The sequence below is a fragment of the Physcomitrium patens genome, chromosome 12, assembly GCF_059467195.1.
Source record: "Physcomitrium patens ecotype Gransden chromosome 12, ASM5946719v1, whole genome shotgun sequence".
NCBI classification, from domain to species: Eukaryota; Viridiplantae; Streptophyta; class Bryopsida; order Funariales; family Funariaceae; genus Physcomitrium; species Physcomitrium patens.
This window is the reverse complement of record NC_143421.1, coordinates 2,967,906-3,028,853: the sequence shown is the minus strand read 5'-3', so window position 1 is coordinate 3,028,853 and position 60,948 is coordinate 2,967,906. Positions and strand designations below refer to the sequence as shown.

Sequence of the window (60,948 nt, the reverse complement as noted above, 5' to 3'; positions counted from 1 at the left end):
CTTCACATATGATAGATTTTGTACATGATACAAAATATACCATCTTAATAAAATAATCTACTACCAAAAATATAAAATCATATAAATCTAAGATTAAAAGATTTGTAATAAAATCCATAAAAATAGAAGTCTATAGTTGTTCTGCAAAAGGTAATGTCTAAAGAAGTCCATAGAATTGATGGAGAGGAATTTTGGATCTTAAATAAATATCACATGATTTTACAAAGTCTTTAATTGCCTTCCACATTTTATGCCATCAAAAATCTTTTGATATTAAATCTAAAGTCTTATTGTATCCAAAATATCCGATTGTTGAAAAATCATGATGAATTTAAAGAACACATAATCATGTTCCATCTACTGGAATGTATAATCGTCTCTTGAAATAAAATAGATTATTCTTAAGCTCAAACTTGGAAGTATTATGAGACTTAGAAGAATTATTCTTAATACTATGGACAAAAAGATCAGAGGACATATTTGATTGAATCTGCTTGACAAAGATTAAATCAACAATTAATGTTGATTTTATTGCTTAAAGGTGAAAATATTTTGGCTTCAAGAAAATTATTCTTTTTTCATCAAAAGATGCATTTCTTTCTTTTGGTGCAAGATAAGAATATCTAGCAAGGGCGTTTGACAAACCTTGTTGTTTTATAGATAGATAAGTGAACTTGAAATCAAATCTTGATAAAGACATGCTCTAATGAACTTCGCAACAATTCAAAATATATAATGATATGAAATATTTGAGTTTCTTATGATCTAAATACACTATGATTGGACTCGAGGTGCCTTCTAAATAATAATACCATTCTTAAAATGAATCTACAATTACAAGGAGTTCTTTGTCATGAATCTCATAATTAATCTCGGCTACTGAAAATTTTCTAGAATAAAAAGCTATTCGATGGAATTTATCATTTACTTCTATTTGTGATAATACTATATTAAAGGCAAAGTCTGATGCATCTATTTTCATGAAAAATGCTTTAGAGAAATCAACGCAATATAAGATTAGTGCAGAAGTAAATTCTTTTTTTAAAGCATCAAACATTACTTTGGCTTTTTCATTCTACTCAAGTTTATCTTTACAAGTCAAATATATAAGTGGAGTTGCAACTTGAGAAAAGTTCTTCATGAAGATTCAATAGTAATTAATAAAGTTCAAAAAACATTGCATGTCTCTTACTATTCTTGAAAGCTTTTAATTTATAATACTCTGGATCTTCTTTGGATGTTGAAGATTTCAATTGAATTAATCTTTTGATAGAAATGATATATCCTAGGAAGTCAACTTGAGTAGTAAAAAATACACACTTTTCTAACTTGGTATATAATCTTGCATCTCTAAGTTTTTATAATACAAAACAAACATAAATTTCACGCTCTTATATGTTCTTAGAGTAGATTAAGATATCATCCAAATAATAGATGACAAAATCATCAAGAAACTTTCAAAAGACATCATTCATTAGATGTTGAAAAGTAGCTGATACATTTATGAGTCCAAAAGGCATGACATTATATTCAAAATGTCCATATTTGGTTCAAAATATAATTTTTCATTCATCTCCTTTTTTAATGCATATTAGATTATATGCTTCTTGTAGATCTATTTTTGTATAAATCGTAGCTTGATTAAAAAGTCTTGAAATCAAAGATAGAGGATACCTATTCTTAATGGTGATCTTATTGAATCCTTGATAGTCTAGTTACATTTGCAGAGATCCATCTTTTTTCTTCACAAATAAGATAGGAGCCCCAATTGGAGATTTAAAATGATGTATGAAATTTTTAATCAAGTTCTCATTAATATATTCCTTGAATGCAACCAACTTGCTCTGTGATAGGCTATAGATTGGTCCAAATAATGGTTGAGCTCTTTTGTAAAGAACAATGGAATAATCATAAAGACGATACTTTAGAAGAATATGTACATTCTTTTTTTTAAAAAACATCTTAGAAATCTTGATGCTAGCTAAGAACATCACATGACATCTTCTCACCATCAAAAATGGACATAACATATGAAGAAAAAGATAGCCCTTCTTTTGCGGCATGCTTAAAAACTCTCACACCTACCAATAAAGGTTTAGATGTATTAGATTTATGTATTTTTACTTAATTAACAAAAATTTGGATTAAATTATTAAAAAAATTAATATTACAAGAAATCCAAACTATTTAAGAATTATATTTTTTTAACTAAGATAATCTTAAAATAATTGGATTGAATGGAGATCTTATTATACTAAATATTACTTTGCTATTATGATCTTTAATATGTATTATATCAATTTGTATTGGTTTTGAATTTGATGAATGTATTTTTGAAAACTTAAAATTTGTCGTCATTATTTGATTTATTCTTCTTTAGTCAAGTCTTTGTTCTTAATGTCTTTTAAATAATTGATTATTACATGCAATGGCTTGAGCAATAAATTATTTTAAAGATTCTACCTTTGGCATTGTTAGTAATAAATCTTTGATATTATCCTTCAATCCATATCAAAATTGATTGATAAGAGCTTTATTATTTTAGTCCACATTGCAAGTTAGATTTTGAAATTTACTAGCATATATGGTGGCTAACTGTGATCCTTGCTACAAAGATAAGAACTTGATCTTTGTTATTTTTATTTTTTTTTATCATTTTCACCAATTGTGACCATAAACACTTTTATGAATGAATTCAAATTATAAAGGAATCTCAAATCTTTTTCCATTAAAGGTACAAATTAAAATAGAATACTTTCTGATAGAAGTGAATTTTTGAATTTGACTTGAGTAAATCCATTGAGGTATTAGAAGGAATGCAATTTTAGATAGAGCTTGGCTTATTACAAAAATCCTCAAAATTTTGATCTTATTCCATCAAACTTCTTAAGTATACTAATTTTTGTTCTCTTTATACTTATAGAAACAAAATTCATTCAATTGGGTTGTGAAGTTGATCTACTTGCTTCTTTCAATTACAGAACTTCTTACCGTAGATTCTAAACTTCTTCCATAGGCATAGGAATAGTACTTTCATAAGTCACATTGGAAATATATAAAATTACTACTCTTAAAGTATTGACAAATTCATGAAGATTTATAATAGTTGTAAATCTTTTTTTTTTTTATTAAAAGTAATATCCATAATCTTTTTTTTTATAGATAATTCAAATAAATTTAAAAAATTAAATTAGAACAAAGTAATTTGTAACCTCTAACATCAAATGAAAATTTCTACAAAGAGGGATAATTCACTCTCTTTAAGAAAAAGATCAATATTAGAAAAAAAAAATTATTTAAAGATGGGTAATTTGTAACCTTTAAAGCATAACAATAGAAACGGGGTAATTCACTCACTTTTAAAACAGGATAGAAATAATAAGTTAGCATTCTTATCAAACTGTCAAGGACATGAATCTTAAAGAAAGAAATCTTTAATACACTCTTATGATACTAAAAAGAACTAGAAAGTCATTGAATGATGATACATTATTGAACTAGAATGGCTATTGTCAAAAACAAAAAGATTAGAAAGTCTAAAAATAAGATTAAAGATTAGAAAGGTATTGATAAGAGTGAAAAAGGCTTTATTTTTACATCTATATATACTCTTAACTAGGACCTATATTATCGTGATGTAAAATGGCTAATATGTGAAAAGATAAAGAAAATATCATATTTTTGAAGATCTTATTTTAAATATATTATAAAAAATTATCTTAGAAAAATAGATAATAGACAAGGAGTAGAAAAATTAAAGATGTTAATATTGCCTTTTGCAAAGTAGGCTTCTATTCACTTCGTAGGAGCACATATAGAGCAAAATAAGGTAGATTAGAAAAACAAAAAATGTAGACATCTTCAAAAAGAATTTAAGAGTAGTTTGTAGCAAAAATTATTTGAAAAACCTAAGAGTTAATACTCAGAAAGGACCGGTTATCAACCAGGGTCAAAATGAGATCCCAAGATACAAAACCAAGCCTCAATGACAATTCTAGGATTCTTTTGGAGATTGGAGAGTAAATCTGGCAGCTAACTTGATAAGATTTCTTTGAATGTTAATATGGAGTGATTTAAGTGTGTATAGACTTTTTAAGAGCTTTGCAAAGTCAAGGTTTGTTTTGGATGACTCTAAATTTGTGAAATAAAATAGATGATACTTTTTAGAAAATTTCATAAGTTTGGCAATAGATCTACAAGTGAAATTTTCTAAGTTTGTGGATGTAGTTGTGCTAATTTATGCTATGAATTTGGGTTTGATCAAATGATTAGATTGAAAGGCAAGAAGATTTTTGTAGATTATGGTCTCGGAATTTAGGATTTTGAAGACTAATGAGGTTTTCTTAGATATCTATCAATCCGCCAGTTAGATTGAGGATTTTTTTTTATAGAGATAATTAGTTTAATTTCTAATAAGTATATAAATTTTGGAAGAAAAGTAATGTTTCAATCAAGAATAATTGCCTCTAAGAGATTGGCATCAAGATTAGAGATGGAAGCCAGCCAACACCCAAGCACATTTTTGAGGTTATCGTCTATTTGGTAATTTTGATCTTTTTCAATGTTTTTTGTACTTGTTGTCGATTTAATTGTTAAGAAGTGTGCAAAATTTGAGTTAAAATCAATAGTTCATTCATTAGTTATTGAGGTTTAAATCTATTCTAGAAATTACTTGGGATTGATTAGGATTCGATTTAGGATTAGGGTTAGGATTTTGGGTTGATTTAAGGTTTGATTAGGATTAAGATTTGGTTAGAGTTAGGATTAGGATTTTGGGTTGATTTAAGATTTTTTTAAGATTAGGATTTGGTTTAGGTTAGGATTTCATTAAGGTTTGTGTAAGGTTTGATTAAGATTTAGGGTTTGGTTTAGAGTTTGGTTTTGTTTGTTTAGAATTTGATTAGGATTTGGTTAAGATTTAGGGTTTGATTTAGGATTTGGTTTGGTTTGTTTAGGATTTGATTAAAATTTGATAGGATTTGATTAGGATTTTTTTAGGATTTGTTTAGGATTTGGTTAGAGTTTGTTTAAGATTTGATTAGAATTTGATTAAAATTTGACTAAAATTTTTTTAAGATTTTTTTAGAATTTGGTTAGGGCTTATTTAGGATTTGTCTAGGATTTGACTAGGATTTTTTAGGATTTGATTAGATTTATTTAGGATTTGACTAGGATTTATTTAAGATTTGATTAAGATTTGGTTAGTATTTATTTGGAGTTTGATTAGGATTTGTTTAGGATTTGGTTAGGACCATTTAGGATTTGATTAAGATTTGACTAAGATTTGACCAAGATTTGATCAAGATTTGACTAAGATTTGTCTAAGGTTTGACCAAGGTTTGACTAGATTTTGACTAGGATTTAATTAAGGTTTATATTTTAATATTTTATTAAGATTTCTATTTTAGTATATATATATATTTTTTAAATTTCTATATTATTTTTTTTGATTTTTTAAAAAGATTTCTAAGAATTATTTATATTTCTTTTATAATTCTTTTGAAATTTTAATTGAATTTTATTGATATTTGATTATATTTACTAATATTTAATTATAATTTAATTAAAAATCTATTAGAGTTGTTAGGACTTCTTGTTGCAATTTTTTTTTTGTCTTCTACAACCAAGAGCTTGATGTATTCTCAAACCAAACGCCATGTAATATGACAACATGTAATAAGACAAAAGAAAAAGGTATTGACTTTGCAAGATACGTATCTTAACTTGTAAGATATGCATCTTAACTTACAAGGCAAGTTTTTTATATGTACACCACATAATTAACTTATTCCGCAAGCTACCAACACATGGTTAATTTGTCGACCAAGTTTCTAACCTACCAATCAACTACAAGTACATACAAAGTCAAAGCAGTGTCATGAAGCTTCTAGAAAGCTTTTCTAAAAGATATTATGAAATTAATCTTCTTTTATCTATTTCTACCTACCTCTACCTAATCATATAAGTATTTACTAAATTACCTATATATATCTATAACACATGCTACCTAAATGAATTAGAAAATTTCACTTCTTTGAAAATATTTGGTTTGAGTTATTACTCAAGCTTAATAAGCTTCCCAAATGAATTAAAAAATGTCTCTTTTTGGAAAGAACTTAATTTATGTCATACTTTGAGCTTGACAAGCTTACCAAATAAATTGGAAAATCTTTCTTCTTTGAGATGGCTTCATTTGATTGGTTGCTCAAACTTGATAAGTTTGTCAAATGAATTAGAAAATATTTCTTCTTTGATAGAATTTTCATTAGGTAGTTACTCATGTCTAACAAGCTGATCAAATAATTGAATAAATCTTTTTTTTTTAAAAAGATTTTTTTTTACATAGTTATTCAAGTTTGATAAGCTTATCAAATAAATTGGCTAATCTTTCTTCTTTAACCATATTATATTTATATTTTTTTCAAGCTTAACAAACTTATCAAATAAATTGAAAAATCTTTCTTCTTTAAAATGGCTTAATTTTAATGGCTGATCATGCATGATAAGCTTACTAAATAAATTAAAAAACCTTTCTTCTTTGACATAGCTTAATTCAAGTAGTTTCTTAAATTCAAAAAGCTTGCCAAATGAATTGAAAAATCTTTCTTCTTCGACAAAATTTAATTTGAGTGATTGTTCAAGCTTGACAAGATTGCTATATAATTTTGTAAATCTTCACATTACTTAGACAGTTGAATAAGTAATATATTCTTATTCGTAATAATATTTGGACTTGATGTTGATATATATATATATATATATATATATATAATTAAAAATTATAATAATAATAATTAACATCATTCTTATCCTTGGCAATTAAAAGCTATATAGAAAGATCTTATTGGAAAATTCTAAAGATGGTTTCTTAAGCTTGACAAGCTTGCCAAATGAATTAAAAAATCTTTCTTATTTGATAATACTTTAGTTGATTAGTTTCTTAAATTTAATAAGATTGTTAAATAAATTTACAAATCTTTACATTATTTAGTTAATTAAATAAGTGATGTTATTTAATTTGGAACATTTGGACTTGATGTTGATTTTTAAAAATTATAATAATAGCAATTAGCATTATTCTTATCTTTGGCAATCAAAAGCCATCTACAAGAATCTTATGGAAGAAGCCTTAAGAGATAATAATTGATTGGTTTATTATCTTTTATAAATCCTAAAGAATTTTTAAATATCCAATTAAAAATCCAAGAGGTTCTTCAAATCAATTAACTCACTGTTTTAATGAAATATTTAATAAATAAATTATTATGCTTGAATTCTATGCCAAACTTATCAAATCTTAATGTTCTCTCATGTTGATTTTGTTCCTTTAAAAATTTACTTGACGCATTATAAAAATATCAAATTTATTTATTGACTAATAAAATATTTCACAAAATATTATCTTATAAGGAAGATATCCATTTTCTATGAAAATTACAACCACAAAATATATATATGTGTATATATATATATATATATATATATATATAGTGAAACTCACTTCACCATTGAGATGCAACTTATTATCCATGCAAGTATTTTAGTGACACCTTTCATAAAATCAGAGAGTGCAAGTGACTATCAACCTATCAAATATACTAGATTTATAGAGAGGTTTTATTCTATGCATCACTTTTAGACATCACGTGACTTGAATGCCAATATGGGGATTAATCATAGTAAATAGGAAAATGTTGGATATAAGAACCAAAAACTAGGACGTAAATATGGTGTTAGTAATGCCACTATAAAATCTTGTAAGTGGATGGAAAAAGCAATTAAGATTAATTTATAAAAAAAATAAAAAAATAAATGATAAAGCTTTCAACTCTGAAAATAGAATAGCAAAGAAAAGAAGAAGAAAAAGTAGAAAATAAACAATCTCAATGTGGTTTCTCTCAAAAGAGACATGAGCCAAGCTCTTTGTGACATTATTATGAATAGCATTGAATTGTGTTATTTTGAATTCAAAGCAACCTTGAGATGATTCAACAACAAGGTTGATCTTTCTACTTACTCTCTTTCTTTCTCATTTTCTTTTTTTTTGCCTTAATTTTCCATATCCATTAGGTTTTTTAAACTCACACAAAAGTCTTATGGCACTCAGAACATAACTATGCACAAATTAAAGATGTGGTATCCAAAGCAAGAGTAATATGCAATGGTATAATTGGAGAATTGACACTTGTTGGTAGAAGATAACAATAATGTTTGAAAAATAAAGCAAAGATAAGAAGAAGAAGGATATATATATATATATATATATATATATATATATATATATTGTTCACATTTGAATACCTTTAGATGAATTCTTGTTCATTAAATTTATAAAAGAACTTACAAAAAATTATTCTTTTGAATATAATTTATATAAATATTATTATTTTTTAAATTTTATTTAATAAAATATTGATTTTTTATCTTTATAGATTTGTGGACTTATAAAAGATAATAGCACTTGCATTACATGTTTTGTATAAGAATCAAAATAAAATAATATTTTCTTTAAGTTTTAAATTTTAAATCTATTTAATTTAATTAATTTTTCTATTTTTGTAACATATTTATTATATACCATAGGAATAACTTATAAAAATGGCAAAAAAATTGAGTGTTATTTTTAGTCATTATTGATTAATTAATATGTATTAATTATATGTATTAATTATTAAATTAATACATATTTTAGCAAGAAAATTATAAAATATTAATGTGTGAATTTGAATACAAAGTAATACAAAAATAAGACTATATATGGATTTGATATTTTTACCTATCAATAAACTTTATCAAATTTAAACATCACTATTTTATTTATGTGGATTAATAATTTAGTAGTAATGCACTTGTAATTTTGCAATTATTTGAATATGAAAGTATTGTTAATACAAATTTTAAGTAATAAAAATTATATAAATCTATATATTTTTTAAATATTTTTATTTATCTTTTTATATATTATTCTTAAATAAAGTTACATATATTTATATAATTATTATATATAAAAAATTTAACTAAGTTTAAAAAATATTAAACAAATATACCAAAATTTCATTGTAACAAAATACATGTCAATGTTATAATAAAAATATTTTAATTTATAATTATATATATAGATACAATCAATACATATTTTATTTTAATTAATATGTTTATCAAATATGATTTTATGAATATTTTCATTACCAACTGGTTTACTACATATGATTGAATGATATAATAGGACATGGAATCATATAAATCCACCCTATGGCACTAATAAAAATAATAGATTAGTGTGTCAATATACAAAAAAAAACTAAGTCCTTGCATTGAGTTAGATTGATGAAATAGAGCTAGATATGAGCATACAATTAATATTTTCTTAAAGTACTATGTCATGTACAATCACAAATATAAAATCATATGAACTTGAGATCAAAAGATCTATGATAAAATCCATAAAAATAAAAGATTGTACTTGTTTTGATATTAGCAATGATTAAAGAAGTCCATAAGGTTAATAATGAGGAGTTTTTTGATCTTGAACAAATATCACAAACATCATGTTTGTACAAAGTCTTTAATTGCCTTCCATATTTGAAGCCATGAAAAATCATTTGAAGTTAATTCCAAGGACTTATTATATCCAAAATTTTCTATTGTTGGAAAATTATGATAAGCTTGAAAAGCATGTAGTTGTGCTTTATATTTTAGAATATATAAGATTTTTTCAAAATAAAGTAGATTGTTTTTAAATTCAAACTTGAAAGTATAATAAAATTTAAATAGATTATTTTTAATATTATAAAAAAGAATATTTTGAGGACATACTTAATTGGACTTGATTAAAAAAAGTTGTATTAATAATTAATATTGATTTTATTACTCAAAAATGAAATTGCATTGGCTTCAAAAGAATAATTTGTTGTTGATCAAAAGTATCATTTTCTTCTTTTGATGCAAGATAAAAACATCTAAAAAAGATGTTTGATAAAACTTGTTGTTTTTTTTTTGTCAATAAATAATATTAAATATAAATCTTGACAAAGATATGCTACAACAGACTTGGCAATAATTTAAAACATAGCCTACCATTAAATACTTGAGGTCCTTATGATTTATATGAATAGTTATTAGATCAGAAGTATCTTCTAAATAATAGTGCCATCTTTGATTTAAATCTATAATTAAATTATTTTTGTGGATATTGTAATTAATCTCAATTACTGAAAAGATAAGAATTTACTTTTGTAGCTCCCTATTTGCTTGATGACTATACTTATTTCTTGTTTTTCTTTCATTTTAGAGATGTATTATAGAATTTGGATCAAGTAGAATTAGAATATTGGATTCTTTAGTAAGTGTGTTTTGAAACATTTTTTGAAATACGGCTTTTATTTGAAAAAAAATATACTAATATTAATAATAATAACAAGATAAGTAAGAATTGTGATAACACAAATGTATGGTTTTTGAGATAAACTTTAAAATATCTTAATTTGGTTTTTATTTTATTTTATTTTTTCTTAATAATGCATCCATCAAAAAAAATGATTAATTTTTGCACAAAGTGATGGTGTAGATAATACATTGATATATATAAATGTAAAAAAAAATATATATATATATATATATATATATATTTTAATCTAAAAAATATAGTAGAATGATATTTTAAATTTTATTTGTTCTTAATGAAGTTAGTGACTTGAATAAAACTACAATTGTTGTTCTCGATGAAAATATTAAAAGAGAAATAAAGAAGTTCATGTAAATGGAGTGAAATGTTACTGCATATATTACATATTGGTGTGTAACATGGTTTAATAAAGATTAATTGTATTGAGATTTCAATGTGAATTTAAGTAAATATATTACATAAGTACTAAAAGAATTAAGATAAGTATCCATAGCCATCTAACTCTAACACGGTAGTTATTTTTTTTATTACCATTTTTACCAAACTACTAAGAAATAATTGGCCTTGGCCTTCTTTTTATACTCATTATTTTAACATTCTTGCTCCATTGCTTTTATACATGTATGTATATTGAGCATGTGATATGTAATATATTATACATGAAATTGATGCATAGCCATTTTATTTGTATGTATATGTATGTATATATATAAAGAATATTTATATATTCCTAATATTTTTATCCAATATTATTATTATTATTATTCTTACTTTCTATGGTATGTTTGTTGTGGAATATTTGGCTACATTTGTTAACTTCACAAATCTTCAATACTTTATTTAAAAAATATTGATCTTTAAAGCATTATCAAATCAATAAAATAGTTTTTGTTAATCAACATTATTGTTTTTTTTTTGTTAAATGAAACATAGGTAAAATGATTAAGCCTTAATTTAACTGCAAACATACATACTATTAGATCCTGAATGACTCTTTTTAGCATTGGTAGTATTAGATATTTTTTTACCATTTTGCTTAAGAAGCTCTTGAAACTATTTTCATTACAATATAATTTAATTTCCACATACATTAAATTTAAACATAGATTTATTTATTATCAAGTCAATCGAAATGAAAAATTGAAAATAAAAATGTGGTGTGCTTTTTTGCTTTTCTTACAGTGTGCAGTTCACTCCTTCATTATATAAAACGTGAGCTTGATGAGAATCGAACCACGAATGTGACTAAAGACCACAAACAAATCACGAAATACATTGGCAAAAATGCATTAGAAAACATTCAATACTCACGGTTGCACAAAACGCTGTATTATCATGCAAAAACAACAAAGAAGTTGTCGAGGCAATTGCAAAGTGGAAAACATATACATTCATATTTGAAGTTGAGGGTAACGATGGCAAAACGACGCATTTTCACTCTGCAAACAATTAGGCCTCGGCAATGAAAACAGGGTTCCAACTCAACATCTAACGATACTATTTCAATTCACTCGAATCGTCTGAGATAAGCCGATCCAGGATACTACTTCGTTTTTTTGCTTTTCTTTCTTTCTTCTTGTGTTGTTTTCCGCTTCCTCTCACCATCTTCTATCACTTGCAGTTGGTCACCCAAGCCGGACAAATCCTTTGTTGTTTTTAATCTCACTTCTGATACCAATGTTGACTACATTCTGTAAGTCCTGTGTTTGTGTGTAGCGCGTGAACAATCAAGAGGTTTTAGGTTTTTTATGAATATTGAATATTGTAGATACTGTAACTTATGATGTTAATCTAGCGGAAGTCCGATTTCTTTGCTAGGGACTTGGGCTATCTGGCATTCTTGCGTTGATGTGTATTCAGTATTTTTTTGTGTGTTTATTATTTTCGAAATTCCAGCTTCAGGGATGAGGATTGTCAAGAAGATGTCGGCGCATTGAACAGCACATCACAAGTGTATCCTGGCTAGGCTTGTGTGCAATCGAATTTCGAGATAGGAGCTGTTCTGAATGATTTAAAGGACGGAAGACTTCTACAACCTGGAATATGGTGAGAACATCTTCAAACTTGTTCATCTACGAAGATTCTTAGTCCATTTTGAGGAGTGAGCTTTCTATGACTCACAGTTGCAATCTCTCTGTGTCATATGTCTTGAAAGACTTAATATTCTCAATCTGTTTTGTGTCATATATCTTGAAAGACTCAGTGTTCTCAACAGAAGATCTGACCTGGAGCTCTTCCACTGCAGGTAATACTGAACTTTAGTCGGAGATTACATTACACTTGCAATGCTCTTGATTGAACTGTCAGAAGGACGTCGTACTCAGATTTGGTGACCTCCCGACGAGCTTCACCGGGCTTGTTATCAGAGTCTACCCACCAGCTGCCTCGAGATAGGAAATTTCTCCAGTGTCACCGATCAATCACAACAAGAAGGATGACACAGAAGCGACTGCAGGAATCTCTTTCGTAAGAGCTAAGTGTCACAAATATCTGAGATAAGTAGCAAAAAACAGCACTTTCACCTTTGAAGAGGAATACCTGAAGCATAACTGCGGTTGTCCGAACCAACCAATGAGTACAAGCTTCCATTCACTTGTAACACGTTCTGGAAGATCACGTCTTTCTGGAAGAACACGTTCTGGAAGATCACCATCGACAACAGGTCCAATTCGGAACGACACTTATCAGATAACGTCGTATGCAAACAACGTGAGAGCGAGGAGCACTGGATGGTAGGTAATCATGTGGTTTTTCTTTGGTTCCTAGATTGTTTTGATGGCTTTCTATGTTTCGAATATAGTGCTCGAGGTGATGAACGGAAGCTAGACAATAGGCTTGATCGTAAGCTCATGTTTGGTGTATCCTATGCAAGCGCGTGAACAATCAAGAGGTTTTGGGTCTTTAAGAAGATTGAATATTGTAGATACTTTAACTTATGATGTCAATCTAGCGGAAGTTTTTTTTTGCCATGAACTTGGGCTATCTGGCATTCTTGCGTTGATATGCACTTAATATTTGTTTGTTTGTTAGTTAATTTTGTAATTCCGGCTTCCTGCTTCATGGATGAAGATTGTCAAGAAGATGACGGTGTATTGAACAGCATATAATAATTGTATCTTGGCTAGGCTTGTGTGCAATCGAATTGGGAGATAAGAGCTGATTTGAATGATTTAAAGGACGGAACACTTTTATAATGATTTAAAGGACGGAAGACACCATATTCTATGGTGAGAACATCTTCAAACTTCTAACTTCAAACTTCTAAGAAGATTCTTTGTCCATTTTGAGGATTGAGCCAATTGTTTTATAGGGTGGACTTTTCATTGATTCATTACTTTATTGGTGTCATTTGTATTTGTATAATGAGTGGTTTAGGAAACACAAAGGATTGGAGAAAAAAAAGCTTATAAACGTAATAAGAGGAGGTGACATTTTGAACAGAGTATTTTTATGGCATATTGAATTTACAATAAAATGTCAAAAATTATTATTATCAATTAATTATTCAAAGATGGATGGTGCAATGAGAAAATATTCTAGCATAATCTTTATCTAAGATATGAAACAATTATGTTTGATTGAAGTATGTATAATAACTTACATATAAGTAAGTTTTGTTAATGTATATTGTGATTTTGTGTGAAGGTTTGTGGCAATCAAAGAACATTTCAAGAATCTATGGTTGCATGAATAAGCATAGGAATGTACTCAAGAATCAATTGCTAGTCTTGTTTTGAGGTATGGACATCATTCAAATTAATTTTGTGTAGATGATGAGATGTTTGAGATGAATGTCTATATATATATATATATATATATATATATGGGAATCCTTGTCATATAGAAAATAATAAGAGAAAAATAATTAACAATAAACAAACCATAAAAAGTTAACAATTAGAGATTCATTTAATCTACATGAAGTTTATTAGTAACATTTTTGTTATGTTGAAGACCTTTTTTTTTATGCTCAATATTTATTGAAATGTTGTAAAATATGTAACAAGGTTTTATTTATATGATTGAAGGGGAATTATATATACTATTCAAATATTTGCCATGGCCTATGTTATAAAGATGTTTATGAAGCATCTCTTAGTAATATGGAGGTTTCTATTTGCTTGTTGTACATTAGGATTTGCACTTGCTATGGAGTTTTATAATAAGTTTGTGGAGTATATTGGAGTTGTATTCAAAGCAAGAGAAGTTGATATTGGAAATGTGCTTATTCAATGCTACAATTACAATCAAGAAGTGAAGGTATTATTAAAGACTAAAGTTGTATTCAATAGAAAACAATGTTCAAATATTTGCAAACCACTTGGCCATGTTATTAAAGTATTTGAAGATTTGAGCACTTGTAGCAATAATAGAAGTGAGTATAAAATTTTATTTTGTGAACTTCAATTTATAATATGAAAGATATACAAGTTAATAAAAGCTTGTGTGCAAGAACGATGGTGTGAAGCAAGTATCTTTCAAATGGGAAACAAAGAAATGTTTCGATAGTTATTAGGGGACTTGAAGACTTGCTATGATGTAGGAATTGATCTAATTTCAAAGGAGTGTCCCAAAAAGATGAACATAATACCTATATTGTTTGATGTTTCTACTTATGAAGAAGTTAAACATGATGGTGAAGAACTTCTCAAAAGATTGGACTATATATATAAAGATATTCAATTTAAAGATCATGAATTGACAAACTATCTATTAGTAAGATTAAAAGACTTATGGCGTATAGAAGGTGGAAAAATGGATTCTTTAGAAGTATCCAGTGATATCAAAAGTTTAGAGCTTGGAAAAATTATAAAGAAGGGTGCATTTGGAAAAGTTCATGAATCAAAGTGGTTTGGACTTGCAACTGTAACAAAAGTAATGGATGCTAGTTGGAATGATATGTTCTTGAAAGAAGTAGGTATCTTAGCTAGTACGAGCCATCCAAACTTGATCACATATTACTATGTTGCAAAAAGTACTGCATATGAAAATGGAGAGTCTTCAACAATGAACAACTCAAGAGAAAAAGTATACTTGGTGATGGAGTTAATGCAAAGAAGTTTGAGCAATTTATTGGAGGCCAAAAGATCAATGCCATATTACTTTCTTTTTGATATTATTTACCAAATTGCAAGAGGAATGTGTTATTTTTATGACATGCAAATTGCACATCGAGGTTTAAAGCCGGATAATATACTACTTAATATTATAGATGGTGAATCTAATAATGATTTTTAATATGCTATTGTGAAGTTGATTGATTTTGGTTGTTCAAAGATCAATGTAGGAAGGAATCCAAAAGATAAAAAATTTACACATTTATATGGAACTTTAAGATATATACTCCAGAGATATTAAAATGTACAATGGAATCAATAAAGACAAGTTCTTTTGAAGCAGATGTATATTCTTTTGCAATGATATGTTCTAAGATTCTTTCAGGTGAAGATCCATTTGATGGTGTAAATACTACAAAAGAATTATTAAGAATAATTGAAAAAGGTGAAAGACTAAAGTTACCTTCAAATAGTGATGATCTTAGTAAATTGATTGAAAAATGTTGGATTATGGATCCTTCACAAAGACCAAGTTTTGCAAACATTTGTAAGAGACTCACAACATTGAAGAAAAAACTCTTGATGGGAATTGATGTAGCCAAAACACCTTATTTTGAAGCATTTAAGAAAGATCTTAAAAGGAATAAATCAAAAGATGTGCATATAGTTGATGCATTAGTAAATCTCATATTTGAGACTTGATGTGATATATGTGTTGGATTGATTTGTTTGATTCTAAGATCTACACATTCAAATATGTGTACTTTAATGAAGTCTTTTTGTCAAAATATGAATATGTTATTAGATTATTTTTTTAGAAATTATGGCACAAATTGTACATTTTGATAACATTGTGATTTGATTATTTGAATAGGGTATAGAACAACATTTGTCAAACATCAAACAACTATACAAAGAAGGAATAAATGTGTTGTGTTTTGTTGGAATGGGTGGAATTGGAAAGACTACATTAGCAAAGATTACATTTGATACCATGCGACATATGTACAATGTATCATGTTTATTGAAAGTATTCAAAAGAAGGATGATGGTCTTTCAATAATTTGCAAAGTTTTGGACGAGCTAAACTTTCAATCAACACCTAAGAATTTAGAAGAAGCACAAGCTATGATGAAAGAATTATTGATGAGCAAAAAGTTCATGTTGGTCTTAGATGATATGAAAGACAAGAGTCAAATCAATAATGTAGTACTTATGGATATTCTACATTCTAACAAAGGTAGCATATTAATTGTGACAACTCGAAATTGAGGGTGGTAAAAGGCTACCCTACAAAGATTCATAAATTTGATGTTGAAGAACTTGACAAAGATGCGAGTTTGAAGTTGTTTATAGCTTATTCTTGTAGGGATGATGATAAATTGCCTAAAGAACTTATTGAGGTTGGAAACAAGATTGTAAGATCTTGTAATGGACTACCCTTAAGTTTGAAAGTTTTGGGGTCATGTTTAGGAGGACATAAGAGGTTGAGATGTTGAGAAAGAGCTTTGCAAAAGTTAAGGAGATGAAGAGATTTGGATGGAGATGAAGAAAATAGTGATTATAAGCTATGGATTGTTTTGAAGATAAGTTTTGATGCCTTAAAAGCTAAGGAAAAGAATATGTTTTTGGACATATGTTATTTTTTTTGTACCAATGTGGATTGGGGTGGGACAATGAAAGATACTGTAATACAAATATGGAGCAATAAGAAAAGTGGGGTTGAAAAGCAATATGCAAGTATTATTTTGGATATATTGGTTCATCAATCAATGATAAAAATAGAAAAAGATGGAGTAATAAAAGTACATGATCAATTACAAGATATAGGGTGGAAGATTGTTGAAGAAGAAAAAGAATATAAAGATACACGAATTTGGAATGCAAATATGATTCCAGTGTATGGAATAACAACAAAGGTAATACTTTCAAATAGTGGTAGAATAACTTAAATAAAATTATTGACGTGAAATAAATAATTTTAAGAAGTAGAGTAGAAGATATTTTAATTTTTATTAAGAATAAATTTACATTATTTATGTATTATAATATGAAATACTTAGAGATTTGTATATGATTTAAATACTTGATAAAGTTGTAGATTATAATTTCTAATTATTTTTTTGTCATGTTGATTAGTTGGAAGGTATAATTATTAATTATAATATGAAAGATATCTTGAAAAGGTTTATTATGAAAGAATTACACTTTTGCTGTCTACGAATACTTGTATGTAATATTAATTCTAAGCAAAGTGAAGATATCTTCAAAATACTTATGTTATTGGTAAAAAATACAAATAAATTGAAATTTTTGTTATTAAGAAATAATTATTACAATTATGATTTCGGATATCATGAAAATAGAATAAAACTACCTTTTGCAATATGCAACAACGAGTTTTAGAAAGTATTTGAAGAATTGACAATATTAAGTCTAATAAGATTTATTTTTAGTGAAATACTACCTAGAATACTATGTACAATTAATATATTAATGAGACTTGATTTAGAAAGAAATATTGAACTCAAAGTATTACAAAAAGCCTTTAAAAATCTTAAAAATTTAACAAACATGAGAATACTTAATAAAAAAACTTTAAAAATAATGTCAAAAGAATAGACAAACTTAAATTCTCTAAAAACACTTAATATGAGTGGATGCTCAAGCTTGATAAGCTTTCCAAATGAATTGGAAAATCTTTCTTCTTTAAAAAATATTTATTTGAAAAATTGCTCTAACTTGACAAGGTTGCCAAATAAATTGACAAATCTTTCTGTTTTGGAAGAACTTGATTTGAGTGGTTGTTCAAGTTTGACAAGCTTGCCAAATGAATTAGCAAATCTTTCTTCTTTGACAAGACTTGATTTGAGTGGTTGCTCAAGCTTGATAATCTTGCTAAATGAATTGGCAAATATTTCTTCTTTAAAAAAACTTTATTTGAATAATTGCTCTAACTTGACAAGATTGCCAAATAAATTGACAAAACTTTTTTCTTTGGAAGGAATTTTTTTGCATCATTGCTCAAGCTTGACAAGCTTGCCAAATGAATTGGCACATCTTTCTTCTTTGATAGAACTTGATTTGGGTGGTTGTTTAAGCTTGACAAGCTTGCCAAATGAATTGGCAAATCTTTCTTCTTTGAAAAAACTTAATTTGAGTGGTTGCTCAAGCTTGATAAGCTTGCCAAATGAATTAGCAAATATTTCTTCTTTGGATGAACTTTATTTGAATGGTTGCTTAAGCTTGATAAGCTTGCCAAATGAATTGGCAAATCTTTCTTCTTTAAAAAAACTTTATTTAAATAATTGCTTTAGCTTGACAAGGTTGCCAAATAAATTGACAAATCTTTCTTGTATGGAAGGAATTTTTTGCATTGTTGTTCAAGCTTGATAAGCTTGCCAAATGAATTGGTAAATCTTTCTTGTTTAAAAAGACTTAATTTGAGTGGTTGCTCAAGCTTAATAAGCTTGCCAAATGAATTAACAAATATTTCTTCTTTAACAAGACTTGATTTGAGTGGTTGCTCAAGCTTGACAAGGTTGCCAAATAAATTGGCATATCTTTCTTCTTTGATAGAACTTGATTTGGGTGGTTGCTCAAGCTTGACAAGCTTGCCAAATGAATTGGCAAATCTTTCTTCTTTGAAAAGACTTAATTTGAGTGGTTGCTCAAACTTGACAAGGTCGCCAAATGAATTCGCAAATCTTTCTTCTTTGAAAAAACTTCATTTGAGTGGTTGCTCAAGCTTGACAAGCTTGCCAAATGAATTAGCAAATATTTCTTCTTTGGATGAACTTTATTTGAGTGGTTGCTCAAGCTTGACAAGCTTGCCAAATGAATTAGCAAATATTTCTTCTTTGTTAAGACTTGATTTGAATGATTGTTCAAGTTTGACAAGCTTGCAAAATAAATTGGAAAATCTTTCTTCTTTGAAAGAACTTAATTTAAGTGGTTGCTCAAATTTGACAAATTTACCAAAAGAATTGGCAAATTTTTCTTCTTTGACAAGACTTAGTTTGGGTGGTTGCTCAAGTTTGACAAGTTTGTCAAATGAATTGGGAAATCTTTCTTTTTAGACAAGACTTAATTTAGATAGTTGCTCAAGCTTGATAAGCTTGCCAAATAAATTGGCAAATCTCTCTTCTTTGGAAAGACTTTATTTGAGTGGTTGCTCAAGCTTGACAAGCTTGCTAAATGAATTGATAAATCTTTCTTCTTTGAAGAAATTTTATTTGGATCGTTGGTTAAGCTTGAGAAGCTTACCTAATGAACTAGCAAATCTTTCTTCTTTAGAATTAATTTATTTCAATGGTTACTCAAGCTTGACAAGGTTGCCAAATGAATTGATAAATCTTTCTACTTTGAAAAAACTTCATTTGAGTGGTTGCTCAAGCTTCACAAGCTTGCTAAATCAATTTGCAAATATTTCTTCTTTGGATGAACTTTATTTGAGTGGTTTCTCAAGCTTGATAAGCTTGCCAAATGAATTAGCAAATATTTCTTCTTTGATAAGACTTGATTTGAGTGATTGCTCAATTTTGACAATCTTGCAAAATAAATTGGCAAATCTTTCTTCTTTGAAAGAACATAATTTGAGTGGTTGCTCAAATTTAATAAGCTTGCCAAATGAATTGGAAAATCTTTCTTCTTTGGAAGATCTTAATTTGAGTGGTTGCTCAAGCTTGACAAGCTTGCCAAATGAATTGGCAAATCTCTCTTCTTTCGAAAGACTTTATTTGAGTAGTTGCTCAAGCTTAACAAGCTTGCCAAATGAATTGGCAAATCTCTCTTCTTTGGAAAGACTTTATTTGAGTGGTTGCTCAAGCTTGACAAGCTTACCTAATGGACTAGAAAATCTTTCTTCTTTAAAAGTACTTTATTTCAATGGTTACTCAAGCTTGACAAGCTTGCCAAATAAATTGGCAAATCTTTCTTCTTTGAAGAAATTTTATTTGAATAATTGCTCAAGCTTGACAAGCTTGCCAAATAAATTTACAAATCTTTCTTCTTTGGAAGAATTTAATTTGAGTGGTTGCTCAAGCTTGAAAAGCCTATCAAATGAATTGGCAAATCTTTCTTTTTTGGAAGAACTTAATTTGAGTAGTTGCTCAAGCTTGACAAGCTTGCCAAATGAATTAACAAGTCTTTTTTCATTAACAAGACTTAATTTGAATAGTTATTCAAGTCTTGGAAGCTTGCCAAATGAATTGGCAAATCTTTCTTCTTTGAAGGGACTTGATTTAAGTAGTTGCTCAAGCCTTGCAATCTTGTGAAATGAATTAACTTATCTTTCTTCTTTGAAAAAACGTTTTTTGATTGGGTGCTCAAGCTTGACAAGCTTGCCAAATGAATCAACTAATATTTCTTCTTTGGAAGAACTTTATTTGAATGGTTGTTCAAGCTTGAGAAGGTTGTCAAAGGATTGGCAAATCTTTCTTTTTAGACAATGTTTGAATTAAGTGTCTCATCTAAAATGGCAAGGTGGATAAAAATTATTTCAAGGTTTAAAAATTGGCATATTTAGAATACTTGAATAAAGACATTGGTTAAGCTTGATAAGCTTAGCAAATTTTTTTTTTGACAACACTTATTTTGAGAATGTTTTCTAATTTCATAGGCTTGACAAATTACTCAGCAAATCTTTCTTGTTTAATAACAATTCATTTGAGGGGTTGATCAAGATTGACGTCCTTATCAAATGAAATGGAAAATATAACTTTTTTGAAAGGAATTTATCAATGACATTTGTTAAGCTTTGCAAGGATGAATAATCAATTGATATATTTATTTTACTTTTAAGTCTTAATAAGTTTATAAATTAGATTTGATAAATATTTTTTAGTAGGTTTTTTTTTACTTCATATTTAGTCCTAATATAATAGCTATAGAAATTTGAAAGTTGTTTTCAAAAGATGTTCTTAATACTTCATACTCTAATTTGATAATCTTATTAATTGAATTTTTAAATTATCAAGTTTTTTGAAAAAATACTTTATAGTTTTATTCAGGTTAAAGAATTTATAAATTAGAATTAAAAAAAATCAATTTTATCGTATTTTTTTTTAAAAAATTACTATTTTCTAAAACTTCATGGTTATTTTAAATTCTTTTTTTATAATTTTATAAAATTCTTTTATATTAAAGAAAATTTAAAATAGTATTATAATGAGATTTAATATATTAAAAAATAGATTCAATTAGTCAAAGTATTATAAAAATATTCATTTAATTGATTTATATATTAATTTTTAAAATTTAATTATATATACTAAAAAGTTAGAAATATTAGTAAAAACAGATCTTTTAGATAAAAATAATATATAATATTATCAATTTTAATAATTTTATGAATTGTTTCAAAAACACTTATTTTGTAATTGTTTTTAGAATTGACATTAGTATTAAATAAATTAGAAGTGGTTTATTTTACATTATAAAATATTACTATAATTTTTATCCTTCATATAATTTCTTAATAATTAAAAATATTTATTTAATTCTTAAAAATATAGTATTAATAATAATAATATTTTTAGCTTGAATATAATATTTTCAAGAAGAAATTATTGAAAGTATTATAGACTAGTTCTTGAAAGTGTCTACATAGTAAATGAGAGGTATTTGTATTATGGTTCTCTTTCAATATTTTAAAATATTATATTTTTTATACATAAAATCCTTACAAATATTTTAAAGATTATTTATTTATTTATTTATGTTAATTCCATGGAATATTAACTTTATCAAAGAAATTTAAATAATTTAATTTCATTAGGATTATTTTGTTGTTATATGACATAAGTATTATTACATTTTTAAATTAATTTTAAATTGATTCTTGTTTAAAAGAAAGAAGAAATATTTTACATAATTTTTATATATAAAATATTAAAAAAATTGTAAAAGATATATTTTCTAAAATTAATTCATAGTTTTAGATTAATTGAATTAAAAGAAACTCTAATGGTAGGACATTTTGGATATAATAAAAAATTCTTGTGATTCAATTTTGTAGATGTTGTAATTGATTTCAACTCTTCTTTCAATATATACTATGTAAGGAGCTACATGGCAATGTTCTATAGGTTATTCAATACTTGTTTAACTTGTAAAATAAGTTTCTAACATGTGCGCCACATAGCCAACTTGTTGGTCAACTTTCAATCTATCTATCATCTATAAATACTTATAAAATCAAATCTATATCTATAAATTTTCTAAGAAGCTTCTTACTAAGATATCATCAAATTAACATACTTTTACATACTTCTAAAAAAATTATGGTTGTCATTCAAAATTTAATTTTTTTAATTTTTTTATAGTTAAAAATCTAATAATAAGAGATTTGGTAAGTAAAATAATATAATTCTTCACAAAAATAAAGATATATTTCAAAGATACTCAAAAATAACAAAAAATTAATACACATGTTTTTTAGAAAAAAATAACTTCAATTCAAATTGGTGAAAAGATATGGTTATTTTTTTAATATCAAAATTGATTAATCTTTTAATAATTTAGTTTACCAAAAACTTGATCATTTATTATCCAAAAATAAATTAAACTTGTTATTTAATAATTTTAATTATTATATTTAATGAAGTTTTAACTTATATTTTATGTATTAAAATAGATAATGAATAAATATTTTAAATAGGAAAAGTGTCAAATTTATAGAAGTACCAAAATAAATTAGAATATTAATAAGGTTGGTATAGATGTGATATTAGTAAATACATGTGAGAGTAATGTAAAAACTTTACAAATACATCAAAACTAATTTTTATTTTTCATCAGTAACATTCATTATAACCAAAGGATAATTAGTAATAATAAGAAGGTATAAATTTATATATATATATATATATATATAGATATATATATAAAAATAAAAATAGATAAAAAAAGAAATTTCAATAATCAATTCAAAGAACTTATTTCTAACATAAAGAATTAACATCTAACAAATTCATTTTAAGAATTATTATTTGTAAAATTTTTAAATGAAGCTCTTTAAGAAATTATAGATCTTGTAGGTATTTTTTTTTTAATAAAATACACATTGGTTTAAATAAAAATTTAATAAATTAATAACTTATTACTTTAGATTTGACTTTTAATAAATAAATATTTTTTAGATATAATAGAAAAATATTAAATTAATAATATGCCAGACTATAAAATATAACTTTTATAGTAGTCTATTATTATTTAGAATATAGAATTTTTTTTGTAGATATTGATTCATATAAACTTATCAAAAACATAATGGTACAAACTTAGAGTAGCTATTGCTAAATATGAAGAAATTAGTGAATCTTAAAATAACACTAAAATATTAAAAAGATATTATTATAGACATACATATTTATTTAGATAAGAAGTGTTAGATAGAAAATGAATTTAAATAGATTTGATATTATCTTGTAATAAAGCTTCTTAAAGGCTTTATAGATGCATATTTGACTTTAGAAGACTTATAATTGATTAGTAGGATAGAAACTTAGCCAACAAATTAGCCATGTATTGCACATGCTACTACTTTATAAAAAAATCTAACTACATGGCACATATATAAAAAATTTGTTTGGTAAGTTAGATATGTGTCTTGCAAATTGGACACATGTAAGAGATCTTTTAGAACATCACCATGTAACTTCTAGTTAGATGGTATATAGGAAAAAAAAAATGAAGCCTTCTTCACTCTTGTCAATACCTTTTTAGTCTTCTTGTCTTTGGTAATAGTTATTTTAGTTTTAATACTATATTAACTTTGAGTGAATATTTATTCTTTTTGAATCATATCAAAGTATATAGAATTTTTGGTTCTTCAAGATTCATGTCCTTAATAATTTAATAAGAGTACTAATTCATTCTTCTTATATTGTTTTTAGAAGTGAATGAATTATTCTACTTCTATTATTGTGTTTTGAAGATTACGGACTACCCACCTTGAATCTAATATTTTAGTTTTGTAACAATGATTTTTATCCTTGAAAAGAGTGGACTATCCATCTTAATCAAAATTTTCATTTGATATTAGAAGTTACAAATTACCTTCCTCTAACTTGGTATTTAGATTTATTGAATTATTTATAGAAAGAAAAATTATGGATGCTATTCTCAACAAAAGTGAGAATAGATTTGCAATCATTGTAGATCTTCATGAGTTTGTCATTACTCTTAGAAAGGAAATTTCACGTATCTCTAACATCAAGCATAGAAGTAGTATTTCAATACCCATAGAAGAATTCAACAATAATGTTCAAAGTATGTATCAAAAAATTAAGCAATTGAGAGAAGTAAATAGATTAAGTTTACAACTAAATTCGAAAAGTCTTGCTACTACAAGCATGAAGGAGGCAAGAATAAATATATCAAAGAAGTTCAATAGAATAAGATCAAAGTTTTGAAGATTTCTACAATAAATAAAGTTTTATCTAAGATTTCATCCTTTTCAATACCTTAGAGTTATTGGAGTTGGATTTACAAGTGCACTTCTTTTTAGAAGTATTTTTTTAGTTTGTACTATTAATAAAAAAATATTTACAACTATTTAGTTATTTTAATTCAATTTAAAAAAAAAATCATGGCAATATTTAGAGAAAGTGATTAAAAAAGAATAATAGAAACCAAACTTGTATCTTTACAATAATGATCATGTTCAACCACTAAATATGCTAGTGAATTCTAAAACCTTGATTGTGAAGCATATTAGAATAAAAAAGCTCTTATCAATCAATTTTAATATGGATTAAAAGATAATATTAAAGATTTACTATTAACAATGCTAAGATCAAATTCATTGGAGCAATTTATTTCTCAAGCCATTCTATGTAATAATGGATTCTTTGAAAGAAGCCAAGAACAAATATTTGGTTGAAAAGACATAAGTCAAGTCATGGCAATAGCTTATAAGTTCACAAAAGCTTATTCATCAAGATTAAATCTTATATAAATCGACATGGTACATTTCAAACCTATTATTGATCAAGAAATAACTTTAAATTGTTAAGAAGGATTATACCTATATTATAGAAAATCTAAGCATAGTCTTTAATATTGTCCAAAAAAAAAATACAACTACAAAATTAGGAGTATGGTTTCCAAAGAAGACAATGTGTCAAAAAACTTATTTTTTCAACTACAACATTGAGTAAGCGACTGGAATCTCATGCAAAACCTAATAAAAATCATGTCGTCTCTTCAGATCTTTCATCTTATTTTATATTAGAAATTTGTTCAAGACCAAAAAATCACAAAATCTTAGCATCATTAGATTTAAGAGCCTCAACCTATTTTATAGAAAAAGTCTTTGTCAAAAAAACAAGAAATATCTTTAGTTGAAAAAATCAATTATGTACATGTAAAAATAATAGATAGTTGTTTATTGTCTTTTAGAGATGTCATCTATAAAACTATTCCTTCAAATATAACAACTAATGGTCCTAATAGCTTAATCATATTTAATTTGATTAAATCTCTTTTTAATCTAATTATTTTAGGATTATTGTGGCTAAAAAAATATAATCTTTAAATAGATTGGATTTTTTATAACCTTAATTTTTTCCATAGTTTAGTTCAAGATTTTACTAATCAAATAAAAATCTATAAGTCTAATATGTCCAAATCCTTATTGATAGGTGCAAGAGCTTTCATGCTTGCTACAAAAGAAAGGTCAACTTCTAATATATATGCTATACCTATTTTTTATAAAAATAAAAATTCAAATGACATTCTAAGCCATTATCAAGATCATCAAGACAATTTTAAGAAAAAAAAATATAGATATTTGTTTAAAATATTGTTCCTATGATTGTTCAATTGATCTTCAAGAACAAGCTCAAGTACCATTCAGACTAATCTATAGCCTATCATAAAACAAGTTGGTTGTACTTAAGGAATATATTGACAAGAATTTGGCTAAGAACTTCATATGCAACTTTAAATTTCTAATAAGGGCTCTTATCTTATTTATAAAGAAAATAGATGGATCTCTACGGATGTATGTTGACAATTGAAGACTCTACAAGATGACCATCAAAAATAAGTATCTTCTACCTTTGATTTCAAGACTTCTTCATCAATTTAATCAAGCAAAGATCTATATCAAAATAGATCTATAATGATTATATAACTTAATATATATTAAAAAAAGTAGATGAATAAAAAATTACATTTCAAATCAAGTATGGATATTTTGAATATAATGTCATGCTTTCTGAACTCATAAATATATTAATTAATTTTTAAATTTTAATAAATGATATTTTTTAATTTTCTTAATGAATTTATTATCTATTACTTGGACAACATTTTAATTTATTCTAAGAACACAAAAGAGCATGGACTTCATGTTTGTCATACATTACAAAAACTAAGAGATGCAAGATTATATGTCAAGATAGAAAATTATATATTTCATACTACTTAATTTGACTTTTTAAGATACATTATTTCAAATAATGGCCTTATGATGGATCCTAAGAAGGTCCAGACTATCATGGATTAGAAGATTTCAAAAATAATTAAAGATCTACAATATTTTTTGAAATTTGTCAATTATTACTAGAACTTCATCAAGAATTTTTTTCAAGTTGCAGCTTTTCTTACATGACTAACATGTAAAGACAAACTTGAGTAGAGCTAGGAAGTTGAAGCATCTTTTAAAGCCTTAAAGACATCATTTACTTTTGCATCAATTTTGTATCACGTTGACTTTTTTAAAGCATTCTTTATGGAAACAAATGCATCAAACTTTGCTATGGATGTGATTTTATCACAAATAGGATTAGATGATAAATTCTATCTAGTAGCTTTTTATTTTAAAAATTTTTCAACTAATAAGATTAACTACAAGATGCACAACAAAGAACATCTTATAATTGTGGACTCATTTTAAGAATGGCATCATTATCTAAAAGGTACTTTTAATTTAATCATTATATATATATATATATATGAATCACAAGAATCTTGAATATTTCGTATTGAAATGTATTTTGAATTATTGCCAACCTTGTTAAAGCATGTCTTTATTAAGATTTAATTTTAAGATCACTTATTAATTTGAAAAATAAAAAAAATTATTAGATGTTCATTTTTAACATTCTTATCTTATACCAAAAAAAAAAAAATCATCTTTTTATCAACAAAGAATGATTGTCTTCAAGCCAAAGCATTTTCATCTTTGAGTAATGAAATCAATATTAACTGTTGATTCAACCTTTCTCAAGCCAATTTAATCTAATATGTCCTCTGATTCACTTCTTTATGATATAAAGAATAATTCTTTTAAGTTTGAAGATACTCCTATGTTTGAGTTCAAAAATAATCTACTCTATTTGAGTAACAATTATATATTTTAAAAGGCAAAGTATAATTACATATTCTTCAAATTTATCATGACTTTTTAGCAGCTAGATATTTTGAATACAACAAAACTTCACAGCTAATATCTAAAGATTTTTAATAGCCTCAAATATAAAAGTTAGTTAAAGACTTTGTACAATCATGTGATGGCTGTTCAAGATCAAAAATTCATTGTCATTGATTGTATGGACTTCTTCAACCATTGCCTATTCTAGAACAACCATAGTCTTTTTTTCTATATATTTTATTATAGATCTTTTAGTCTTATTCTTTTGACTTTATATTTATAATAATAAATCAATTCATCAAGATGGCACATTTTGTATCATATAAAAAATCTATTATATGTGAAAAAATAGCTAAGTCTTTTTTTCATAATATTTATTGCTATTATAGATTGCCAAAGAATATTATATTAGATAGGAGGATGTAATTTGTATCAAAATTTTGAAAAATTATTTTTAAGATTGTGAAGGTAGATATAAAACTATCTTTAATATTCCATCTTCAAACAAATACACAAATAGAGTGGATGAATGAAGTTCTAGAGTAGTATTTGAGGTATACTATCAACTACCAACAAGATGATTAGACAATTCTTTTGTTGTTGGCAAAGTATATTTATAATAATATAGTACATTTATTTATTCAATAAAAATCTTTCTTTGCCAATTATGGCTATCATCTATGATTTGATACTTTTGACTTTTCAAAAGTTAATAATCCTATAACAAAAGATTTGATGAATCATTTGTTAAAGTTGTATGCAACAATGAAGGCACAACTTAAAGAAGTTCAATAATAAAAAAAGATCAATACAAATGATTATCACAAGAAAAAACTTAAATTTCATATTGGCAATAAGGTATGATTACTTCATTGTAATATCAAGTCTATTTGCCTTTGTGACAAGTTGGATTATTATAGATTTAGACCATTTCTTATATAAGAATAAATTAATCTAATTACTTATCAATTATACCTATTGGAGTTTATGAAGATTCATTTCATATTCCATATATCTTTTTTAAGCTATACAACACAATAGATATATTAAAAAGACAAAAAATACCACCTTTTCATATTGAAGTAGATAATAACCAAGAATATGAAGTTGAAGAAGTCTTAAACTCAAAGCAGTATCAAAATAGCTTAAAATATCTTATTTATTGGTATAGATATGATATTAATGAATGCACATAAGAGCTAGGTAAGAATCTTGTAAATGTAGCAAAAAAAAATTGATTCTTTTTATCGACGACATCCATCTAAAGTAAGATGAAGGATAGCAAATCTTTGCTATAAAAAAAACATGATTTAAGAAAGATTGCACTCTACCTTATATTCTTATTTGTATTTTCTATATATTTATAGTGATAAAGAGATGGAGAATCAAAAACCAATAGATTCAACTCAATACTTATTATTTGCTAAGTTATTGAATAAGACATTGCAACTATTACAACCTTCAAGGTGATGCAATAGAAATGAAGACCCTCAAGAAAGAAATATACTTCGTTAAGTAGATGATAAAATGCAACATGTTTGGTATCATGACTTTAGAATAGATTTTTAATGCTTGGTGATATTATTAGAGGTAAAAACCATCTTACAATATTTCAAATGTTTTATTTGAAAGAAATTATGAAGGCTTCAAACAATAATCAAATAATAAAGTGATCTTCTTGTACTAATATGGGACACTATGAATAATTGAAAGGACCTATCAACTACCTTCAAAGAAAACAAAGATCAAAATATGTAACAAACATAATTGGTTGTATCTTGGAATTCTTCAATATATAATTGCTACTTCTTTTAAAATTTGTCTCTAAAAGAGAGGATAATGTCACAAACATACATATTCATCTAAATAAGAAGTGTTAGATAAAAGATAAATATAGGTAGATTTTATATTATCTTGTGGCAAAGCTTTTTAGGAGCTTTATAGACATGTATTTGTTTTTAGATATATTTATAATTCATCGATAGGATAGAAACATGGCCAACTAGCTACATATTATACATGCTAGTAGCTTTGTAGAACAAGCTAATTATGTGGCACATATATAAGAAACTTGTCTTGTACGTTAGACACGTATCTTGCAAGTTGGAGACATGTAAGTCTTATAGAACATTGCCATGTAGCTTCTAACTAGGTGGTATATACAGAACCAAGAATAAAGCCTTCTTCACTCTTGTCAATGTCTTTCTAGTCCTTAGTCTTATTTCAAGACTTTCTAGACTTCTTGTCTTTGGCAATAGCTATTCCAATTTCAATACTATATTAGTTTTGAATGAATATTTATTCTTTTTGAGTTACACAAGAGTATATTAAGTTTTTGGTTCTTTGAGATTCATTTCCTTGACAAATATTGATAATGATAAAAAAAAAATATACTGTAATTAATTCTATATATTCTAATTATAAAGAAAGATATATAAAAGCATTTTAAAAATATAATATTTGGTGTAATAATATATATAATATAAAATAATTTTGTAGTGATACTTTAGATCCATAAAATATCAAAAAATATTTATAGCCATATATCACATTCAAGAAAAAATATAGATCTAATTTTTAATTTAAAAGCTTCAAAGATAATTTATAAAAAAGAAATTATTATCTTAATATATATCTATTTATTTGAATAATCCAAATATTTATATAAAAATCCTTAAAATTTTAATTGTATTGGACTTTAATTTTAATTTTAAAATTAATTTTTTTGACTTAAATAATTTTGAATTGTTTAGAAATTTTTATTTTTATTTAATAAAAAATTATGCTTTAATTATAATAATATATTTTAGATAAATATCTATATTTATAATAATAATAAAATAAAATAAAATAATTTATATATGAATATATATAATAATATATAATGATAATAATAATATTACTAATTTTATATATCTTATATTTATTTAGTCTAAATTTAAATAAAATTATATGTATATTCAAAAAAATTAATGCAAAAAAAGAAATTAAAGATAATATTAAAGTTGTGGTATATTCTACTAATTGAATAAAATATAATTTCAATATTATCTATCCAATATTAAGTTAATATGATAAATTTTCAATAATTAAATTAATAAAATAAAATTACAAATATATATAAATATTTTTTTACTATGGAGTATATATATTCTATTTATCAAATAAATTTAATAATATTTATTTAAAAAATATTTATTTAATATGTACATAGATATAAATAAAGACCAATAAAAAATTTTAATTTTAAAATATAAAAACTTTTTTTGTATGTAATCTCTTTAATACTATGTCTAAAATTCAAATCGAATATTAAAAATTATACATTTGATTTGATATGTATTAGTATTCTAATATATAAATCTTAATAATTATATTCCAAAGAAAAATAATAATTTTATTATTATTATTTCAATTTATGTTGTTAACCTTAGTTTGTATGTTGGACAAAAAGATACTTTATCTAAAATATTTAGAAAATTTAGAAAATAAATAATAAAAAAAGGAAAGAAAAAAAAGAGAACCACCGACACAGTCACCGAAAGTGGGTGTCCCTCCCTCTCGTTGTTTCTACACCTGAATGCCAACCCACCATCCTGAGATATTTCTTTATTTATTTGTTTGATTATTTATATAATCTACGACGGCTACAACAGCTTTTTCTGTTACAAATGGTCAACCATGGAAGCATCCAAGTGCCCTCCTTTTTCACCGAAATAAGCCTTCCAGGGGTTGACGGTGTCGGTAGCAATAAGTCAGAAACATGAGAGCATGACATTTCACCTGCTTGATTATGGAGACCCGATGCAAATTTGCACCTATTTATATATATATATATATATATATATATATATTATTAATAGAGATAGAGAGACTATGCGGGTTTAAAGAGAACCTGAATTCGTTGGGTAAGGTAGGGAAATGGCGGTGAGAAATAGAACAGAAAAACGCTACAGCAGGGAGGGGACAATGCCGAAAAACCTTCTGCGGATCCGATTCATTTCGATATTCAGAACAACGACATTTCCATAAATAAAGCTGATGTGCTTGAACACAGATTGATCAATAGCTCGCGCAGCACCTGTTTATGCAACACGCCGCATTGCTAGCAAGCTGATCAGAATGTAATCAATCACATCGACAATCCAATGGGCAAAAACACTAGTCTGAATTGGTAAATTGGGTTTGTCGGTGACGATCCTCTTGTATCCAGTTTTTCAGTCTAGATTGCAACCTAGTGGCCTGTTCCGCCAGGTAACCATGCTACGATTTCCAAAAAACACGACGAAACCGCCATAATCCCACGGAGGCCATTCCTGTAAGCCGAATGAGATAAGTGGTTCTATCTGAAGTATCCCAACATGAGTTCTCTCGAAAGATCAACATCCAGGTCCGTAGAAGGAAGCTGTTACAAGGGAAAGAATGAATTCCAGCCCAACCAGAGTGAGAAGTTACATCTCATATATCTTCAAAGAAAGAGGAGACAGTTCATGCTAAACGATGCGGTGGCCTTTCAACATGTACCGAGGAATATCAACAGCAGATGAGCGTCCCACGCTCACAAGTGCTCCTCTTTGACCAGCACAGCGTGAAATTTTTCCTTCAAATGCAACAACCATCCAAATGCAAATTTTGCCTTCACGTCGAGAGTTTGCTATGCACTGTTGTTACTTGTGAAAAATGAGAAGTTGGACAAGCTCGTCATCTCTCATCCCGAGAGGCTTCCGATGTTGCTTATCTTGTGATAAATTTTGTGCGATTAACGAGGGCCACGTTCTTTGGTATGACTGCTTGTGCAATTGAACCTACACATGTAAAATTGTATAAAAAGCTTAGTACAGGATGTATGTGGTGTGATGGAGTGGTCAACTCGTTTAAGAAATCGACAGAGAGGTCTCACTGAAACAAGTGAGACTCATTAACACCGTGCTAGCAGACAAATGCATGCCATGATTCTGATCAACTTCGGATCATTCTGTGCTCGTATTCAGTAGGGATGAGCACTGACTTAGGGTTACTCAGTGTGACTCACTAGAAACACCACAGATCACATGCTATTCTCTCACAAGGCTGTTGCAAGAGTTGATGTCCCTGCTTGCTAACCGACTGGGAGAGAGTCCGCACAGCAGAGCGATGAATTTGGGTGATATAACATTACTTGAAATACCTCCCTTGATCTCTCTTACAAGTCCTCCTTTCACAAAGGTCAACGCGGCGACAGAAAAATGGTGATAGACGTCTGTGGGTAGTCAATGATGTGCTTTGCACTGCTGTTATTGTAAATATCATACGTCAACGCCGCTGGGGTCAACTGCAAAAGTTTGTGAAGGTCAAGTACCCCCCCTATCGAAGGCTACCCATCAGTTTCAACACACGACCGACACGGACAGAACTTCTCGGACTGTACGTCGCCTCTGGTTTCTCAGCTGTAAGAAAATCCTTGAATGACGCTACAAACAGTTAGTAAAACTGCACCATTATTCAAGTCAAGCCTGTTTTTTTGTCAGGGGTTGAGAAACGTGCTTCAACATAACTCTCACCGTTGTCGTCCGACCTTCCAATGCCTTGATCCTCGAAAAGCCATAAAACTGCGCAAATATTGATGGAGCTATTTTTCATATTCATCCAGGAGGATTCTCAAAAACTCATAAGGATGAGGGCAAGAGTAGACGGAATCCTTGCGCGTTGCGAACATCACGATTAACACCTCCTTTGTTAAAAAAATGGCAGTTGTCCACTATGCTCATCTGGCTGCTACCCTTTTGTCCACATCCTTTTGTTGCACAATATTCACTCCACCATTGTAGATAAACTTGCAACTAGCTCGACAGTAAAGCCTCCCCAGACCCATGTACTGGAACTTCAGGTAGTGATCAAGAGACTAAAACCTCAACAATGAGCAGCAGAACGAAATCCATTATTTACTAGAACTAATACTGAAGCATGGGATAGAACACGGGTAAGACAAGTTTGTTTTTAACCCTCTTCCACGAAATATTGAGGTCAGCAATGAGGGATTACTGCTCTGAAGCACATGCCGGTGATGATAGCAGTCGATCATTCGAGACTTCACGAAAATTAAAAAATCACAGAATGAGCGATACACACATGATAGAGTGAGCTTCATCCCCAGCTGAACATGAAATGCAAGTTCACAGTTCCTATTTGATTTTGCGTGCGGTCCGATGTGAGCATTTGCAACTTGTCCACAACAAGCGGAGGCGTAAGAGACAGGAACAAAAAGGTAGCACCAGCAACATTGCGTGTAATAAATTAATACCCTCCTTCACACAATTACCAGGGCAGAAACGTTCTGGGAGTCATTTGCAGAGCGGTGCAATTGCTAGCATTTACTTGCACTCTTCATCGTCGTGCAAAAAATGTACGCCGGAGGGCAACTTACCTGTGTAACTCCAAAAACGCTCTGCCAACTCCGAATTAATTCCATGTCTTTGTACCCACGAGTTTTCGAGTCATGAACATCACCCATCTTAATCTTCAATAATCTCTTCAAGGGCAGATTTGTACAAGGCAATCGTAAATACCGTCCACAATGTACAATTAACCATGATTTGCTTCTCAATCTGTACAAGAACGAACTCCACAGAAATGGTCATCCAACAGTTGTTTCTTTTGTGGGGGTGTGTGTGGGTGTGGGTGGGTGTGTATATTTTCCACTCAAATATGACAAACACAAGTAAAGGGGAAAGGTTTTAACAAGACAGGAGCATAACATAACAAGTGCCATGAAGCGAAACTCGAACAGCCTGAGAACCTATCAGTGGGACTCGCTTCGAGGACATGCAATAAAAGTCTGAGAGCTCCAACACGGAAATCCGTGATCCGGTCATAATGGCGTAGGGTGCTGAGTGGCTGGAACAATGTACATGCAGATGTGATGATCTCAATGCTCTCCCTGCTCGCTTGTAAAACAGGGAGGGCATGAAACGCTCCTTGTCGACCTTCATGACTTTATCCTCCCCCCTGTCTTGAGGCCCCCTCCATTGACTTCGTTGTTGAATCCTCCCACCCGCTCCAGCTCCATGTGCACCCTCTTGGAACTGTTGGCGTGCCAAAATTCCACAAATTGCTCGATCCAAGCCATCAAGTGCGGCAGTACGCACCCTTTGACAATGATGCTCTGCCAGCTGAGAATAATCACTTCATTCAATGACCGGCTTCGCCTAATTTCCTGCGTACTTGTGTATTTCGTGTGCTGCGGGCTGACTTCACAAGCTATTACAGGAAATGGATGAAGACGACTCAGGACCAGTTCCTGCACTGCTTAAAACCTGCACAACTACTCCGCGATTGGAACACTGCCCAAATTTTGTGCTTCTGCTTTGCCGTGGTGTCGTAGCTCCCGTAATGCAATCGTAGTCATATTCAGATGATACAGTTTTCACAACGGGCCCCCTATTTTCATGTCGATTTGCAGTATGACGAAGTGAGTAGGAATGGCAACTATTCACAAGAGGACGCAGGCAAAGTTTCTAGTATTATTGTCATTTGATTGAGTAGACACAAAAAATCTGTACTTTTATATATATATATATATATGGAGAGAGAGAGAGAGAGAGAGAGAGAGTACAGATAATAAGACGGGTCTGTCAGGCCCTTCGCAAATGCTGCACATTCATTATAAAGTGAAGGGAATGACGATGCAGGCGATAGCTGGTAAATAGTATCCCACAACACACAAAAACATGTAGAATTAAATAGAGTGAGGATGAATTAAAGAAACCAAAACATTCTACTTTCTTTTTTGGAACAAACACAAAGGCATGCAAAAAGGAACCAATAAGAAGATGCCCTGTTTATTTTTTCCAACGTCATAGTAAGTTCTTTAAAATATCAAATACTAGGTCAGAGAGAGAGTAGCGGTAAAGACAAAAACATGAAACTTGTGCAATGAGAATCAAAACAAAAATTGTACGATGGTATTTTTTTGCAGCTGGCAGTTTTGAAAAATGTACCAGCTAGGCACCTGCCAGCCTCGTTCTTGGACAATTTGGGCATGGCACTAAAGACAAGAAGAGATTACATGGGCAAGAGTTTGTCAGTAGTACTTCTCATTGTCAAGGCTTCAGCGTTCATTTTCTGGGCAATCGACAAAGGTTTCAACCACACATCCGCACACCCATATTCGTCATTTAACACGGCAAACTAAACTCGTCGCTGTTTAAAAACAATTACTGTTTCGTGTCTGTGAGCTCCACCTGCTCCAGTAAGCTGCTGACAGTTGACTGGAGCATTGTAGACGACAGCGGCAGCAGCTTGAGTTGAGCTATGTATTCATCAATCTCGATAATCGTCACCCTCATCATCCCAAGCAACAAATTGTTGCTCACACGAACCAAGGTCTGTACATGTATTCCGCAGCTTTTTGGTATCTGAACGAAGTGTATCTCTTCCAGGCCATACACCATGTGTGAAGCAAAAGCAACATAAATAGATGCATGAGATGTACTCATCTATCTATACATGTATGTATATGTTTTACATAAATATATATATATATATATATATATAGATGGTTTAAGTTTATCCATGTAGCCCACTGGGTCGGGTGCGCCTCTACAGCGGCAGCAGAATGCGCAATAAAATTAGCAATGCACGCCGATGCCAAGCGTCGCATTTCACACTCACATCCAAGCTGGAAGCTCGAATCCGACTCCAAGCCTACCTGCGCGTATTATATCGCATCACTGTCGCGCTCTAGGATCGTGTCCGAACTACTTGCAAGTAAACATCGAGTTCTCTAAACGGAAATCCAAAGACGGATCCGACCCAGTGAGCTCAAGTTGCCGCTCAGATTACACGAATTGAGCCGGTGTGTTCAACACCCGGCAGCTCGATTTCACAACAGCATACTCTAGAGCATCTACTGGGACAGTACATCAATTCTAGAGGGAAATTTGAACAAAATGCGGTCGAAACAATCGTCGAGAATAGCGCAAGAGTAGAACAACGGATGTGTGACAACATTACGAAAGCAGTGTGTGGAGACTGCCTTTTCGGCGCTATTAGCGCCATCTCTTGCCACGCAATCGCGACTTCGAACTCCGATGCTCCGCAAGAATCGCCGTTTTTTTACAGTTGCGAGAGAGTTGCGTTGTTCCGGTTTGATCGACGCGCTCTACGCCGAAATCTGAAAAGGTAATTGTCCCGCCGACACCGACTTTCTCCGAGATTTTCGCCACGTCATCACCTGTGTTTCCATGGCAGCCATTTGCCAAGTCAGCTACTTGCCACGTCAGCTGCACAACCTCTAGTTCTTTGGTAGATTTCTCGTTTCGAGGATGAGGGGTTCAGTTTGGTAGATTATATTTTGCTCAAGAGGATTAAACTTTTACGGTTCCCATTGATTTTAATTTATTTTGAAAGAGACTCGTATTTTAGAATTTGGATGTCTTAATGAAGTGTTTTAATCTTGTTTCTTATCTTATGGTTTTAAGATTTTAGGGATTAGGGTTTACTTAGGGTTTATTCCCCTAATTAGAATTTTAGTTTATTTTTGTGGAGTTTTTGTCAAACATTGTGTTAGATTCATGAGTTGCTTTATGTTGTGTTATTTTATTTGTTAAGTGTATGATCGAATTTTGAATTTAGTAAGGGAATTCAAATTGGAGAATTAGCTTAAATTTTATGGGAAAATAACAATTTGGTTAATATATCACCATAACGAAATTTAGAGGCATTAGCATGAAGCTTGTGTATGTCATGTATGTAAATAGATATAGTAATATTATTGACAAAGATTGGAAACATTGTTTGAATTACATATGCATTAAAAATGTATAGATTTTGTGTCTTGTAATTCTTTCAATAACACTATTTTAGAAGTATAATAACATTTAAAATTTTGGTTTTAAAAGTGAGATGTAATTCAAAAAGTATGTTAGTTGCAATTCATAAAATGTAAGAAAACCAACTTTTGTATATGTTGTTAATTATATTTAACTGTTGAAAAAAGGATGAAATTGTATTTTAAACTGTAATTTATGCTATACAATAGATTACCGGAAATTGATTTGGTTAAATGTACAAAGACTGGCTGTCAATCTTTGTAAAATTGCTCCAAATAAAATTTTAAGATGTCAAAATATTACTATTGGTTGGATTCTCAAAATTTTAGCATAAAAACTTATTGTATTTGGCATCCAAAACAATGCACATGACAATATATATAGTCTTAACAAGTGAAACAAAATAATTTCAAAAAACTGTATTATTATTTGATAATTTTTTTAAGAAAATAAAAAAATAATTACATGCATGAATAACAAGTATAGTTTAATGCTTATACAAAATCAATGATATAGGTTATTAAAAAATAATGAACCCTTATTTAAATACGAGCTGAAAAAATATGGTTTAATACAATCCTGATGTTATCCACCAGTATTTCATTATGGTTTTATTACTTTGTTGATATAAATACTGATATTTACTACAATTTGAACAAACTGTTAGTTCTCAAATACTCTGTATTGAAGTATGTATGTATATGTATAAGCGTACATTGAATTATGCATCAAGAAATTAAACACATCAATATAAATATAGTATTATACTAGAATAATGTCTATAATTATTTCATATATATATATATATATATATTTATATACATACACATACATGTTTTGATGATATATTTAGATTAAGAAATTTGGGTATGCCTTGAAATTATCAATCAAGTATATTGTATGTTTCAACAAGAGCATATCTTATTGAACTAGAACAAGGAAAAGAAAATTTATTTTTATCAAAAATGTAATTTATTTATTAATCTTGTATAGCTAGATGAATTATTCTTCTATCATATTCAATATAGCAAGTATAAGAAATGATAGAGTATTTTTATGTCAACAATTTGTCTTGTAAAAGTTATACTTTAATATCTGTCATTTTTCTATATATTTATATCTGTATTGTAAAACGTTATGAAAAAAATTCTCAAATTTTACAGTAAAATTACTATTTTTTCAAACATTATGTTGAATGTTATTTTGTTCCAAACCCAACTAATTTAATTTGTATAGATACAGAGAGAGAGAGAGAGAGAGAGAGAGAGAGATTGTTTCTTGACAAGATCAAATGGTAACAACCTGAATGTACTTTCTTTTGGTAATTTAACTTGTTTGATTTTAAGCTTCAAAAAATAAAAATATTCATAGTTTCTAAAAATTTAAAATGCCTTTATTAACTTATATTTATCTTAATTTAGAAGAATCAATAGCTTGTTTACTTGAATTAAACAATTCAAAAATTATATATTTCTTCAAAAAAGAACTATCAACAAGAGAAGTGGTAAGTGCTTGCCATGTTCTTAATTATACATTTTCAAACATGTGGATCAATCCAAAGGTTTCACTTATAAATGTCTTTTTTAGTATTGATTGTAATCAATTCATGTACAAATTTTTGAACTTCTGCATGTTGTGACTGAGACTTTCTTGTTTTTCTTTTAGTTTTTCACTCCAACAACTGAATTGCTTAGTGACAATTAGTTTTTTATAAGATTTTTCAACTTATTTAAAATATCAATATCACTATTTTCATGACTTTCTAATTGTAGTGCACGTATATATATATATATATATATATATATATACACATATGTATTTTTTTTTCTCTTTTCACATGATAAATAACTAAGATAATGTCGTATGAAATTCCTTTGGATTCTTTATCACTTTATACAAGATTTAACGAAATACCAAGTAGTGTATATACCTTGTTCTGCATAATTTATATAGTTTAATTATTTTATAAATCACATGTTGACACTTTCCTTTAATACATCCTAATTTGAAATCAACTTGCACAATATATTTGAGCAACAATGATTATCACAGTTGTCTTTGTAATGATTTGTTCTATAATTGACATCTATTTGAAACAATCAATTAGCTAAATATGATATGCACATCAAAATTTTATCTTCTTTTTGTTCAAAACATTTGAATACAGGTTTAAAAAACCTTATAGAAATATTCATACCAACAAGTTTTCAACACATCATGTACAACAAAGAAACACATATCGTACCAAACACAATATATGCACAAATTTTTTAAAAAATGAATTATAACATCACAATGTATAATTCTAAATCATGTATGGTGATGTTATAAATCATTCACAAATAAAACAACTTAAGAATTAGTATAGACCTTGAATCAGTGTGTTCACGAAAATGAAAAAGCTCAAGCAAACCAACAAATCTCAACACAAAAACCAGCCGTTAATTTAAACATGATAAAAATAAAAATAAATATATACTTGTTATTTACTTAAATTTGGATCATCGAAGAATCGACCCAAATTCTATTAGTATATTACGCAACGTTAGCCACAAGAGAGGATTCACATCGAAAGCAGCAGCAGCACACAACCGCATAACAACCAACAATTTTAGCACCAACTCCCATATGCAGAAATTGAAACCGTCACTTGCTATATCATTCACAAATCAGGTTAAATAAAACCTGCAACAAGAAGGAAAAAAAAAAGAAAGAAAGAAGAAAAAAAAAAAAAAAACGAAGAAGAAAAAGCAGCATCAGCAGCATGAAATCTCAGTGCATGTGGGGCTCAAATCTGTGCTTTTATTTTTATTTTTTTAATAGTGGTTAGCTGGAGCTCGTACTTTGTCGCAGCCTTGCTTTGAGCGACATGTGTGTCAACTTTTAGTATACAAAATACGGGAGTCGGTTATTTTTTCACGGGGTGGAGTGAGAGAACAGCACCGCAGCGGAGAGCGGGTACCGTGAATAGTCACGCGAGGATCCCATCGATCTATTGATCTATTTACCTATCTATCTACCCCAGTATCGATCGATGGATCCATCGATGGGGATCAGTGGGGGATGGACCCCTAATCGTGAGAACCAATCTAAGAAGCGGTGCGGCGTCCATCGGCGAGGGAGCGGGGCCATAATGAGGACCCCCCGCGGGGCTTAAATACACCGTCATAATGAAACTGATGACAGCATTATGAGGGACTGTTATAGCAGTATCGTAACGTGCACAACACCTTCAGATCGCACACTTGGAGTCAGAGTCCCGGGGTACGTCACCGCTCGAGTGCCTTGAATTGCAATTGATATTTGGAGTCAGTTGTCGCAGACTAGACCCACACATCCCCTTCCCCCTATCGCTTTCCCCCCTTACTAGATCCCTCCCTTCTTTTGTAGCCAGGCCCTGCCACGTTACCGTCACGGGTGCCTTCATATAAAATATAAAAAAAACTTGATATATGAGTAGAAATGTGTGTGTATATATATATATATATATATATATTTTGATGCGGGTTTCAAGGCCGTCTGCCTGGTGCTTGACGCCCAGTTAAAGATTTTCGCACAGTGGTACGTTCGCGGTTGCATGCGAGGCTACACTCGCAGCACGTAAATGATCATCGCAAAGGGGGGGGGGGCTACGAGGTCTTGCAGCCTGCGATGGATGGATGGGTGGGGTTGGAGGGGGGGGAGACTCTTTTTAACGTCACATCCTGCACAAGATTCAACCGCATTCAAGATTCTCAATAATGGGGGGGGGGGGGACATTGTTGGTCTCGCTAGTTGCCAACACGAGGCGGGAGGGCGGGAGCAGGACTTGGATTGCTTCCGGATCGTAGTAACAATCCAGGGGCGTGTTCAGGGGAATCAGTGAACTGCCTTGACTGGGTGGGGACCATGCGGTGAGGGAGGAGGAGGATTGGGACCTGCCACATAGTCAAGTGTTACAATGGCAGTCAAGCAGGTGTGTGCGCTTTATTTTCTTTCTTTCTTATTTCTGTGTTTTTTTCAGTTTTATGTTTTATTTATTTATTTCTTCTTCTTACTCTTGTGGGGGTTAATTCTCGCAACGAGGTTAGACCCCCATGCCTAGGATCCTGGATTTGTTGTCTGTTTTCTTCCTTGTCGAATGAAATTCCATGAAGTACACACAGGCAGGTTTCAAACCCTTCATCATGTGTCTGACACCACTGCTGCACGTCAGTCCTGGTGATGCTACGGCCGAAGAAATTTTCTGCGAAACTGCGACCAGCTGGTGTCTGACTTCAAACCTTCACTATGGGAATACTGTGGCAGAAGAATCTCACAGGGTAACGATGTCGCTGTTCATCCGATGTTTAAGCGCCGACGCACTTTGGAAATTGTATAGACCTATTCTAAGACGAACGCAAGCACCACCCAGATTTCTGGCAATGTCCAAAGTGACATAGCTGCAGTCGCGAATCCAAGCATTCGGGAGCGAAAAGCACAACTTTGGTGGCGACACAGCCACGTCGGATATCGGGTTCACACATTCTGGCAGGTCAGGAGGAACGAATTCTGAATGAAGTAATATTCGTGATCTAGATTCTGTGTCGCAAAATTGCAGAGCGGATGCATCCATTGTAGGACTGATACCACGAACACCCATCTCCAAGAGAGCTGCTTTGCCTGCCAGTCACAGATTCGATGGTGTCGACACGAAAATCTCAAGCTAAGGGCCCACGACTAATGATGTAACCCACGCAAGACTTGTGAGGTGTACCGCGCTAGATCGGTGTGTACAGTCCTTGGACTTTTCAGCGCAAGAAACATCCTTTCGCATATGAGAAACAACAGCATGTGTGACAGTGACTATGGAAGCTAATCAGAACCATTATCGAAGAAAGGTACTACACATCAGTAGATTCCTGCACTAATGCATGTCAAACATTCGCCAACTTTCAGAAGTCTTGACCAGGTAATTATTAATCGTATCCTGCATACTGATCGCCAGTAATCGTCCCTGGTTCTGGGTTAAATAGGTTGCAAACTGCAACTTTCGAGACAATTCTTCCCACTTGCAATTCCAGCCGTTTTAGAGACGATGCTCATCATCAAACACAGGAAACTGTGACAAGAATACAACCATGCTCATTCCAAACGGTACGAGTGCAACGCCGTTTTTGTTTTTTGTTTTTCGTTTTTTTTCTTTTTCTTCCTCCCTTTTTGGATCCGGTAGCAGAATTCAGCGAAGTTCATGAAGAGGCGCAATACACAACAAAAACAACTCAAGGCCAGAAAGATCTAGATCACATCCGTAGAGCACAAGCAAAAGAGAATGAGAAGATTAACAAACTCAACACTGAACGAGAGCCCTCTATACGAAAGAGGATAGGATTAAGGATTTCTCAAAAATGTCTTGTCAAAGAGCAGTCATAGTACAGATGAGCTTGCAAAGTGACGCCATGCTGGTCGGATGTAGTATACAACTTGCCCTTCAAGGCATTGCACCGGGCCACATGGTCCAACCACTGGTGACTGCCACTCCAAGACGTGACGATGCTGCCGTCCACTTCGGGGAGGGAAGGGGTAAACGTCCATCATAACCCGACTGCCAGCTGAGAGAGAAGACGATGAGCATAATTCTGGTGAAAACGCCGCATACAGAGCCAAGTAGGCAACATATAAATTAGAGTGGGAAGAAGCTGCCTGCGAATATAGAAGACATGAACTAATCGTATGGCGCGGAAGCAAAGGGGTTGGTGCAGCTGGCAAAGCATGCACAAGTGCTCAAAATTTGGATCAACGACCCAGCGGGACAAAGATCTTGATCTCGGCTCAGGCTTTGATCGTGGTGTACCAAAGTCCCGATAGTGCTGTAAATCGCAACCAAGAGAATATTCTCCCTGGAACACAAGGTTGCCTCGATGTATCATCTGGGGGGTTCTCATATGGCATATAGACCCTAGCGCAGAAGATGATCAAATCAAAGGAAAACTGAGGCGGCCGCCCAAAGCCTCTCACCCACTGCATGTCAACAGGTAGGCTTCACCGACTCTCATTTTGTGACGAACTCGAACTGAGACTCATCCTGATCCTGCAGACCCAACATGATTGTAAATACAACGTTGCAATCAGCAACACTTTCTCACTCTCTTACAGGCACAGCTCCCCCCCCCCCCACCTCGAGACTTTCACAGCCAGCTCTCGGCTAACCAGCAGCATCACCCACCATCCCACACTAGATCACCAAATTCTAGACTAAAATAAACTGTTACCTAGTTTCACTGTCCAAACCCAACAATAAAGAAATAAAAATAGAGCCATATATCGTCCTCCCACATATGTTCCCACAGTGCTTATTCAGCTAAGTATAACGGTCGATGCTTGAACCAACGTAAACCAACGACCTACACCTCTTTTGAAGCATTTATACTTCCAAGAGTAGGACGACCAGATCAGCTTTTGTTAAAAATCTCCATCCGCAGCATAAATGCTTCTCTTCCTTTCAGACATGGGAAAAGACAAAAGTTGAGCAAGCTTAAAAGAGTTACACGGTCGCAAATTCAGAGATAGTAGACGCTGGATCAAAAGGAAGAGCCCCACTTGGACTGCTGGCGCCACTATTACTATTACTAGAATCAGAATGCGAAGCAAAAGTGGATATCTGGAGGACGTCGACTGGTGAAGCAACACGGTCAGGCGATGGAATCTGAACAGGGGATGCTGACTTTTTCTGGTGGAGGTCAAGCCATTCATCGGCAAGGAGGTTGGGACCAGAACCATCGACACCGCCACCGCCACCGCCACACTGAGTAGTACTACCCAACTGCAGAACCTCTGCCAGAGGTCCACCGACAGAGATGGGTTCCCATGACATGGAATCCCAAGCAGTAGTGTGCCGGTGCCAGTCATGGTGGCGCTCGACCCGAAGGTTTTCAACGTCGAGCCCCATGTCAGATGAGGCATCCCCCGCCCTGGAAATCGAGAACTTCAAGGGTGAGAGAGATAACTTGCCTCGGGATGGGCTGCCGCCGCTGCTCTGCGAGTTGAAATCACCCGACGGTGCAGCAGTCATGGGGATTGAGATCGACAACTGCGTGTTGTTGCTCGCACGATTGCTCTGGCCCCCTCGACCGGCGCTGGTGGTGCGGTCTGAGTCCTCCACGTCCGAACCCCATGCCAAAGCGCTCGGATCTCTTGAGCGCGGCCAGTCATCGAAGAAGTGCCGTAAGGGCTGACCCTCACTCGATTCCCGCCCGACGCTGGTCGACTCCACCCCACCATAGCCATTGCTCAGAAATGAATGCTGCTGTTGAGAAGCTGCCATCGCTGCTAGATTGACCTGGCTAGTCTCCGGCATCAAGCCGAATTCTTGTCCCAGGAGTCCTCCCATCTGAGGACTGCTAAAGCTCAGTAGAGAGCTGCTGCCGCTCCCCTTGGACTGAGCGGCCGGTAATACTTTGGATGAAGTCATTGTCTGCCAGGCTTTGTTCATTGGGGTATTCAACCTGGATAAATTGCTCAGCGATTGCGCTTCCTGGCTGAGCCCCCGAGTGCTCCCAGACGCCTCTGAGAAGAGTACCTGTTCCGGACCCATGCCCATCTCGGACTTCACAGCCATCCCGTTCATGTACCTGAGTCTTACCCAGCAAGATATCAGCGTGGTCCTATCGATGCACACTCGAGGATCTTAATTAAGTGAATCCTTTCATCTCTAACAGAGAGCAGACACATAGAATGTAAAAACAATGACCAAAAGACGAGCTTCAGTGTGATAGTAAACTAGAAAATATCCTTCTACAAGCATACAAGATAAAACACACAAGTGACTCTATTAGCATTTCCTTGTGCGCTGTTGAGCATGAACGGGTGAGGGGTGCGAGATTTAGTCACAGGTCAATAAAAGTACGATTCAAGCCAAGGATGTGGTCACGTAAGAGTACCTATAGTCTTTGCTGGTCAGACCTGAGGAGCCAGTAGCAGATGAAAGGACCGGAAGCTGGAACTGAGCGGGTGATGCCGCCGGCGAAGAACCACCAGACAAGCCTCCGGAGCCACCAGGGCTGTTGTAACCCATTCCACCGCCGCCTAGGTTAGAAGTAGATTGCGAGTTTCCGGTTAGTATCGCCGGCCTCAGGTTGCTGTGAGTCAAGCTGGTGCCCGGAGTGGGCGTTGAAGTGCGGGAGGCGCCGACGGCAATTGCCGGTTGGGGCGCAGAGGAGGCCACAGAGCCAGACTGTGAGGCAGACGACGTCTGACCTTCCGCTGGCCTGCGAGAACGGTGACGGCCACGGTGCATATGACGTTCGCAGTATTTCTGATCAGGGACGACGTCCCGGGCGCATCTCCACTTCTTCCCATCAGTTCTCCGGCAACGGCCCGGCTCTGGATCGGTGTTGTTAGGGACCCCCAAGTGAAAAGCTCCCCATCCCACTGCAAACCCGACCCCGAGGACAAATAGCAAAGTGTTTAGAAACCTAACAGTCCAGATTGCACCGAGTTTTTGTGAATGAAGTTGTAAGATACTGCATATCTGATACCGTGCCTCGGTACTGAATACCCCAACTCATTTTCTGGCCAAGTCTCTATTTGAACAAGAACCTGCATTGCGTACAAACTTTGGAGAAAGCAGATAAGAGGCTCACAATTAGCAGTATGGTGGCTGGCAAGTCCGTTCATTGTGGCAACACTCTTGCGAATGGGATTTAGAAGCTCCTGCGGAACGTTAACACCTGCCATCATGTATTTAAAGATGAGTGCCTGATGCTCCAATTCTGCCCACTGGCTGGTAGTGAACGGGGCACGGGCACTGTTAACGGGATTGTGTACAGATTGACCCATGTGGTTCATACTTTCCCTTCCCATTGAGAGACCACCACCTGCACACATCCAACAGATAATTCGACGTCAGAAACTTGATGATCATCACCATCATAGATACCTACGTGTCTCCGACGCGAACACTACAAGCTTCGACTCCACCGCACCCCCAGATACTTGTTGTAAGAAACCTAAGCGACTGTGGAAAAGTGATCAGTAGCCGGGCTAACGAGATACTAAAAGGTTGAAGAAGTCGCCCTTCTTCGAGTGTAGCATATGCCGGTCGGTCATCATTTCTAGAAACTGTGAAGACTAAGTGAATGAGTGATTGGAGACACACTTCTAGAAGAACGCACCAAACAATAAGATGGATATTTGGGCAAGAACCAACGGAAACAGATTCTGTACTGAAAGCGGTGGCACCTGCATTACGGTTCCCACTCACATTCTGAACCCACAACACCGACTGGAACAAGGTCAATCTCGTGCTCTCATTGTCTTCTAGCTTTCTAGAAATGATAACAGACTGATCATTCAGTGTGACAACTCGGGGGAACCACGTGCACTAAGACCACGCACACAATACAAAATGTAGACATCAATTGGAGCTTCAGTCCCCAACTACCTCAGTACTGGTAGTACCGAGCTCTCACCGAAAAGTGAACATCTCAGAACCACTATTGACGCCAAAAGTGGTAACTTTACCCGAAGGCTTATAGTGGTATGAAGATGACTGCAGGTGGTGATAGGAAAGCGGCCTTCCGCCGCCCTGACCTCCAGAGTAGCCAGACGCCGCAACCAGCGAGTCTTGTCTGAGAAGCCTGGCGTCGGAGACCACATTCCCCTGGTCGTTTCCCAGAAGCGATCCATCGGAAGCGCAAGAGTTGGTAGGTGAGCAACCCAACCTGCCGTCTGAGACCATACTACTACTAAGAACCATGGTACCGCTGGGGCTCCCGTTCATGTGCATCTTAAGGTCGGACTGGCGATGAAAGGAATCAGTTCGCGACACCTTGAGAGGACCACCGCCGCGTCTATCTTCCAAGTCCATATCGGAGGCTGATCGGCAGTGCTTCAAACTACTCCGGTGGTTGTTGGGTGATAGCGACCCTGGCGAGTTGGGTGAGCTCATAGTGTGCATTGACAGGCAATCGGCTCGACGGACCACCCAGCTCCGACATCAACCTTGAGGGCAAGTACTCCGTGATTCCAAGTGAGTGGTGTCAACTACAGAGCCGAGCACGAAGCCCATTGCACTCAAAGGTGGTGAAACTCGGCTTGTGTAGCAGAGTATGGGTAGTTGCCACTACTTCTTCACCCTCTTTCCAACGGTTTCCTGATCCAGCCTCTCCCAATCTATCCAGCTGGAACACTCGCACCACAATCACAATGACCTCATTTGTCCAACTGACCTGGTTACTGTTTTTTTTTCCAACCTGCGGCTACTGCTAAACCTTTGTCCAAGTTCACTGTTTTCTAAGTTCAGCTGCCCTGTAATCCCCGACGAAGAGCACAAACACACGACACTCACACATGTAGAGTACTAGTGACTGCCTGCCGAAATCACGAACCAGCCTAAGGATTTGCCACGCGGCTTCGCGGTTGCGAGAGGGGTGTGCGCCTGCGTTTCAGTATTAAAGGCAAGCAGACGGGAAAGCTGTGTGACGTTTCACCATCTGATCAACTCGATAGTGTCCTGACACACTCGCGAATACACCTGCAAACACTTGTTCCACTTTTTTCAAAACCCTTGTTCCACATGCCATCTACAGCTAACTTCTACACTCACATAGGCACACATACACCCACTTACCCACTCACCCACAACCTCGCCAAGTGGGAAACACCCACCCACAACCTCAAACCATGTTCATCATGGGCAATAGCTAGAAAACGGATGGACGGTCGCTGCTGGAAAGAAAATGTACAAAGCGGCTTAACTCTTGACTAAGCTGAGCTACGACGTATCACTCCATCAAGCAACACACAGGAACCCACACATACTAGCGTTCCTCGGAAACCAGCCCCGTCTGCCGCACGCTTGCACTACTGCAGTGCGCCCGCGCTATCAATAACTAACTCTACTCTTCCCCTGTGAAATTGATCAACTCTTGATCATCATCCATTAGAGCACCTGGGTCCCAATACTCAAAACTAGTACATCCCCTGTGCACAGCTGTTCTACCACCAGCAGTACCACTGAGGGGAGCGTTGTTACAAACGACAGACAGGTGCGGCCGCTACCTCTGGCTAATGAGGAACCAAGCATTGGACACAGTGTGGGGAAGTTGCGGCTAGTATTAATACAACGACTAACCTATGCAATCACTTGCAAATTGGCTGTGTCTCCGTTGGCGACGACGACTCCTGCGAACACTGCCGCACAACCAGCCCAGGCAGTGTGGAGGGGACAGACAGAGCGCATGGCACCTTCGGCGTCCCCACCTCTTTCCCACTCCCTCCCTCTCTCTCTCACCCAGCCAGCCAACCTCTTTCTCCTGCTACTACTACTCTCTAGATATCCCTCACTCACTCACACTCTCTCTCCCTCTCGCACTCTCCCCCACACACAAAGACACACACACTCTTACTCACGCAGTCTCTCACACACACACACTCTCTCTTACTCACTCAGTCTCTCACACACACACACTCTCTCTTACTCTCTCTCTCTCTCTCTCTCTGCAGACCAGGCCTCGCACAGTGGCGTTGATGTTAAGGCTCCATCAACAAATCTCTGCGCTGCCGCCTCCGTGCTTCTCTCAGCTGCCAGTGTAAGAACAGAAAATGGAATTTTTCCCCTTGGACGCCGGCCTTCGCTGCCTTCCCCTTTGTAGGCTCGCCTTCCCAGTGGCCCTCCCCGCCTCATGGCCATCTACACCCGACCTAGATCCACTCCGCGCCAGTATAATTTTCTGTCTCTTGTACTCTCACTCTCACTCCCCTCCCTTCCTCCCTGCCCAGCTCTGCCCTTGTGTACCCTCCTCCTCCTCCTCCGGTCAATTATCCTACTTCCTCTTTTACCCCCTCCCCCCCTCGGTACATACACAATGCCCCATTTCCCCTTTCTCTGGGCAAGCAGTTTAACACGTGTAACCCCAATCTCTCTCTCACCTCCCCTCTTCCTCAATTTCCTGCACCCAAACTGGTCATACTTCTATCTATCCTCCCCTTTCCCTCTCCCCCTCTCTACACACAAGTCATTCCATTCCATTCATTCATTCATTCATTCATACATTCAGTCAATCAGTCCACAAGTAAGTCAGTCCTTCTTCTGCTTCTTCTACTACTTCTGCTGCTTCTGTTGTTGGTGTTGGTGTGGTTGTGGGTTTTGTTGTTGGTGATGGTGCTTGGATTGAAGCTTTCTCATGGTGGATGTCTGTGTTGGATTTACTGTTGTTTGTTGTAGTGAAGAGTGGTGGTAGGGGTGTTTTGTCCAGTGGGGGTACCTCAGCTTAGGTTGAAGGAGAGAGTGGGGGGGGGGGGGGGGGGGGTTAATGCTGGAAGGGCTCCCAAGATGAAACAAACAAAACACACAGCACCTGGGCTGAAGATCCTGTTCATGAATAGTGAGGGAATTGGATCCACCTGATTTAGATTAGGGTCAAGTCCAAGCATGAGCTCCTATCATGAGTCATGTCAACCACTTCTTATTGAATCAGAAGCCTCCCCACTCATGCTATCATGGTCATTGGGTAAGTGCTTGTATTTATTTTTCATGTTTTTTTTATTTTACTTGGGTTTTTACCCCTCATGCTGGAAGTATTAAAATAAAAAGAAAAAGAACAAACACTTTAAAAAGTAACATAATATAAAAGTTTACATTACAAAAAATGCACTAGTATGCATACATTTTGGTTGTGTAAAAAAGCTACACTCCTGAAGTGTCAAAATGTTATTTTTTTCATCCTTTCATGCATGCTTTCAAGGATGATTTTGTTTTGAAGGTTAAAGTCTAGTATATAGCTGTAAATTGAACCAAGTAGTTAACATTGAATAAAATGCCCCTCAAAATAGACACAAAAATAAATTGCTTTGGGTTTTACATGACCAAAATGTATGTGTATGAGAATATATGTGTGTATATATACATATACACACACACAAACACACTTGAGAAAAATAGAATGTATTGGTGGTCAAAACATTCAAAGGTAAAAAGAACATGTAGAATAGTTTTGTCTCACCTCAAGAGAGCACCAGTGTACTACTTTTGGAATATTCCTTCCATCCCCACAAAAATGCTTTTGGGGTGGTTCTGTTGCTACAAATTTACAGTGAAAATAAAATATTAACTGTGGTCACCAAACATAATAACAATTGTAGGTAAATCATGTCATTCTTTTCTTTTCTTTTCTTTTTTCATCTTAATCATGTCTTCTGGGAGGAGAATGATATTATTAAAAATATTAATCACCATCATCATCATTTAAAAACAAAATATAACAAATAAAAACCATCAAAAACCAACAAAACTCTGAAGCAGTTCAGAGAGAGGGACTGACCCAGTTAATTGGCTGGTTGACCTCTGGGGGAGAGCAGGCAATCCTTTGGTTGTGAGAGTTTGGCTTTGGCTTGAGACAGTTGTTGGGGGGAGAGATAGAGAGGTGCAATGCTAGAATAACAGTTATGATAATAATAATCACAATAATTGTATTATTAATAATAATAAACATACATCGTCATTTTTTGCTTCTCTCTCTCTCTCTCCAATACTGGACTAACATACTTCCAAGTGGGAATGAAGGGAATGATAGACTTGTGATATTTAACTAACTCATCACTCCAAAAACATAAAACAACAAAAATTATGTGAATAAATAAATAAACAAAACACTTCAGTTCCACCCACACACAGTCTCTCTCTCTGTATGTATGTATCTATATATATATATATATATATATATGAAGAAGGAGATATTAAAGTAAATGATGTAGAACTTCTCTCTAACCACCTTTTCTATTATTATCATTGCACTTTAATTATCATTTTAAACAATAAAAATAATATTAAAAGAGCGTTTAATCGAAATCACATTAATGTGTCTTAATTTATTTTTATTTATTTACCTTTGTTTATTCATACTTAAATGTTTTATTTGTGTGTTTGTGACGTTGAATCTACTGCCCAAGTTCCTCTACAGGGTGTTATTGTTGAAAATGAATGATTTTACATTTGCCTCTCTTTTAGGTGCATAATCTGATGTTTTAAAAATGTGTATGAAAATTACAATATTTTCAGCAAAAGAGTTCAGTGGTGTTTAGTTAAGCAACTAATTACGCATGGAAACATGAAAATTATACTGTGGAAAAACTGCAGGTGAATTACAACTTGTCGAGACACAAAATTTGTTGAAATTAACTTATTTACTAGATATACAGGTATTTTAAACAAAAAATAAGTGTTGCTCTAAAGTTCAATAAGTGTTTTTTAAACTCAGTGAGTTTTTAAAAATATACAAATACAAATACACTTTACCCAGCAAGCATTCATTGTCTTTCTAAAGAATTTGTCCTTAAAAAACACGTAATATCCTCAATTCTCTAAGTCATCTTATTTTGATTGATACTATAAATATATGCATGTGTGTGTATAATGAATAAATAATTATTTATATATATATATATATATATATATATGTGTGTGTGTGTGTGTGTGTGTGTGTTTTGAAGGTTGCAAGTGTTTGTCCGGGCATTCTTGATACACCAAAAGCACTGCAACTATATTTGTGGGTTTATGATGATGTTACTACCTAACTTGCTTCTAAAGTGGAATTGGAGCATTAATAATAAACTAAATGGAAAAAGAATCCAAATAAAACGAAGAAAAAAAAGTAAATGAAAAGTAGTGACTACATTTATCATAAGAATTGAAAATCTTTCCCTTTTTGAGAGGAATGGCTGTGGATCTTCTTCTGTTATTTATTTATTTATTTATTTTCCTCATTATTTTGATTGTTTATGTGTTCATGTATATTTTAGTTTAGTGTAATGGTATGGAGAAATTCGTAGGACTTTATCATCTTCAATGACTTAAGAGGGAAAATATATTTATCTATTTTATTAATTAAAGTGAAATTTCATTTAAAATCTATCCCCTTTCTGATAATGATAAAAATAAACCATTATTAACACTTTCATTCATTCATTTGTAACAAAGCAAGTAAACATAATATTTAAAGAGTAAAGCAGGTTTGCTAAATATATTAAAGCAATCACACTACATATGTTTGACTAGTATCTCAAGATCAACAAATAAAATGAAATGCACTCTTAGAAACTCCGTGTTTATTTTCAAATTCATTCGTTTTGTAAAAATAATTATAATTACAAATCATTTGATGTGATATACATACAAACATACATACATACATACACATACACATGTTGAAATTGACACACAGGCACAATTTTATCTTGAATAAATGGATAACAATTAGTGTGCAAAATCTAGCCATACTGTAGGTTCACTACCCTCACATTGAACAAACCAAGTATGGGTACATGAATGATGTTTTATTATTATTATTATTATTTTTATTATTTTTTTGCAGGATGCAAGTGCAACCCACAGAAGAGGCATGGAAGACATGGAAGAAGCAGCACAGAGTTTGAAAAAACTTCAGAAAGATTTTGCTTTTTTATTTTTTAATTGTAAATTTTATTGACACAGATTATTGAAGTTCATGTTATCTGGGAGATGTGTATGAGTTAGTGAATCTCAATTCATGTCAGCTTTCAATTTTTTTTTGCTTATTACTTTCTTTATTTATATATTTGCTCTTACCCAAGCTGTGTGCCTGGGTGTGGGGGGGGGGTCCTTGGAAGGGGCGAAAGTAAGAAAGTAAGAAATAAAATAAAAAAAGGCCTTTCCATCACATCTGACAAGAGCGCAGAAAAACAGAGAATAGGGGGGAAAAGAAAAAGAAATAGTGAATGAAAGGTACCATTTACTTAACTTATGGATGGATGGATGAATTTGTGTGTTCATCCATATGTTGACTGTAAGATGTGCTTTCTGCTTATTAATAATTATTATTCTAATTATTGTAGTCCTGCTCCCATCCATGCTGATTAAGGGTATGATTAGCAAATGGGGGGGGTGTTTCCCTGACTCTCAATCTCTTTCTTCTTCTTCTTTGTGGGTGTCTCAGGTCAGGTCAGGTCAACTATCCTTTTCTTTTCTTTTAGTTTATTACTTTTTCCCTTGTTTGTTCCTTTTCTTTATCCTTTATTACTCTTATTATTATGTGTGTGTGTGTGTGTGTGTGTGTATGTATGTATGTATGTGTGTGTATGTGTGTGGAGAAAGTAGTCATGTTATCCTCTTGTGATAAAGCCACTGGACTGAGCAGTGAAAGGAAAGGGGATGTGTCCATGGCTGCAAGGCAAAACAAACACAACAACACAGTTATCACATTTGTATTATTTTATGTTTTATTTTATGCTTTCCCCCTCCTGGTGTTAAATTTTCAAATGGATGGTTGTTTTCCTTTTTTGTGAGTTGTCCCTATCCAAAAACATGAGCACTGTGTCTTGTCAAGGTGGATGCAAAGATGTATAAATGTTGTTATTAGTATATATATATATATATATATATATATTTTTAACACTGTTCTTCGTTTTTTCTTTGGCTGTTCTGTTTGTCAACACACTCCTTCAATTCCTAATGTTAATCAAATTCCATGCCTAATGGTTAAATACCCACTTGAGAATGGTTGAAACTGCTCTACTATTATGGACTTTTGAAAAAAGCACCCACAAAACTACATTGTTGAAAAGTATTCTCAAATTCTGCCCAATTCATGTGTATATGTGTGTGTATACATATACATACATACATATATACACACACACTCATGCATGCACACTTGTAAATTAGGAAATAAAGGTTTGTCTGTACGATGTAAATTCATTTTATTTGTGTTAAGTTGAAACCCTAATGGAGACATGAAAGGGCCCCTTGAACTACATAGAAAATGTGGGGACATGAAGGTGAAGGAATCCCCACAGGAAAGGAGGAGGTGGAGTGTGTGGGGAGTGGGAATACTAGAAAGGAGGCTACCTGGATTGGATCCTTCGTCGTCAAGTACTGAGGGGTCCACCTAAATTCCTTAATTAACCCGTTTTCAATCTTCGTCTCTTTTTATTGGTTTCCTTTCTTTCCTCGCTCTGTCGCTCCCCTTCGTTGTTTTACTTTTATAATTGGTCAGCTGCGGTGGCAGAGTTGCAATCGACACCCCCATCGTCTATGATTATTAATACGAAGCGAGGTGTTTTAGTATCAAGGTGAGGTCACGAGCCCTGCGGGCAGGGGGATAATGGCGGCTGTGGATGTCTGCTGAGCAGTTAGGGTTTCGGGTAGCGAAGGGGGAGACCAGGGATGGGTGGTAGGGACGGACTGACAGCCGACGAGAACGCAGGCAGCGCGGCAGGGTTGCGGGAGACTCGAGCAAGCTAGCTACTACGAGAGGAAGGGAGGGAGCCAGGGGACGAGGGGAACAGAGGCTAATCTACAGAGAGAGCCTAGGTAGGCATTAGCTTGAGTAGTAGAGTCTACAATCCTGGGGTTAGGATACGTAGATTAGGGTTGTCGGGGCATTTGTGATGGGGGGAGCACGATGGGAAGCGGATCTGGCATGTGCGAGGGTGAGGGTGTGTATGGCACACGTGGTGGTCGCGTCGTCGCTGTGGCCACGCCCCGTCTCTCCCTCTCCTCTTTTTCTCCTTCTCGATCTCTCTCTCGCTTTCTCGCAACTCGGCTCTCTTCAAATCACCACCTCAACTCCACCACAGCATCACAGCATCACCAAAAAACACACACAAAACGGACCAAGAGACAAACGAATGAACGAACGAACGAACTAAGGAACAAACGAATCATGGGACGAAGTAATGGACGAACGCGGTGACCAACGGGCGAAGTTATGGACGAACAGCGGATGGGGACATCGTCTTCCAATATAGAATTATTTGTAATTGTACAATTTTGAACTGAAAATTCTCCATCATGATCAAAAGATGAATGTTCCCCAAAAAAATTTATAAGTATTTGGATGTATATATATTTTTTAATAATCAAGACACCCTTTTTTTAAGAATAAAAAATAATTATGAGTGTTATGAGTATGTATTTTATAAACCCAGTACTTTAAACTAAAAATGATGATATACCATTGAAAACATGTAAACATGGTGTGTGTGTTTGTGTGTGTATATAATAATAATCATTTTATTGGAATGCATTGGATTTTATTGTAAAACTCACATCATGAACTGCATGATTCATGTCAAGCATGTATTGTAAAAGACAAGAAGAAGTTCATGTGAAGGCTATGACAAGAGAGTTTTAAAAACATTTCCTAAGTAAGTAGAGTTAGTAATCAGTTTAGGTTAACAACATCTTGTAAAGTCATATTTTTTCTGCATAATGTCTGTTTCTTAAATAACAAAATCATAAAACACAGTGTCTAAAAATATCATAATCAAAATTTACATAGTATATAAATAAACATAGAATGAAATTATAAGTCCCCATGAAATATAACATTTTAAACTTTATTCATTATTTTCTTTCAAAGGGAATTAGAAAAATAATAATAATAATAATTAAAGAGATTGAATTTTTTCATATAATAAAACGTAATAAATAATAAAAAATTGACTAAGTAAACAGAAGCATATTTTAATTTCTATATGAAGCATTCAAATTATGCTTTAACTCAGTTTGAACTCTTTGAATGTGTCCACAACACTTCATAATTCTAGGTCAATAGTTATAATCGTTGTATTGGATACATCATGTATTTAAGTTGAATCTCCTGCTAAGTGTTGACTTCTACTTGTTGTGCATGTATAAATTTCTAAGTCAATTAAAATAAACAATATATATTCTTATATTCAATTCATATAATTAAGTTTGAAACAAAAAAATCATCCCATGAATTAGAGATATTTTTTCCTCTAAAACTTCAACCATCTTTTAAGATACAAAATAAATAAAAACACACAAACCTAACAAAGAAGGTTCGTGCATGAATTAGGAGTACAAAGATATTTGAAAACGGCAAGGAAAAATATATTATTTTAATGTCATCAGTGATTTTTTTTTTTTTTTTTTTTTTTTTATCTTAATAATATAAGTTCAATAAAAAATTAAATAGTCAAAAGTATTGATTAAGCTCTAAAGTAAGAATGAAATTAGTTTTTTTACAAAATCAAATTTAAAAATAATATTTACATATTAGTTTGAAAAACAAACCTTTCTTTGTAAGAATGTAAATTCAATTCATAAATGTACACTTGGCATAACAGAATGGTTATTATGAAAATATCACTTTTAAAACATTTATGAAATAAAAATCAAAAGCAGAACTATTTACAATTATTAAAAATAGTGCATTCTTTAAACTTTTCTTACTTTTTATAAGATCACAAAAAATATAAATTACAAAATCAATAAACCGAAGAATCAAAATACCATGATCTGTAAAATAGTTTGTACTATAAAACATATAACTTTTAATTATTCAAAATATTTTTCTGATATTATGGTAAATTTTAACTTTAAAACTAGAATTCTTAACTAAATAAACACTGATAATTATTTATTTATTTATTAAGAATAAATCATAAGAATATATTATACCACCTACATCATCAAATGTAACTTCATGATAAATGATAAATAAGTATTACAACAAGAGTATTATCCCAAAAGAAAAAAAAAGAAAAAAAGGAAAAAAACCCAAATTTATATTATATGATAGAATTATTATTTATTCTTAGAAAAAAATATACAATAAATTACTGAAATTCATTCATTTAGTGGATATAATATAAAAAGCTAATTCTTATTTACTTAAGGTTTATCAAAAGTACAGAAACACTTCATAATTGGAGTTCACAAAAAATATATATATATATATATATATATATATTTATATCTATATCAGATTCTTACAAATAAATATAGATGCTATATTTTAAAAAATAAAATTTGAAAATTAATTTTTTTATTCAATTCAATAAAAAAAAATTGGTTAATGAAAAATATTACAATGGTTTTCAAATTTTATAATAACTTCAAATAGAAAAAAATGAGTTGAATAATTATGTCAGTTTCAAATTTTGTTTCCTAACTATATGTTAAAATTTTATTCTGAAAAAATAAATTTAAATATTTATTTACTTTTTGGAGAGTTGTAATAAATATATCAAAAATTATTAAAATCTAATTAAACTTTTTATGAAATTTATTGATGTATAGAATATCCATTTTTTAATCTAAATATTCTAATAACACATTTATTTTTTGTGTGACTAGTTTGGATGAGTATTTTTTTTATTTTTTTATTTTTTTATCTTTTTTTGATATTTAGTAATTTATTGTTATTTACAATAACTTATAACTGTAATATATAAATACATATAATTTCTGCGTAACATTAAATCCAAATACATATACATATATATATTTACTTATAGTGTTTTTTTGATAATTGATTTAAAAAACAGATATCCACTAATAAATAATCAAACTTTTTGGAACTGATTTCATTTAATGATGCATATTTTATAATTTTTCTAATTTCTCAAAATTAATTTATTTTTATTTTTTTATTAATTACTAAATATTATTAATAAAACTTATGTGGGTATATGTGATTATAGAAGGCATCACTCCATTACTAGCAAGGTCACAAAGCTATCATAGCAAAAGCAAACAACCTAGATACTAGAGCACTAACAAGGTTGAAATTTATCTTGCCATTAATATGCCAAATATAATGATTAATGGCCTTCAATAATTAACAATGTTACTTGGTGACAAAAAAATCACTTATTTTTTTTACAAGATTTAACCCTCATAATATATATATATATATATATATATATATATATTCTTTGAAAATATAAAGAGTTTACTTTGTTTTATAAATTTTACATATAACATCATGTATATGAAATTGACTCATGTTACTTCACTTATATCTAATAAACATATCTTTTGAGGTAAATGTATATATTACCATAAATTTTTTTTGTAGTAATTTAATTTTTAATTACTAATAATAAAATAACTTAAAACATAAAAAATTGGCATGGTCTATACTTATAATTATCTTAAAATGGATCGTATATGTTAATTCAAATATTGTATAGAAATAATAGTAGTGATATTTTTATAGCATTATTTATTATAATAAATTTATAATTTCTATATTTAATATTAAATAATATATATTAAATATTAATTTATATTAAAATATTATTTTAAAATAATATTTATCAATCCCAATATAAAAATAATAATTTAGAATAGAAAATCTAATGTACTAATAAAACATATGTTATGTTAACAAATTCTTAAAACCATATATTAAAAACAAATTCTTTTAAAAGTTCTAATCATAAAAATATAATGCCTATAAGAGCATTACCACTAGTGGCGCCTTTGATTGATTAGGCTTCCTTGCACTCAAAAAGTTCTTTACTAAGATCATTCACTTCCATCGGCAACATTGCGCCCAACATATTTGACTACTTATCTGGCAACTTGGCATAGAAATGATTCTCTGAGGGAAGGGCCACCCTTGTCAAGGGATCTAAGCAAAGCATATGTGAGATGGCCACATGAATGGTGTTTTTGGCAAATATCAACTGCTCCGCTATGTCGTCAATAGTAGCCAAACCCATTGCCACATGGCCGCCCTACATAAATTTTGCTTAGAATCCACTCCCAAAATCCCTCCCTCCCTCTTCTCCTACTTTTGTTGTCTCTTTTGGTGCTAACATATGAGAACTGCACTAAGGCCACCTTAGTCCATGCACCATGCCACCATGGCATCTACCCCATTGCCATCCCTATTGGTGCCAAAGTGTGGCAATGCATTTAGTATAACAAAGTTATTCTTTAAAAACTTCTTATTTGATTAGTATATAAATTATATTTGTATGTGTTTTTTTTGTTATTATATGATTATATTTAAGTTGTAGAAATAAACATAATGAATTTTTTATAGTTATAAAATTCATTGGAAATAGTTTATATTATAAATAGACCTTTTAATATATATATATATATATATATATATTCTACTTGAAATTTTTGGTTTTCACAATGAAAGTTCTTATATATCCTTTTAAAAAAGCTTATGGCATGTTGCATTATTATAAGAGTGATTGCATTATATGATTTAAGAATAATTTTAAAAATAAAAAACTAGTATAAATTTATTATAATGGAATTAAAAAAAATGGAAATGATTTGACACTATAAATTTTTGACATTGAATCTAGATTGTAAAGTAAGAGCATAATTTTAAAAAAACTTATAAATATGCACTAATTGTGTAACAACAAATTTTATAATTTACTCTAAATTATTGGAAGATCATAAAATACTGAAAATAATTCGTGTTGATACATTGAAATTAAGTATATTCAGTTTAATCATCAATAATAATATTGTTGCTGACAATTTCCATGATTCTACAATTTATACATATATATATATATATATATATATATAATTATTATTCTTGTTAAAGTATGATTATGGTATTTATTTTGTCATTGTGTACATTTTTCTTAGAACTCACTAGTTTATTACTTGAATAATGGAAGCATGTACTTTCGTAATCCAGAGTTGTTCTGGTACATGTGAAATGAAAATTTACTTCCTTAAATGTTTAAAAACTTCTTAAATATTAATTGTGTTATTTTATAAAACCACTGATTTTGAAATGTGATAAAAATAACTAAATGTCTAAAATTGGATATTCTCATGTATCTAAAGGTACCTGCTTTATTTACAAAATATCAACGCCCAAAGAGTTATAATTTTGTAAAATATTTAAAATCATTGTTGTAGGATATAAATGATTTTCAATTTATCTGAAATGCAATATTGCAAATTAAAAACTGATAATTTTTTTTAAAATTTAATAAAAGGAACCTCCACATTAATGATTTTTGAAAGTTACAAGTCAAAGGTATTATCTAGAAGAAGAGAAAGTAAATTTGGGTCCTCATTTTAATTTAAGACTAGTTCATTTATTATCATATCATATTAAAAGCCTTAGCCTTATATAGGAATTTTTATTAATCTTCAAATTTTCTTTGCTGTAAAGTCAAATTTAGTGCCGCAATTTAAGTCACATCCATAAAATTTATTTTGAATTATGTGGTTTATTTTAAGAATAAACTACTTTCAAAGCTATCATCTCCTTTGTACACCAAAATATAAATTACTACATAAAGTAATTTCTTCGATAAACCAAAATAAGATATGGAACAAAGAACAATTCAAAGAACAAAAAATAATTGCAGATTACAGTAAAATATTAAATATATAATAAGAGTGACTTTAATGCTATTAAGTTTATTAATGTATATATATATATATATATATATTTACAAATATTTACTTTAATTACCATATAATTTGTTCCAGTATTTCTAAACACCTAAATCACTTTTGAAACGTCTTTTTGGACGTTAATTTAAGACCAATTT

At 31.7% G+C, this 60,948-nt stretch overlaps 2 protein-coding genes and 1 long non-coding RNA gene across 7 annotated transcripts; 1 reads left to right on the top strand and 2 right to left on the bottom strand.

Annotated features, from left to right (window-relative positions):
• Positions 1-13,180: 13,180 nt before the first annotated feature.
• Positions 13,181-17,950, top strand: LOC149987993 (disease resistance protein Roq1-like). The gene is made up of 3 exons (XM_090254505.1): positions 13,181-13,213; positions 16,337-16,513; positions 16,707-17,950. The coding sequence occupies exons 1-3, from the start codon at positions 13,181-13,183 to the stop codon at positions 16,959-16,961; spliced, it is 465 nt and encodes a 154-aa protein (XP_090110631.1). The 3' UTR covers positions 16,962-17,950.
• A 13,857-nt stretch (positions 17,951-31,807) lies between these two features.
• Positions 31,808-35,512, bottom strand: LOC112289401 (uncharacterized). Its single transcript, XR_012218635.2, has 2 exons — positions 32,877-35,512; positions 31,808-32,649 (listed from the first exon to the last, which is right to left on the bottom strand). It is a non-coding gene; the product is annotated as an uncharacterized LOC112289401 (long non-coding RNA).
• A 7,456-nt stretch (positions 35,513-42,968) lies between these two features.
• LOC112289621 (growth-regulating factor 4) lies at positions 42,969-49,220 on the bottom strand. 5 transcript variants are annotated; one of them, XM_024534973.3, is made up of 6 exons: positions 48,746-49,220; positions 47,134-48,145; positions 46,254-46,487; positions 45,552-46,041; positions 44,160-45,248; positions 42,969-43,702 (listed from the first exon to the last, which is right to left on the bottom strand). In XM_024534973.3, the coding sequence occupies exons 2-6, from the start codon at positions 47,567-47,569 to the stop codon at positions 43,654-43,656; spliced, it is 2,298 nt and encodes a 765-aa protein (XP_024390741.2). In that variant the 5' UTR covers positions 47,570-48,145; positions 48,746-49,220; the 3' UTR covers positions 42,969-43,653. The 5 variants fall into 5 exon arrangements, with proteins under 5 accessions (XP_024390741.2, XP_073393803.1, XP_073393799.1 ...); XM_073537702.2 differs by having other exon boundaries at positions 44,623-45,248; XM_073537698.2 differs by having other exon boundaries at positions 44,160-45,242.
• Positions 49,221-60,948: the final 11,728 nt, after the last annotated feature.

Excerpts from the sequence above, each read along its gene's own strand:
- LOC112289621 (XM_024534973.3), bottom strand. The coding sequence starts at position 47,569 with ATGCACACTATGAGCTCACCCAACTCGCCAGGGTCGCTATCACCCAAC. Across the intron at positions 46,488-47,133 it reads ATACCACTATAAGCCTTCGG|GTGGTGGTCTCTCAATGGGA; the intron begins GTAAAGTTACCA and ends GGATGTGTGCAG. Across the intron at positions 45,249-45,551 it reads CTGACCAGCAAAGACTATAG|ACTCAGGTACATGAACGGGA; the intron begins GTACTCTTACGT and ends TTGCTGGGTAAG.
- LOC149987993 (XM_090254505.1), top strand. The coding sequence starts at position 13,181 with ATGGCTTTCTATGTTTCGAATATAGTGCTCGAG. Across the intron at positions 13,214-16,336 it reads TTTCGAATATAGTGCTCGAG|GGTATAGAACAACATTTGTC; the intron begins GTGATGAACGGA and ends TTATTTGAATAG. Across the intron at positions 16,514-16,706 it reads TATTCAAAAGAAGGATGATG|CATATTAATTGTGACAACTC; the intron begins GTCTTTCAATAA and ends TAACAAAGGTAG.